The 72,089-nt window shown below is 41.7% G+C and overlaps 2 protein-coding genes and 1 pseudogene across 4 annotated transcripts in view; all 3 read left to right on the top strand.

Annotated features, from left to right (window-relative positions):
* The window catches only part of LOC139411309 (lysosomal acid phosphatase-like), a 20,462-nt gene extending 19,817 nt beyond the window's left edge, over nucleotides 1–645 (top strand). Inside the window, exon 11 of the mRNA XM_071157468.1 lies at nucleotides 1–645. This exon is cut by the window's left edge and continues 306 nt beyond it. The gene's annotated coding sequence lies outside the window, so the exon portion shown is untranslated.
* A 35,116-nt stretch (nucleotides 646–35,761) lies between these two features.
* LOC139411307 (protein kinase C and casein kinase II substrate protein 3-like) lies at nucleotides 35,762–64,391 on the top strand. 3 transcript variants are annotated; one of them, XM_071157465.1, is made up of 11 exons: nucleotides 35,762–36,158; nucleotides 41,629–41,729; nucleotides 49,933–50,033; nucleotides 51,624–51,780; nucleotides 52,067–52,302; nucleotides 54,335–54,490; nucleotides 57,215–57,390; nucleotides 58,299–58,419; nucleotides 59,620–59,753; nucleotides 60,811–60,971; nucleotides 62,427–64,391. In XM_071157465.1, exons 3-11 carry the CDS (start codon nucleotides 49,980–49,982, stop codon nucleotides 62,540–62,542), a joined length of 1,311 nt encoding a protein of 436 aa, XP_071013566.1. In that variant the 5' UTR covers nucleotides 35,762–36,158; nucleotides 41,629–41,729; nucleotides 49,933–49,979; the 3' UTR covers nucleotides 62,543–64,391. The 3 variants fall into 3 exon arrangements, with proteins under 3 accessions (XP_071013566.1, XP_071013568.1, XP_071013567.1); XM_071157466.1 differs by having other exon boundaries at nucleotides 35,791–36,158; nucleotides 41,656–41,729; nucleotides 62,427–63,720; XM_071157467.1 differs by lacking the exon at nucleotides 41,629–41,729 and having other exon boundaries at nucleotides 35,788–36,158; nucleotides 62,427–63,720.
* Nucleotides 64,392–65,920: 1,529 nt separating this feature from the next.
* On the top strand, nucleotides 65,921–67,643 carry LOC139412400 (low choriolytic enzyme-like; annotated as a pseudogene).
* Nucleotides 67,644–72,089: the final 4,446 nt, after the last annotated feature.

The raw sequence follows: 72,089 nt of genomic DNA, 5'->3' as shown, positions 1-72,089 counted from the left end.
ACAGAAACTTACTTGAGGGGACAAAGATTATCTAGTCCTCTAGTCATCTGTTGTCATGGTAAGTATTCCTAAGCTTGTAAATGAAGTCGGCTACTGGATTTGGACAACTGCCTTTTTAATGTTTTCAAATACTACTTGTACTCATTTTACTCACGGGTCCAAGTCACCTATCCAGCGTTCTTACAAAATGTGGACCACTGGATGCTTCATGCTTGTTTGATTCTCCCCTTGAAGAATAATGATCATTGTGACACTGAACCTGAGGACTGCTTGTGCTTCATTCTCTCCAAGGAACAGATTTTGTCCAACACTGTACTGAGCATTCTTCTAGCAAGTAATTTTATAAAGAATGCTATTTATTTCCCCTGGTGGTGACTGTCATGGTACTTGGAGAAGCCTTCACATCACGGTACTCTTGGTGAAGGCTTTGCTCTATATGTCAGAGGAACCTACTAACAAGCCTGTCATGCTTTGTGCCTTGGGCTGTTAGATTCCATTTAAGGCACAGCAATTCATTTATTTGCTGAAAGTGCTACATGTATCTGTCACTGCCCTCGTTCTGCTCTTTTAAAACTGCCTCTGAGGTTGTTTAGTTTAAGCACAAGTGATGACTATTTAATCTGCATCAGTTTTTTCACCCCCCCCTCCCAAAAAAAGTTTAAATAAATAAATACATTGTAATTATTACAGTAATATACCTTTCTAAATTAGAGTGCAGAGTTCACAAACTGAGGAGGCTCTCTATCAAACAAGTCAGAGTATTTCAAGCAGATACTGTATTCTTAAATTAGTGCTGAGCGATTAGTGCTTTTTGAGGTTGTTTTGGTTGTATTTTTTTAAACCTTAAATGCCTTGTGGGTTGAATGCTGTAACGCTAAATAAACAATTAATGAAAGTCCAATGTTTGTAGTGACTGCTTATTAGACATTTACATGACTTTACTATAAAATATTTCAGTTTTATATATTACATTAGATTTTATTTTACTATTTAATTCTGTCATCTCAGCTCTATACAAAATAAAACAAAAGTCCACAATGTTGGTAGGCACTGTAGATTACTGCTTATCACTTATTAACCATCATGCATTCTATAATGATACTATAATACAATATTTCAATTCTGTATATTTTATTTGACTTTCATTTCTATAGAGCTGCTGCCTATGCTGTCTGACAATCACTTTTAGTAGTTAAGTAAATAAGGTATACTTTTATGACTGAACACCAATTATTAATCACTTAGATCTATTTTCATGTAGAGATACCTTGAAGCAACTGCTCGCTATCCCTCTCAGGAGCCCATTCTTTTGTCTTCTCTCTCTCCATGTCTTCTCCACACTAACCTAATGCAGCTGGTGTAAAAGAAACACAGACCAGAGAAGTTGGCTTTATCACCCGAGAAACAGCGCAATGTGCATGTTGAGCTCAGGGGGAAAAAAAGCACAATTGAACCGAGATCAATTAGTTAAAAATAACCGACATGTCGGTTAATCGCTTAGCTGTAGTTTAATTTGCATGTGTTCATCCCATTGTGTTTTCATGGGCAATTACTAATTATAATGGTGCCTATTGTTGAACCAGATGTCTGGTTAAAGTTGTCCAACTGATTTTTGCACCATGGGGTCCAAATCATGTCTCAATTTTAACACATTGCTGCAGTCGAGCTGTACATCATTTATGTGTATTGACAGACTGGAGAGTAATTCTGATCTGTAATATGTTGTGCTAACAGTCATAAATAATGGGTGTGAAACCCATTATTTATGACTGTTAGCACAACATATTGCTTGAATTATTGCAACAATACTTTGAGATTGTTTGCCTTTACGCTTGCAATGCTGTTTAACGTTAATGCTTTTATGTCCTGATATGCTGGAAATTAGTTGTAACCATTTTATGCGCTGGGAATTCGCAAGGCTTTATTTGAGTCACTGTTGATGTTTGGATTGCTTAAACTGCATTTTGAGTATTTTAGTATTTTTTTTATCAATAGTCTTATTGCACTTTTTTTTTATTTTTAATTAAGTTCCATTCTTAAAATGATTTGGGCTAGTACTTGTTCCGAGACGTAGGGGAATATACAGGTGACTGACGAAATAAAGTTAAGTAATAGGGCGTTGGGTCACCACGAGGTGACAGAATCGCTTCAATGCGTCTTGGCATAGATTCTACAAGGGGGGAATTTACCCAAGTGGAGCCCGAGTAAATGGAACGTACAGTAATATCCTTTAAATGCAAATGTATTTCTGCGTGTTCTGACCTAGACTTTAAGCATGAAAATTGCATGCGATTCACCCGCTATTCGTTTTGGGTTGAGATCAAAGAAATTAACGTGTATCGGTGTGTCTACAGATACTGTATTCTTACATTGACTTAATTCCCCTCATTCCACAACTTTAACGCACGATGAATAAGGTCGAGCAACGTGTCGGTTCCTACTGGAACGACATACTTTTTCCCGATGGAATTAACACCATTCTACATGCACTTCAATTTACAAATTGATAAGAGCTGCGTAAATTAATAAACTGTTTGGGAAAGGGGTTTGTAAATATAAATGACAATTGTTTTACATCTATTTTACCTGGAGACAAATGTGACTATCAACATACTGTAACACCTTTTCCACAGTGGAGTTTGTGAAGTGCTGGCTTTATAACCTTTCAGGGATGAAATTTGGAGACCCAAGTTGTCGGCTTCTGTAGCCATGCGCAAATGACCGTATAGGGAGGGCCAAACCTACAAGAGTTGATGATTATTAGGGGAGATTTGTAGGACTACTGTTCAACACCTATTGTACACTTCTCACCTTCCAATATTCATGGGTGGATCCATTGAATATGTTAACTTTCAGGATGAATCCAACCACTATTTTTGATCCACCAATACATGTTGTGCATAAAAGCTCTCCAACCCGTTTTTTAAAAGTATTCATACGAACTTTCCTAACCCTAAATAATATTCTGTATCAGATTTTCAAAGCTTACAATTGGTGCTGAAAATGGTGTATATACATGACTTTCTTTCCTTGATACCTACTATTCTGAACTGTTCTCTATATTTTAGTGAGTCTGTGGAGAAAATTCAAATTATTGGTAAGGTGAATTTGGAATAAGTGGGCACTTTTTGCAGTTCCATATTCTGTAACCTCTTTCGACATCTATCCAACTTATTAGCCCAACACATGATACATTAATAAAATACTCAAGATGTTTCCTAATGTCACTGATCTTACCCTGTGCTTTGCGAGTTGAGCTTCCTGTTTGAAGCTTGCTCTATCTATCCCACTCTCACACCAATGAAGTGACGTAATTTTGATCATGTGGTTTTTCTGCAGGGGATTAGTAACAATGTTATGATTTTTCTCTTGTCAGAACAATAAATAAATACGCCAGTATTAAACTGACCCAGTTTGTCCCACTCTTTCTGAATTCACACTACACCAAATTTAAAAGGATGGCCTTTGATAAATGTGCTGCAACCCCTATTGAATGAACTCCACGAGAAAATCTGTTAACCAGCAAGTGGGAAGGTTTTCGGCCGTTTAATTAAATGTTTTCAACTCATGCAACTCAACACCTGCAAACAGTGTTGCCATGTTCGGATTTTCCGGACAAATTGGGCTACTTTGAAACCGCGGGTGAAAATGTATTGGCCGTGTGCTGCAGGTTTTTGGGCGTTTTCTAAATTGCACCGCGGTCGCCATGGCATTTTTCTTAATATATATTTCACTGTGATGATGCTGCTGACTATCGGGCAGTGGCGCATGCTGTGTGTGTGTTTTTGTTGAGAGAACACTACAGTTATTGGTTGAGTCACGTTAGCTAGAGGAGAGAAAGCAGCATAACTTTTTAAGTTGTAGGTAGGCTATTTGACATTATGGAGAGACCTATTTCCAACCCTTTTTCCATACAACATAGAGATATGCATTAACTGATGCACAATAATTAATGTAGACAAAGCACAGGAACATGACTTTGGCGCACTAGCGCGCATTACATTAAATTATCTCAAAGGTGGTTTAAACGGTATTCTACTGTTGACTGCCTAATGAAAACGGTATCAAGCGAAGGGCTTTATGCATGCTCAGATCTTGGTTCTAGGGGGCAGCCCGAGTGGATATTTGAAATCCGTGTTGCCAACTAATTTTCAGGGTAAATTGCTAGAGGTAGGTTGATTTGTTGCTCAATGACGTCGTGATGTCATTGCGTGATAACGTAAAACTGCGTCATGAAGTTGAATACGCAATAACTACTCAAATTGACTGGCCAGCTCGGCAAAAAATATGATTTGACGTTTGTTCAAGTACAGACTACCACTCTTTTCTGTACTTCTGGCCGTACAATTTTGTTTGAGACATATTGATTGATGTAAGTTCTGTTCAAGATCAAACATTCGTGAGCAGCTATAGTCATTGGGTTTGGCTCGTCGAACCCGTACTACTGCTGCTACAGTCAGCCAACAATGATTTGCAATTTGCTGAAATTGCTGCTTGCCTGCTGCTGACGTCACTCACAATGCACTTTTGCAGCCAGGCACGTGTGTTGTGACTGAGTGTTTGACAAAGAACATCGTTTTTGTTTCATTTAGAGCAGGGGTGTCAAAGTCAAATGGACGGAGGGCCAAATAAAAAAATCAGCTACAAGACGAGGGCCGGACTGTTCGAATGTTCATTGAAAAATTTTTAAATGACGCATATAGTCTAGTGAACCTAATTGAACCTACTGAAAACCTAACAAATATATTACAATATGATCAGATAAATAAAGCAATATTTTCTTATGGCTCTGTCAGTAATCTTTAATTTTCAACAGACACAAAAGACAAATTTCCTTTATATAAATATCCCCATAACATGAACATTAAATGAAAGAAACCGGTATTCAAGGCACCATCAGTAGACTATATTTTCTATTTTAGCAAAAGTGGGCTAAATTTACTTCAAAGAAAAAACAATAATAGCAATTTTCTATCATCCACTCAACTGAAATATTTTTAAAATATAATTGGATTGAAATACAAAAAAATAAAGTGCAAAAATCTATTAATCAAAAACAACACTTTGTTTAAGGAGAAGTAACATGCAGTGAAAACAAATATTAAATTTTAACTTTTAAACTTGAACTGAGTAAAAACTCTAAATATGTGATTGCACAGTAATGTTCACTTGTTTGAGGTTGAGGGTGATACTTGGTGGTGTCCCATCTTTTCCACAAGTTCATCAATGTTCGGGGTAAGGCTCTGAGCTGAAGAAATCCTCAGAATTGAGTGGAGGTGTTCAGCAGTAAGTCGACTTCTGTGTGATGTTTTGTTCAGGTTCATCAAAGAAAACAGTTGTTCACACAGGTATGTGCTGCCAAACATAGACAACGTTTGAGCAGCCTGGATGCGCAGCTGGGGCATTGTGCCGGGGAGGAAACGGGCGAACTCCGCAGCACCCACTGCCGCATATTTTGCCCTCAGTGCATCATTGCATTGGAGGTCAATCAACTCCATTTGGAGGTTTGGTGGTGAGCTTTCCACGTCAACAGCAAATGGGTTACCGAGCAGTTCCAACCTGCTTTTTTGTGCTTCAAAGTCAGCAAATCGGCGTCGAAAGTCAGCGGCAAGCATACCTATTTTATCAGCCAACTGTGTGCTCGGGAACGCACTGGTAGAGAGCTTCTCTTTCATGGTCTGGCAGCTGGGAAAGTGGCTCAAATTTTCTTTCCGCATCTGCGTCTCCCACAGAGTCAGTTTGGTTTTAAATGCCTTCACTGTACTGTACATATCAGAGATGACACGATCCCGACCCTGCAGCTGCAAGTTTATTGCATTCAGATGACTCGTAATGTCACACAGAAAAGCCATTTCACACAGAAACATTTCGTCTCGGAGTTGTGTTGTGTCTTTCCCTTTGCTGTCCAAGAACAGACAAATCTCCTCACGAAGCTCGAAACATCTTTGAAGCACCTTTCCCTGGCTTAGCCATCGCACCTCTGTGTGATAAGGCAAATCACCATGCTCCGTTTCTAACTCCGTCAGAAATGCCTTGAACTGGCGGTGATTCAAACCTTTGGCTCTGATAAAGTTAACTGTGCGTGTGATGATGCTCATTACATGCTCCATTTTCAAGGCTTTACCGCACAACGCTTCCTGGTGTATGATACAATGATAAGCTGTCAGCTCACCTGTCGCGTTTTCCTCTTGCATCTTTTCCCGTATCTTCGCCACCAGTCCGCTCCTGTGTCCACACATCGCAGGTGCTCCGTCGGTTGTCAAACCCACGAGTTTTTCCCAAGGCAGCTCCATCTCATTTACACATCTTGACACCTCTTCATACAAATCATGCCCCGTAGTTGTGCCATGCATAGGACGTAAAGCCAAAAACTCCTCTGTCACGCTTAGGTTGGAGTCCACTCCGCGGATGAAAATTGACAACTGGGCAATGTCAGAAATGTCGGTGCTCTCATCCACAGCCAAGGAATATGCAATAAAATCTTTTCCCTTTTTCACAAGCTGCTCTTTTAGATTGATGGACAACTGGTCTACTCTCTCGGCAATGGTGTTTCTGCTCAGACTCACATTTAAAAAGAGTTGCCTTTTTTCTGGGCAAACTTCGTCACAAACTTTAATCATGCTGTTTTTGATGAAATCCCCCTCCGTAAATGGCCGGGCTGATTTAGCGATCTCTTCTGCCAAAATAAAACTGGCCTTGACAGCAGCCTGGCCTTGTGATTTGGCTTTTTTGAACAGAGCCTGTCGAGATTTGAGGCCTCGTTTTAATTCCTCTGCCTTTTGTAGCCTTTGTTCCATGTCCATATTCTTGTTTTTGTCCGCGTGTTTCGTTTCATAATGTCGTCTCAGATTATACTCTTTCAGTACCGCCACACTTTCTCCACACAGAAGACACACAGGTTTTCCAGCTACCTTCGTGAACATATACTCCGACTCCCACCTTGTTTGAAACCCCCGGTTCTCAGTATCCACCTTCCGTTTTGCCATTTTTGATGGGTATCTGAAAGTTAATTTTACTGTGATGCTGACGACTGCTGTGCCAATAAATATTGAAATGAAGCAGCCTACTGCTCGGTGCGTCACCTTTGCATTGTGGGAAATGTAGTATTGGTGCGTGTAAAAGATCTGCGGGCTGCCGGCTTGCTGCGGGCCGGTTCTAATAATAAATCAAGATCATCCCAGGGGCCGTAAAAAACCTTCTTGCGGGCCGGATGTGGCCCGCGGGCCTTGACTCTGACATATGTGATTTAGAGGGAAATTGCTTGCATTTTAGCGTTTGTCACTTTTCAAAAGTTGCTAAAATTTAAAAATACATTTTTAAAAGTAGCAAAATGTGTTGCTAGGTGCAGTTTGAAAAAAGGTAGTCTGAAAAGTTGCTAAATCTAGCAACAAAATTGCTAAATTGGCATCACTGTTTGAAATGGAAGTTATGGAAGTCTCGCGTTGTTGTTTGTATAGGGGAAATTCCTCAATGTAACTGACATTAGGCTAAATATGGAGAATAGTACATTTGCTTCTGGCCATCAAGTAGCCCATTAATGTAACGTTATATGCCATTGTATTCTACCATTTCATAAAATAAATGTTGAAATCACTGGAGTCACAGCAAATCAATTTGTGCAACTTGTGTAGCCTACCTGGATCTGTCAAACCAGTTTTTAATAAATAGCCTATGACTTCAGTTAGTTGTAGTAGCCTTGTTATTATGAACGCATTATATTGACGGTAACAGTAGTCAGATTAGGCTACAGGTAAAACCTTTAAAAAAACAAAAAAACACTGATGGTTGTTGACAAGAATATTTAGTTCATATACATATTATTTAATTCAGTGATTGAAATTATGACCCCCATCCTCAGTAGCCTATTCCAGCAGGCTATTGGGAAACAAGCTCTTATTACCCCGTGGGTTTGTGGTATATGGCCAGGCACTCCGCGTTTGCGTCATGCTTAAGAACAGCTCTAAGCCTTGGTATATTGGCCATATACTATACCTTGTACCTTATGATGTAATACAGGGATTTGAATGTGAGGAGAAAAATAAATATAATATGCCCTTATTCAACTTTCCAGATCATTTTTCATTAATGGCTGCTGTTTTGAACTCATTTGATTGCTATGATTAAGCAATGTCATAGCTTGCAATTATTATTTTGAGGAAACCCACATTTAGCTTCTAACGTCATTACTATGATATTCCTTCTTAATTGGCTCGATAACGTTATGGAAAAATAGTTTGTGTGTGAATACGGTACCTCCTGTGTGTGTGCACACACCTGCATGCATTTTCTTAATGGGTGTAATTGTGAAGACCATAGGCAGGTCATTAGTTTCAAGTTTGGGGAAGCTTACAATTTGTCCTACCATTTCTCCCGATAAGCGTTCCTCTTATTAATCAAATCAAATCAAATTTTATTTGTCACATACACATGGTTAGCAGATGTTAATGCGAGTGTAGTGAAATGCTTGTGCTTCTAGTTCCGACAATGCAGTAATAACTAACAAGTAATCTAACAATTCCAAAACTACTGTCATATACACAGTGTAAGGGGATAAAGAATATGTACATAAAGATATATGGATGAGTGATGGTACAGAGCAGCATAGGCAAGATACAGTAGATGGTATCGAGTACAGTATATACATATGAGATGAGTATGTAAACAAAGTGGCATAGTTAGTGGCCAGTGATGCATGTATTACATAAGGATGCAGTAGATGATATAGAGTACAGTATATACGTATACATATGAGATGAATAATGTAGGGTATGTAAACATTATATTAGGTAGCATTGTTTAAAGTGGCTAGTGATATATTTTACATAATTTCCCATCAGTTCCCATTATTAAAGTGGCTGGAGTTGAGTCAGTGTCAGTGTGTTGGCAGCAGCCACTCAATGTTAGTGGTGGCTGTTTAACAGTCTGATGGCCTTGAGATAGAAGCTGTTTTTCAGTCTCTCGGTCCCAGCTTTGATGCACCTGTACTGACCTCGCCTTCTGGATGATAGCGGGGTGAACAGGCAGTGGCTCGGGTGGTTGTTGTCCTTGATGATCTTTATGGCCTTCCTGTAACATCGGGTGGTGTAGGTGTCCTGGAGGGCAGGTAGTTTGCCCCCGGTGATGCGTTGTGCAGACCTCACTCTACCCTCTGGAGAGCCTTACGGTTGTGGGCGGAGCAGTTGCCGTACCAGGCGGTGATACAGCCCGCCAGGATGCTCTCGATTGTGCATCTGTAGAAGTTTGTGAGTGCTTTTGGTGACAAGCCAAATTTCTTCAGCCTCCTGAGGTTGAAGAGGCGCTGCTGCGCCTTCTTCACGATGCTGTCTGTGTGAGTGGACCAATTCAGTTTGTCTGTGATGTGTACGCCGAGGAACTTAAAACTTACTACCCTCTCCACTACTGTTCCATCGATGTGGATAGGGGGGTGTTCCGTCTGCTGTTTCCTGAAGTCCACAATCATCTCCTTAGTTTTGTTGACGTTGAGTGTGAGGTTATTTTCCTGACACCACACTCCGAGGGCCCTTACCTCCTCCCTGTAGGCCGTCTCGTCGTTGTTGGTAATCAAGCCTACCACTGTTGTGTCGTCCGCAAACTTGATGATTGAGTTGGAGGCGTGCGTGGCCACGCAGTCGTGGGTGAACAGGGAGTACAGGAGAGGGCTCAGAACGCACCCTTGTGGGGCCCCAGTGTTGAGGATCAGCGGGGTGGAGATGTTGTTGCCTACCCTCACCACCTGGGGGCGGCCCGTCAGGAAGTCCAGTACCCAGTTGCACAGGGCGGGGTCGAGACCCAGGGTCTCGAGCTTGATGACGAGCTTGGAGGGTACTATGGTGTTGAATGCCGAGCTGTAGTCGATGAACAGCATTCTCACATAGGTATTCCTCTTGTCCAGATGGGTTAGGGCAGTGTGCAGTGTGGTTGCGATTGCATCGTCTGTGGACCTATTTGGGTGGTAAGCAAATTGGAGTGGGTCTAGGGTGTCAGGTAGGGTGGAGGTGATATGGTCCTTGACTAGTCTCTCAAAGCACTTCATGATGACGGAAGTGAGTGCTACGGGGCGGTAGTCGTTTAGCTCAGTTACCTTAGCTTTCTTGGGAACAGGAACAATGGTGGCCCTCTTGAAGCATGTGGGAACAGCAGACTGGTATAGGGATTGATTGAATATGTCCGTAAACACACCGGCCAGCTGGTCTGCGCATGCTCTGAGGGCGCGGCTGGGGATGCCGTCTGGGCCTGCAGCCTTGCGAGGGTTAACACGTTTAAATGTTTTACTCACCTCGGCTGCAGTGAAGGAGAGTCTGCATGTTTTCGTTGCAGGCCGTGTCAGTGGCACTGTATTGTCCTCAAAGCGGGCAAAAAAGTTATTTAGTCTGCCTGGGAGCAAGACATCCTGGTCCGTGACTGGGCTGGTTTTCTTCTTGTAGTCCGTGATTGACTGTAGACCCTGCCACATACCTCTTGTGTCTGAGCCGTTGAATTGAGATTCTACTTTGTCTCTATACTGACGCTTAGCTTGTTTGATAGCCTTGCGGAGGGAATAGCTGCACTGTTTGTATTCGGTCATGTTACCAGTCACCTTGCCCTGATTAAAAGCAGTGGTTCGCGCTTTCAGTTTCACGCGAATGCTGCCATCAATCCATGGTTTCTGGTTAGGGAATGTTTTAATCGTTGCTATGGGAACGACATCTTCAACGCACGTTCTAATGAACTCGCACACCGAATCAGCGTATTCGTCAATGTTGTTATCTGACGCAATATGAAACATATCCCAGTCCACGTGATGGAAGCAGTCTTGGAGTGTGGAATCAGCTTGGTCGGACCAGCGTTGGACAGACCTCAGCGTGGGAGCTTCTTGTTTTAGTTTCTGTCTGTAGGCAGGGATCAGCAAAATGGAGTCAAAATCAGCTTTTCCGAAAGGAGGGCGGGGCAGTGCCTTATATGCATCGCGGAAGTTAGAATAACAATGATCCAAGGTTTTTCCAGCCCTGGTTGCGCAATTGATATGCTGATACAATTTAGGGAGTCTTGTTTTCAGACTAGCCTTGTTAAAATCCCCAGCTATAATGAATGCAACCTCAGGATGTATGGATTCCAGTTTGCAAAGAGTCAAATAAAGTTTGTTCAGAGCCATCGATGTGTCTGCTTGGGGGGGAATATATACGGCTGTGATTATAATCGAAGAGAATTCTCTTGGTAGATAATGCGGTCGACATTTGATTGTGAGGAATTCTAAATCAGGTGAACAGAAGGATTTGAGTTCCTGTATGTTTCTGTGATCACACCACGTCTCGTTAGCCATAAGGCATACGCCCCCGCCCCTCTTCTTACCAGAAAGATGTTTGTTTCTGTCGGCGCGATGCATGGAGAAACCCGCTGGCTGCACCGCCTCCGATAGCGTCTCTCCAGTGAGCCATGTTTCCGTGAAGCAAAGAGCGTTACAGTCTCTGATGTCCCTCTGGAATGCTACCCTTGCTCGGATTTCATCAACCTTGTTGTCAAGAGACTGGACATTGGCGAGAAGAATGCTAGGGAGTGGTGCACGATGTGCCCGTCTCCGGAGTCTGACCAGAAGACCGCCTCGTTTCCCTCTTTTACGGAGTCGTTTTTTTGGGTCTCCGGCTGGGATCCATTCCGTTGCCCTGGTTGAAAGGCAGAACACAGAATCCGCTTCGCGAAAATCATATTCTTGGTTGTACTGATGGTGAGTTGACACTGATCTTATATTCAGTAGTTCTTCTCGACTGTATGTAATGAAACCTAAGATGACCTAGGGTACTAATGTAAGAAATAACACGTAAAAAAACAAAACTGCATAGTTTCCTAGGAACACGAAGCGAGCCGGCCATCTCTGTCATATAATATTCATATATGCACATTTTCATGGGACAGTTTCATTGCGTTAAAGTTATAGTTTCTCCAAATCATTGTCATGTGGTTAATCATACAAATCTGAAGTAAAATCGAAAAAGTTCAAATTCAACTATGGCTAGAGCCCTAGCCTCTGTCATATGGACACATTGGTCCACTGGTGGCTAAAGAAATGAGAGCATAGAACTCAGCCTATAGGCCAATGCAGCAGTTGGCCTTTAACTTACATCAACTAAATAAAATATCCTAAAGCTGACAAATAAAAACAGAAATTATCGTGAAATTCTGGTTATTTCATTCACATTCAAATCTCTTCTCTGCATGTCTGCCTCCCTTATCTGTCTTGCTAACAAACTTGCAAAGTATCAACTAGCCTATTCCGGGCCCACAAAGTTTACTACGATGGTGAGCTCGGGACAGAAAGTTGATTTTCATGGCATTTCCAATGGATATATGGGATCATCAGATCATGATACAGGTATTATGCTCTTTCACACCGAGGCTTGGTGATTATCGAGGGCGGGAGTGTTGGAAAGATTTTTATATACTGAGGAACTAGCAATCGCAATGGATGTTAGAACAAGAGACTTTGTTGACTTGTGTGAGGCGAACAATAATGTGTGGTGTACGTGGTGAGTTAAGACAAGAAATAAGACATTGCCAAATGGGCACTTTCCTACATATGCATGCATTCTGGAGATGCACCAGATGCACCATATAGTCGCCACACACCCCTCCCCTTGATGCAATTTTTTATTTTATTTGTATGTATATATATTTAGTTTTACCCCTTTTTCTCCCCAATTGGTAGTTAGTCTTGTCCCATCGCTGAAACTCCCGTATGGACTCTGGAGAGGCGAAGGTCACGAGCCATGCGTCCTTCGAAACACGACCTTGCCAATCCACCCTGCTTCTTGACATACTGCTCGCTTAACCCAGAAACCAACCACACCAAAGTGTTGGAGGAAACACCGTACAACTGGCGACCGTGTCAGCGTGCATGCGCCCGGCCCGCCACATGAGTCACTAGAGCGCGATTGGACAAGGACATCCCTGCCGGCCAAACCCTCCCCTAACCCGGACGACACTGGGCCAAGTGTGCGTCGCCTCATGGATCTCCCGGTCGCGGCCGGCTGTGACACAGCCCAGGATTGAACCCGGGTCTGTAGTGACACCTCAAGCACTGCAGTGCCTTAGACTGCTGCGCCACTCGGGAGCGCCTTGGGTGCAACATTTTAAAATTATACTCGACATTATCTTAAAACACATTTTTGACGCTATTCACTGACAGCCGTAACTCAAATCAGTTAGACCTATTGCCCATGCGCACTACCCAAATTGCAGGCTTCCCAAACACACTTGTGATTTGAAACAACCCACAGCTGTTTTTTTTTTTAAAGAAGCCAATGAACCTCTGTGGCGAACATGCTGACCACAGTGGCTGCATCGTGTGCGCTGAAAAATATATTTACACATACATGTTATTCAATCATTGCATCCACAATGCTCGCGGGCATCGGCGTAGCCAAGTGCTAAAATAGAACTTGGTTATATTAGTGAAGCTTGATACGCTGCAAGTCCCGCCTCTCCCATCTCCTCATTGGTTTTTAGGAGCATATTCAGTACCCACGTGGGTGATTGAAGATTAACTGAGGTCCACACTCCAGTCCAGTTAGTGGTGGTAATGCACCTTTAAAGTTGGTTGGTCCAAAGAAGAAGCCTGAAGGAGGAGAGATTACTAGAAACAAATTGGTTTGCCCTTTTATGTGTGGATTAATTGTTCGAGTAGAGGACCTTGTGCATTTCAGGTAAAATAACAACCCAATGTTTATATCCCAGGACAAATTAGCTAGCAACAGCAAGCTAGCTATCTAAATTGCCATAAACATTGAATTATTTTTGACCTGTCCCCAAATTAATACAGTTTGGTTCAGAGTTCATTTTGATATTTCAACCTGCATGTCCTGATCACGTCTGGTGTTGGTGGACAAAATCAACATGTGGACACGCCTGGTGTAGTCAGCATGTTAGTCATGCTCCCTGTTGAAGTATTTTGAATTATTTTATTTAGACAGGAGTAATTATCTAATTTTGGCAAAACATCAATTGACTAAAGGACTATCCAGCATCCTAACAGCGCACTCGCTAACTTTCCTTTCCAATTCCCAAGAGACTGAAACCAGAGATCTTTATATAATGACGAGATGCTCATGTCTCCTCCCTAACAATGGGAGTCTTTGTCTCAAAGGCAGGAACGCAGGCGACAAGGGTAGGTCTGCATATTATTCCTATAGAAATGCATCGGGCTTATACTGGACAGAGACGCTGGCTTTTTTTATGGCGGTTTTGGAGCAGTGGCTTCTTCCTTGCTGAGCCGCCTTTCAGGTTATGTCGATTTAGGACTTGTTTTACTGTGGATATAGATACTTTTGTACCTGTTTCCTCCAGCATTTTCACAAGGTCCTTTGCTGTTGTTCTGGGATTGATTTGCACTTTTCACACCAAAGTACGTTCATCTCTAGGAGACAGAGCCTTCCTGAGCGGTATGACGGCTGCGTGGTCCCACGGTGTTTATACTTGCATACTATTGTTTGTACAGATGAACGTGGCACCTTCAGGCGTTTGGAAATTGGTCCCAAGGATGAACCAGAATTGTGGAGGTCTAGATTTTTTTTCTGAGGTCTTGGCTGATTTCTTTTGATTTTCCCATGATGTCAAGCAAAGTTTGAAGGTAGGCCTTGAAATACATCCACAGGTACACCTCCAGTTGACTCAAATTATTAATTTTTAATTTCACCTTTATTTAACCAGGTAGGCAAGTTGAGAACAAGTTCTCATTTACAATTGCGACCTGGCAATTGATGTCAATTAGCCTATCAGAAGCTTCTAAAGCCAAGACATTTTCTTGAATTTTCCAAGCTGTTTAAAGGCACGGTCAACCTAGTGTATGTAAACTTCTGACCCACTGGAATTGTGATACAGTGAATTATAAGTGAAATAATCTGTCTGTAAACAATTGTTTGAAAAATTACTTCTGTCATACAAAAGTATGTCCTAACCAACTTGCCAAAACTATAGTTTGTTAATAAGAAATTTGTGGAGTGGTTGAAAAATTAGTTTTAATGACTCCAACCTAAGTGTATGTAAACTTCAGACTTCAAATGTAGCTAAGTAAAATTGAAGAATACTCTTATTGCAATGTGGATGGCTCGTAAAATAGCCTTTGGTTGTGCATAGTGTAGTTTGCGGTGTTGCCAGGGAACAGCACCCTCTGTTAGGAGGTGAAGATCTCCCGCACACCGATTGCCGCTCTTGCTGTTTTGTTGGACACCATCCTGGAAATATCCTGCAGAACAGCAGACTTCCCATCTGGCACATGGCAGGCTGAGATTAGGAGCACACTCTTAAAGGGAGTGCTCCTAATCTCAGTTTGTTACCTGTATAAAATATACCTGTCCACAGAAGCAATCAATCAATCAGATTCCAAACACTCCACCATGGCCAAGACCAAAGAGCTCTCCAAGGATGTCAGGGACAAGATTGTAGACCTACACAAGGCTGGAATTGGCTACAAGACCATCGCCAAGCAGCTTGGTGAGAAGGTGACAACAGTTTGTGTGATTATTCGCAAATGGAAGAAACACAAAAGAACTGTCCATCTCCCTCGGCCTTTGGCCCCATGCAAGATCTCACCTCGTGGAGTTGCAATGATCATGAGAACGGTGAGGAATCAGCCATGAACTACACGGGAGGATCTTGTCAATGATCTCAAGGCAGCTGGGACCATTGTCACCAAGAAAACAATTGGTAGCACACTACGCCGTGAAGGCAGCGCCCGCAAGGTCCCCCTGCTCAAGAAAGCACATATACATGCCCGTCTGAAGTTGTCCTCTGAATCATTCAGATGTTCATTGGCAAACTGGGTGAAAGTGTTGTGGTCAACTCAACTCGCCATGTTTTGAGGAGGAGGAATGCTGCCTATGACCCCAAGAACACCATCCCCACCGTCAAACATGGAGGTGGAAACATTATGCTTTGGGGGTGTTTTTCTGCTAAGGGGACAGGACAACTTCACCGCATCAAAGGGACGATGGACGGGGCCATGTACCGTCAAATCTTGGGTGAGAACCTCCTTCCCTCAGCCAGCGCATTGAAAATGGGTAGTGGATAGGTATTCCAGCATGATAATGACTCAAAACACACAGCCAAGGCAACAAAGGAGTGGCTCAAGAAGAAGCACATTAAGGTCCTGGAGTGGCCTAGCCAGTCTCCAGACCTTAATCCCATAGAAAATCTGTGGAGGGAGCTGAAGGTTTGAGTTGCCACACGTCAGCCTCAACCTTAATGACTTGGAGAAGATCTGCAAAGAGGAGTGGGACAAAATCCCTCCTGAGATGTGAGCAAACCTGGTGGCCAACTACAAGAAACATCTGACCTCTGTGATTGCCAACAAGGGTTTTGCCACCAAGTACTAAGTCATGTTTTGCAGAGGGGTCAAATACTTTTCCCCCATTAAAATGCAAACCAATTTATAACATTTTTGACATGCGTTTTTCTGTATTTTTTGGTTGTTATTCTGTCTCTCACTGTTCAAATAAACCTACCATTAAAATTATAGACTGATCATTTCTATGTCAGTGGGCAAACGTACAATATCAGCAGGGGATCAGAATCCACGCTCTACTAAGACTTGCTCGTGTGACAGTAACACACGCTGTCTTGGACAGGATCAAAGTTTACAAACTCTGAGTGTTGGGCTTGGACAATGTCATCAATAAAAAGTGAGTATTGTTGAATGATGTCATCACAATCTTCTTCCTTCAACCAATGACTATTTACAAAGTAGGTTAGGGCCTTCTTTCCATTTCTGCCTGCCATTTCCCTTGGATCCAAGAAAGAAAGATGCGAGACCAGAGAAATCTTCAGTGGAGATTCCACAATGAGTTTAACAGTTGTGAGCGATTTTCAAGTCCATCAATGTTTTCTGTCCAATTTTCTTCCCTGCGGACAAGTCTCTCACAATTCTTTGAGTAACAAAGCCCAAGTCGACCTGTGAGGAGTCGATGTGATTGGATGACTGGTTCACCTCGACATCAAAAAGTTTTTGAGGGGTCTTTGCTTCTTTCATGAGGTCTGGCTTAATGAATCTGCTCCTCGAGCTCCTTAAGCAGCTTGATCAAGTCTGTAGAGAGAAATGGCACCATGGGCTTTTCGGTCTGGTAGCGTGTGAGGAATGGTGTCACTTCTTTGCTCACTGACAAGATGAAATTCAGTTTTGCTGTCATGAGAGGGTCCTTAACGGCCTCCTGAATCACCTCAAAGGACTTTGTGCCTGGATTTGGACATCGCTTCTCTACAGCCTTCACATATATGTTGCCAAATGGGGTTAAAACTAAACCTCTCAAGCACGGGTGCATTTTCAACCCACCATGTCTTGCATAACTTAAGTGGCATTGGGGATCTGAAGTAGTCCTCCCTGCAGCCTGGAGTATCCTTCAGAAGTTGGTACATAGCATGAAATGCTCCATGTACAATATGGAGACTGCAACTGCCAGTGTTTATAAGGTGTACATCAAAATCTAGGAGAGACTTCTCAACCAATTTACATTTGGTCCATCCATGGAGAATTTTCTTTGGTAGATCTTTGGTGCTCTTCTTATAGACCGCTTTAAGGTCCAACGCAGTCGCATGTCCCATAAATTTAGAATCATAAAATCTTGTCAACTTTGTCCTCATCCCATAAACGGACATGAAAGTCACACTGCTTTGACTGTGTTTTTCCTGTTAAAACCTATTAGGTATAGGTGTTCCGCTAGCGCCAAATTCAAACAGAAATCTCATAATAAAAATTACTCAAACATACAAGTGTTATACATCGGCTTAAAGATAAACTTCTTGTTAATCCAACCACAGTGTCAGATTTCAAAAGACTTTTATGGCGAAAGCATACCATGTGATTATCTGAGGACAGCGCCCAGCACACACAACATTACAAACAGTATCCAGCCAAGTAGAGGAGTAACAAAAGTCAGAAATAGCGATAAAATTAATCACTTACCTTTGATCTTCATATGGTTGCACTCACAAGACTCCATATTACATAATAAATGTTGGTTTTGTTCGATAAAGTCCCTCTTTATGTCCAAAAACCTCCGTTTTGTTGGTGCGTTTTGTTCAGTAGTCCATTGGCACCAAGCGCGGTCACAGCAGGCAGATGAAAAGTCCAGAAATTACCATAAAAGTTTGTAGAAACTTGTCAAACGATGTTTATAATCAATCCTCAGGTTGTTTTTGTCATAAATAATCGATCATATTTCAACCGGACAATATCTCCGTCAATTGAAAAGTAAAAACAAGAATGCGCACTCCCGGTCATGCACACTCCCGGTCATGCGCAGCAAACATCTCTGGAAATTTCCACTGTCCACTCATTGAATGTGGTGTTTCTCCCTCATTTTACAGAGTAAAAGCCTGAAACAATGCCTAAAGACTGGCCACATGTAGTGAAAGCCATAGGGATCGTAAACTGGGTCATAAGTCTTTGTATGGTGGGTAGGCTTTCAATGGAAACAGCCATTTCAAAATAATAGCATTTCCTGGATGGATTTTCTTCAGGTTTTCACCTGCCATATCAGTTCTGTTATACTCAGACATTATTTTAACAGTTTTGGAAACTTTACTACCATGCATATGTATATCCTAGCTTCTGGGCCTGAGTAACAGGCAGTTTACATAGGGCACCTTATTCATCCAAACTACTCAATACTGCCCCCATTCCCAGAAAGGTTAAGGCTCTCATCAAAGCGAAGTACATATTCCTCCTCCCCAGCAGACAGTTGTTTTAGACAACAAGTGCTTGAAATGAGGAGGCAAGCCATGTGCACACATAGCTGGACTTTGTTGCCCTGCATGCGAAGGTCTTGGCTATTGCACTGTCTGGGAACATCGCTGAGAACAGCACACCGAAGAGTAAAAAAAAGATTGAAATCAAATACTTTTTTCTGTTTCTAGCCGGTGTGTGAACGTGTGTGTGTCACAGAGAGAGAGAACATGAAAACAAACATAACATGTTCTTAAAAATAATTTAATGTTACGGGTGACGGTTTATAAACCATGCCACTCACCCGTGCATTCACTAGAGTGGAAAGAGTAGTGAGACTCCATCATATTCAGACCCCACAATGTCTCACCCCGCAATGTGTCCTCTTTGGGAATGGCAGTTATGACAGACTGTCTTGAGGAGGTGGTGAATGTGGTAGAAGATTGTACAGGTGGTGATGTAGATGACGATGACTTTTCCACATAGTTCAATAGAGTGGGAGCTGTAAGAAAATAAGTGTCCAAATCTGATGAATGACTAGCTAGCTGGCTAACGTTAGCTAGCATTAGTCATGAAATGTTGTCACAAACAACTCTAGTGAACATCCTTTAACAAAATGTAAACATTCAGCTAACGTTAGCAAACTGTTATTTATTTTAAATGTTCACTGTCCAGCTCTGTTTGACGGAAGTTGGCTAACGTAACATTAATAACTATTCTAACATTAGCTAGCACTATATTGACAGGTGTGATTCTGTGGGAGAACTGACTGAGATGTCTAGATAACGTTAGCTACAGTAACATAGCAAACGTTAATTTGACTGAATAATTCTGTAACGTTAAAGTTAATTTACCCAACCACGAAGAGACAGAATAATCTAGCTAACTAATTAACGTTAGTAACTAACTAAGTATGGTTGTTGTATTCCTTTCTACATGTTCCTGGGGTAGGACCTACCTGCTTTTAACTTAGCAGAGTTTTTATTTTATTTGATTTCACCTTTATTTAAACAGGTAGGCCAGTTGAGAGCAAGTTCTCATTTAACACTGCGACCTGGCCAAGATAAAGCAAAGCAGTGGGGTGACAACAACAGAGTTAAAGATGGGCTAAACAAACGTACAGTCAATAACACAATAGAAAAATGCATATACAGTGTGTGCAAATGTAATAAGATTTGTGAGGTAAGGCAATAAATAGGCCATAGTGGCAAAATAATTACAATTTAGCATTAACACTGGAGTGATAGTTGTGCAGATGATGATGTGCAAGTAGAGATACGGGGGTGCAAAAGAACAAAGAAACTAATATGGGGATGAGGTAGTTGGGTGGGCTATTTACAGATGGGCTGTGTACAGGTGAAATGATCGGTAAGCAGCTCTGACAGCTCATGCTTAATGTTAGTGAGGGAGATATGTCTCCAGCTTCAGTGATTTTTGCAATTTGTTCCAGTCATTGGCAGCAGAGAACTGGAAGGAAAGGCGGCCAAAGGAGGTGTTTGCTTTGAGGATGACAGGTAAAATATACCCGCTGGAGCCCGTGATATGGGTGGGTGTTGCTATTGTGACCAGTGAGCTGAGATAAGTCGGGGCTTTACCTAGCAAAGACTTATAGATGACCTTGAGCCAGTGGGTTTGGCGACAAATATGTAGCGAGGGCCAGCCAACGAGAGCATACAGGTCGCAGTGGTGGGTAGTATATCAAATCAAATCAAATTTATTTATATAGCCCTTCGTACATCAGCTGATATCTCAAAGTGCTGTACAGAAACCCAGCCTAAAACCCCAAACAGCAAGCAATGCAGGTGTAGAAGCACAGTGGCTAGGAAAAGCTCCCTAGAAAGGCCAAAACCTAGGAAGAAACCTAGAGAGGGCTATGTGGGGTGGCCAGGTAGAGCTGTTGGCCGGGGTAGGGGTAGCCAGGTGGAAAGCATGGCCAGCTGTAGAAAAATGCTTATTGAGATTATCGTGGAATTATCGGTGGTGACAGTTTTTTCTAGCCTCAGTGCAGTGGGCAGCTGGGAGGAGGTGCTCTTATTCTCCATGGACTTTAGTGTCCCAAAACCTTTTGGAATTAGTGCTTCTGTTTGAAAAAGCTAGCCTTTGCTTTCCTAACTGACTGTGTATATTGGTTCCTGACATCCCTGAAAAGTTGCATATCGCGGGGGCTATTTGATGCTAGTGCAGTAAGCCACAGAATGTTGTTGTGCTGGTCAAGGGCAGTCAAGTCATGAGTGAACCAAGGGCTATATCTGTTCTTTGTTAAAAAAAAAATGGAATGGGGCATGCTTATTTAAGATGGTGAGGAAAGCACTTTTAAAGATCAACCAGGCATCCTCTACTGATGGGATGAGGTCAATAACCTTCCAGGATACCCGTGCCAGGTCAATTAGAAAGGCCTGCTTGCTGAATTGTTTTAGGGAGCATTTGGCAGTGATGAGGGGTGGTCGTTTGTCCGTGGACTCATTATGGACGCAGGCAATGAGGCAGTGATCGCTGAGATCCTGGTTGAAGACAGCAGAGGTGTATTTAGAGGGCAAGTTGGTAAGGATGATATCTATGAGGGTGCCCATGTTTACGGATTTAGGGTTGTACCTGGTCGGTTCCTTGATCATTTGTGTGAGATTGAGGGCATCTAGTTTAGATTGTAGGACGGCCGGGGTGGTAAGCATATTCCAGTTTAGGTCACGAACCAATGAGGAGATGGGAGGGGCAGGACTTGCACCGCGATCTGCGGCAGAAATAGAAAGGAGTTCTATTTTAGCCCTTGGCATCGCAGATGCTTGTTGGAGCAATACTTGAATAACATGGATTTCTAAATCTATTTTGCGACGTGTCCGGTCTGGTCAGCATGTAAAATAGATCTCCTTTCTATTTCTGACGCAGTTCGTGGTGCAAGTCCTGCCTCTCCCATCTCCTCATTGGTTTATTGAAGCAGGTACCCATCTCCTCATTGGTTATACCCACGTGGGTGATTGAAAGACGAACTGTTTTGCCGGTCATCGTGGTAATACTATGAAAGTTTAGATGCGATCACCATATATGTTCAAAGATGAAAAAGCCTGGAAGGAGGAGAGATGACTAGAAACGATTCGGTTGGCCGTTTTATGTGTGGATTAATTGTCGGAGTAGAGGACCTTGTGCATTTCAGGTAAAATAACGACCCACTGTTTATATCCCAGGACAAATTAGCTAGCAACAGAAAGCTAGCTAAATAGGACAAATTAGCTAGCAAGCTAACTAGCTAAATTGCCATACATGTTTCATTATTTTCGACCTGTCCCAAAATCAATGTAATTGGTTCAGAGTTTTTTTTATATTATAACCTGCGTGTCGTGATCGCGTTTGGTGTAGGGGGACAAAATACATTTATGCACGATAGCGCACGATGGCGCACGTGCACAGCCCGTTTGGGTTCTATGTCACGGCCACGTGTTGGTCTCAAACATCAGTTACAATGTTGCGCAAACTGTTGTGTCGAAAATCTACCCCCTGACAGAACCCTCCCACCTCCCTTTCGCATGAACGCGCACGCACTCAAATCTGCATTGCTGTGGCTTGCTTGCTAGTTGGGATTTCTGCTCTTCACTCCGTTGTCAGGTTAGCCTGTTGAATATAACACACATTAATTAATTATTAATTTCGGTTGCCTATAGTATTTGACTCTAGTGACAAAGTGCCACAGAAAGTATTAAGCACTGGATTAGTAATCATGCATTCACTTTATAGAGCATTTTTATTGTAGCGCTGGTGATTTTAAGTGTCAAGGCTGTTGCCTAATATGTAAATTATAGTAGCCTATGTCACAATTGCAATGGTAGGCCCATTCCATAGCCTTTGTAGGATGAATAATAATTGATTGAATTCATAGAGTGCTTTTCCTATGTTTAGTTGTAACCACACGGGAGTCACAGATCATCTGACCAAAGCAGTAAAGAAGATCATTGAATTTCATGATTGTTTCTGAAAATGATTTGGTTTGGTGAGTGTACAGTATTCATTCACCTGTTTGTTTATGCTGGGAAAACATTTGGTCTAGATGGTCTTTGAATTGGGGATATGTGTCCCATCTGTAGCACCAATGGCGTTTGGAAAATCTGTGGGATGAATTAGGCTATCATGTTTATCATGTTGTCTAGGTTTATTCATTTGGGATTAGAAAATCATTGCTAGCAGTCAATTGAGCGCAGCCTACTGTACCTGCAATCCTGTAAAAGTCCTCCTTGACAGTTTGAAGGCCAGGGAATGCAACAAGTAGCCTATATTAAAACATCTATTCAATGCGAGGTAGGCTCTACACACAGTTGCCTTGCCAAATATACTGAACAAAAATATAAACGCAACAATTTCAAAGATTTTGAGTTACAGTTCATATAAGGAACTCAGTCAATTGAATAAATGCATTATGGCCTAATTTATGGATTTCACAAGACTGAGAATACAGATATGCATATGTTGGTCACAGATACCTTTAAAAAGGTAGAGAAGTGGATCAGAAAACCAGTCAGCATCTGGTGTGACCACCATTTATTTGCCTCATGCAGCAGGACACATCTCCCCTACACATAGAGATGATCAGGCTGTTGATTGTGGCCTGAGGAATGTTGTCCACTCCTCTTTAATGGCTGTGAGAAGTTGCTGGATATTGACGTGAACTGGAACACGCTGTCAACACCGATCCAGAGCATCCAAAACATGCTTAATGGTTGACATGTCTGGTGAGTATGCAGTATGCATATTTTTGTTCAGTGTAGTTCTGCATCACCCACATTGTACTGGAAATTTCCAGCGGCAAGAAATCACAAAGAAATACAGAGTTTGTATAGCAGTCAAAGTGAAACCGCAATGAGTTACACTTGATATATACAGTGCTTTCGGGAAGTATTCAGACCCCTTCACTTTTTACACATTTTGCTACGTTACAGCCTTATTCTAAATAAAATAAAAAATCTGCATCAATCTACACACAATACCCCATAAGGACACAGCAAATGTATATATATTTTTTAAACAAATGCCTTATTTACGTAGACATTCAGACCCTTTGCTATGAGACTCGAAATGGAGCTCAGGTGCATCCTGTTTACATTGATAATCCTTGATGTTTCTACATCTTGAGTAAAGTCCACCTGTGGTAAATTTAATTGATTGGACATCATTTGGAAAGGCACACACCTGTCTATATAAGGTCCCACAGTTTTTTAAAATTGTGTATAGTTTTTTTTATTGATATATATATATATATATATATATATATTAACCTTTTTAATTGAATTTAGAGATCATCTCTATTGTTCTATGTAAAATGTTTTATTTTATTTTAGTGAATATCCAAAACATACAATATATAATTGCAGTGAAGCCGCTCAACAACCACACCAGTCATCCAACAGACAACAATTCAGAGCGACACGCAGAAGCATCCAGGGTCAATGCCCTGCTCAAGGGCACGTCGACAGATCTCCCACAAGGCCAAATACCGGGACCCGAAACCTCCAAGATCCCCCCCACAGTTCCCCAACAGCTGCCCCTCAACCATCCGAGACCCCTCCCACAGCCTGCCCCCCGCCACACCAATAAATAAAAAATCGAATTTATTCCAGACCTCCCCAAAAAAACAAAAGGACATAAAGGACAACTAAAATCATAACGGCAAGGCCAACTGTATATGTTTGAGTGGATGTCTGGCACTATTTGTGTGTGTTTGAATGTGTGTATATGTACACACACCTGCACGGCATCAGCCTCGGGCAAACCGGCATTAGCTGCAAAACACCAGTCTCAACGCAAACAGTGAAGAGGCGACTCAGGGATGCTGGCCTTCTAGGCAGAGTTCCTCTGTCCAGTGTCTGTGTTCTTTTGCCCATCTTAATCTTTTATTTTTATTGGCCAGTCTGAGATGTGGCTTTTTCTTTGCAACTCTGCCTAGAAGGCCAGCATCCCGGAGTCGCCTCTTCACTGTTTGCGTTGAGACTGGTGCTTTGCGGGTACTATTTAATGAAGCTTCCAGTTGAGGACTTGTGAGGCGTCTCTTTCTCAAACTGGACACTCTAATGTACAAGACCTCTTGCTCAGTTGTGCACCGGAGCCTCACACTCCTCTTTCTATTCTGGTTACAGCCAGTTTGTGCTGTTCTGTGAAGGGAGTTGTACACAGCGTTGTACGAGATCTTCAGTTTCTTGGCAATTTCTCGCATGGAATAGCCTTAATTTCTCAGAACAAGAATAGACTGACGAGTTCTTCGTTACTAGCCATTTTGAGCCTGTAATCGAACCCACAAATGCTGATGCTCCAGATACTCAACTAGTCTATAGAAGGCCAGTTTTATTGCTTCTTTAATTAGCGCAACAGTTTTCAGCTGTGATAACATAATTGCAAAAGGGTTTTCTAATGATCAATTAGCCTTTTAAAATTATAAACTTGGATTAGCTAACACAACGTGCCATTGGAACACAGGAGTGATGGTTGCTGATAATAGGCCTCTCTACGCCTACAGTATGTAGATATTCCATAAAGAATCAGTTGTTTCCAGCTAAGATAGTTATTTAGAACATTAACAATGTCTACACTGTATTTCTGATCAATTTGATATTATTTTAATGGACAAAAAAATTGCTTTTCTTTCAAAAACAAGGACATTTCTAAGTGACCACAAACTTTTGAACAGTAGTGTATATCTTTCAACTATGCTGTGATGTTTAACATACAATTTCAATCTAAGTACTATTGCTAGGATACATTTTAGATCCATGTTATGGATTTTCAGCCATTCCTGAACATGAGACCAGAAACAGGCTACCTGAGGGAAATACCAAAATACATGGTCTATTGATTCTGTATCCTCACAACAAAATCTGCAGAGCTTCGATTATTTTATGCCCCAAATATTCAACATTTTGTTGGTGGCAAGAATTCTATATGATAAATACACCCTGTACCATGGAATCGGTACATCAAAAATCTCTTCACTGTATGGCACAGCTTTCAACATCCTGGTCCTCAAATGAAACTGGTATACTTTCATATTTATGCAATTTTTATTCCTCCGCCACTTTTTTAATACTTTATATTGGGCAGACAAACCAGTTCCCTACCTCCTCCCGCTGCCACCTGCCTCCATTTTTGGGGTAATATTGGATTGAGCAGACCTTCTCGTACCATTCCAATTGACAATATCATTTAAAAACAAAATACCCTTTTCAAACATCTGTTCCATAAATACAGGTATTTTATCAACCAGCACATTTGAGTTCAGCCATAATATTTGTTAATTCTTTCAGGGGAGTGAAATTGAAATTGTTGCCAGCTTTGCAATGCTTGTTTGAAAAAGAGATACTTTGAAAAAAGTATAATTTTCAATTAATTGAAAATGAGACATGGCAATCTGCAGCACAAAGGCAAAAAGGCAATTTTTAAGCAATGGATGAGCTTTTCTTAGTAATCTACTTGAGAACCATTTAGGGTTCGGTTCAAGTAAAACTTTTGATAAGTTGTTGCCTTTAGAGAGAGGTTTGGTGATTTTATATTTAATAATCTCAACCCACCCAATTCATATTCATGATATAGATTGGCACTCTTTATTTTGTCTGGTTTAAAATGAAATATAGAGCAAAATGTTTTTTTCTCATATGATTTGAAAAATTAATCATCAGGAGTAGGCAGCGCCATAAATGAATAAGTAAACTGAGATATGACTAAGGAGTTAATCAGGGCAACTTTTCCAGAAATAGACAGGTATTTACCTCTCCATGGTTGCAGGATCTTGTCTATTTTTACAAGTTTTCTATTGAAATTCATTGCGGAGAGCTTATTTATATATTTTGTGATATGAATACCAAGTATGTCTACTTCACCGTCAGCCCATTTTATAGGTAAACTGCAGGGTAGTTGTATTTTTTAAGGATCCAATACGTAATATTGTACACTTGTCATAATTAGGTTTTAGTACAGAGTCCAGAAAAGTTATCTAGATCTTCAATGAGACATTGCGGGGTTCTAGCTTGCGGACTTAATATAAAACTTGAGTCATCAGCATACATGGACACCTTTGTTTTTAAGCCTTGGATTTCTAATCCTCTAATGTTGTTATTGGATCTGATTTTAATAGCTAGCATTTCAATGGCCATAATGAATAGATATGGTGACAGCGGATACCCTTGTTTAACTCCTCTTGACAATTCAAAACTCTCTGAGGAGTAGCCGTTAATAAATATTTTACACCTGGGGTTGCTAAACATTACTTTTACTAATTTTATAAGAGAATCGCCGACATTCAAAATATCCATAAATAAAATCCAGTCTTACTTGATCAAATGCCTATTCAAAATCTGCTATAAATTCCAAGCCTGGCTTCTTAATGTTTTCATGATGTTCTATTATATCTAGTAGTTGTCATATATTATCTCCAATGTATTGTCCATGTAAAAAACCTGTCTGATCAGGATGAACAATACCTGATGAAACCCTTTTAATTCTGAGTGATATGCATTTTGCTAGTATTTTTGCATCACAACATTTAAGTGTAAGGGGCCTCCAGTTTTTTAACTGGATCTTTTATATTTGCCATCTGGGTCTTGTTTTAATAATAGTGAAATCAGACCTTCCTGCTGAGTGCCTGACAGACTACCATTTCTATAGTAGTTAAAGCAATCAAACAATGGTGCTTTTAGTATATCAAGAAATGCTTGATATACCTCTACCGGTATGCCATCAAGCCCTGGGGTTTTTCCAGACTGAAATTATTTAATAGCCTCAAAAATTCTTCCTCTGTAATTTGGCCTTCGCACTGATCTTTCTGTACATTTGTTAATTGACCCCCATGCTTCACAGTAGGTATGGCAACTAAGCATTCTTTGTCCTCCAAACACGACGAGTTGAGTTTTTACCAAAAAGTTATATTTTGGTTTCATCTGACCATATGACATTCTCCCAATCTTCTTCTGGATCATCCAAATGCTCTCTAGCAAACTTCAGACGGGCCTGGACATGTACTGGCTTAAGCAGGGGGACACGTCTGGCACTGCAGGATTTGAGTCCCTGGCGGCGTAGTGTGTTACTGATGGTAGGCTTTGTTACTTTGGTCCCAGCTCTCTGCAGGTCATTCACTAGGTCCCCCCGTGTGGTTCTGGGATTTTTGCTCACCGTTCTTGTGATCATTTTGACCCCACGGGGTGAGATCTTGCGTGGAGCCCCAGATCGAGGGAGATTATCAGTGGTCTTGCATGTCTTCCATTTCCTAATAATTGCTCCCACAGTTGATTTCTTCAAACCAAGCTGCTTACCTATTGCAGATTCAGTCTTCCCAGCCTGGTGCAGGTCTACAATTTTGTTTCTGGTGTCCTTTGACAGCTCTTTGGTCTTGGCCATAGTGGAGTTTGGAGTGTGACTGTTTGAGGTTGTGGACAGGTGTCTTTTATACTGATAACAAGTTCAAACAGGTGCCATTAATACAGGCAACGAGTGGAGGACAGAGGAGCCTCTTAAGGTCTGTGAGAGCCAGAAATCTTGCTTGTTTGAAGGTGACCAAATACTTATTTTCCACCATAATTTGCAAATAAATTCATTAAAAATCCTACAATGTGATTTTCTGGATTTCTTTTCTTCCATTTTGTCTGTCATAGTTGAAGTGTACATATTATGAAAATTACAGGCCTCATCTTTTTAAGTAGGAGAACTTGCACAATTTGTGGCTGACTAAATACTTTTTTGCCCCACTGTAGATTAATGAGCCAAATCTCTTTTTAGTCCACTTTCATATTCAAAAAGATCCACCTTTCTTGTGAATCATTCCTGACTATTTGCATAATCAGATCAACATTTTTGTTAGTTAATATCATCACACCTTTTGGGTTCCTTTGTCCATGACAGAAAATTATTTCACCACCCCATTCCTTTTTCCACGCAACTTCATCTAAGGATGTAGACTTAGTTTCCTGTAAGCAGTATATGTTATATTCCTTTTCTTTTAGCCATTTAAAGACTGATCTTCTTTTTTTATAATCTGCTAAACTGTTACAATTATAACTGGATATACTTATTTCGCCCCTTACCGTAACTAGATACTATTCTCCGTCTAAATTGACCATCATTAGTGCTTTTAAAGTTACTGCCATCAGAGGTATGACGGTCAAAATTAGAACATTCAAATGTCTGATATTTAGAATTCCAGAAATAGGTTCTAGCAATATTTGTTTTATTCCCTTGCCTGTGAGCCTATGCCGCAGATATTAGAAAATTGAGACAAGATATTATGTGTGTAGTAAATCTGAATAGGTTGATGTGTATGATATTGGATGTGATTTAGTGAGTGTGTGTACGATGTATGTATAAGAGTCAGCAGGTAGCCTAGTGGTTTGAGCGTTGGGCCAATAACCGAAAGGTTGCAAGATCGAATCCCCGACCTGACAAAGTAAAAATCTGTTGTTCTGCCCCACTGTTCCTAGGCCGTCATTGTAAATAAGAATTTGTAATTAATTGATTTACCAAGTTAAATAAAATAGTAAGACTATAATGTGTTGTCCAAATAAATAATAACCCCGCCAATTTGCATGGTTGAGTGTCTATACAGTGCCTTGCGAAGGTATTCGGCCCCCTTGAACTTTGCGACCTTTTGCCACATTTCAGGCTTCAAACATAAAGATATAAAACTGTATTTTTTTGTGAAGAATCTACAACAAGTGGGACACAATCATGAAGTGGAACGACATTTATTGGATATTTCAAACTTTTTTAACAAATCAAAAACTGAAAAATTGGGTGTGCAAAATTATTCAGCCCCTTTACTTTCAGTGCAGCAAACTCTCTCCAGAAGTTCAGTGAGGATCTCTGAATGATCCCATGTTGACCTAAATGACTAATGATGATAAATACAATCCACCTGTGTGTAATCAAGTCTCTGTATAAATGCACCTGCACTGTGATAGTCTCAGAGGTCTGTCAAAAGCGCAGAGAGCATCATGAAGAACAAGGAACACACCAGGCAGGTCCGAGATACTGTTGTGAAGAAGTTTAAAGCCGGATTTGGATACAAAAAGATTTCCCAAGCTTTAAACATCCCAAGGAGCACTGTGCAAGCGATAATATTGAAATGGAAGGAGTATCAGACCACTGCAAATCTACCAAGACCTGGCCGTCCCTCTAAACTTTCAGCTCATACAAGGAGAAGACTGATCAGAGATGCAGCCAAGAGGCCCATGATCACTCTGGATGAACTGCAGAGATCTACAGCTGAGGTGGGAGACTCTGTCCATAGGACAACAATCAGTCGTATATTGCACAAATCTGGCCTTTATGGAAGAGTGGCAAGAAGAAAGCCATTTCTTAAAGATATCCATAAAAAGTGTCATTTAAAGTTTGCCACAAGCCACCTGGGAGACACACCAAACATGTGGAAGAAGGTGCTCTGGTCAGATGAAACCAAAATTGAACTTTTTGGCAACAATGCAAAACGTTATGTTTGGCGTAAAAGCAACACAGCTCATCACCCTGAACACACCATCCCCACTGTCAAACATGGTGGTGGCAGCATCATGGTTTGGGCCTGCTTTTCTTCAGCAGGGACAGGGAAGATGGTTAAAATTGATGGGAAGATGGATGGAGCCAAATACAGGACCATTCTGGAAGAAAACCTGATGGAGTCTGCAAAAGACCTGAGACTGGGATGGAGATTTGTCTTCCAACAAGACAATGATCCAAAACATAAAGCAAAATCTACAATGGAATGGTTCAAAAATAAACATATCCAGGTGTTAGAATGGCCAAGTCAAAGTCCAGACCTGAATCCAATCGAGAATCTGTGGAAAGAACTGAAAACTGCTGTTCACAAATGCTCTCCATCCAACCTCACTGAGCTCGAGCTGTTTTGCAAGGAGGAATGGGAAAAAAATTCAGTCTCTCGATGTGCAAAACTGATAGAGACATACCCCAAGCGACTTACAGCTGTAATCGCAGCAAAAGGTGGCGCTACAAAGTATTAACTTAAGGGGGCTGAATCAGAGCAAAAACATAGACATGAGGACGAAGGAATTGTCCGTAGAACTCAAGAGACCTCAGGGTACCAAACGATTTTTGCAGCATTGAAGGTCCCCAAGAACACAGTGGCCTCCATCATTCTTAAATAGAAGTTTGGAACCACCAAGAATCTTCCTAGAGCTGGCCGCCCGGGCCAAACTGAGCAATCGGGTGAGAAGGGCCTTGGTCAGGGAGGTGACCAAGAACCAGATGGTCACACTGACAGAGCTCCAGAGTTCCTCTGTGGAAATGGGAGAACCTTCCAGAAGGGCAACCATCTCTGCAGCACTAATCAGGTCTTTATGGTAGAGTGGCCAGACGGAAGCCACTCCTCAGTAAAAGGCACATGACAGCCCGCTTGGAGTTTGCCTAAAGGCACCTAAAGCACTCTCAGACCATGAGAAACAAGATTCTCTGGTCTGATGAAACCAAGATTTAACTCTTTGGCCTGAATACCAAGCGTCGCGTCTGGAGGAAACCTGACACCATCCCTACGGTGAAGCATGGTGGGGGCAGCATCATGCTGTAGGGATGTTTTTCAGCAACAGGGACTGGGAGACTAGTCAGGATTGATAGAAAGATGAACAGGGCAAAGTACAAAGAGATCCTTTATTTAAAAACTTGCTCCAGAGCACTCAGGACCTTAGACTGGGACGAAGGTTCACCTTCTAACAGGACAACAACCCTAAGCACACAGCCAAGACAACGAAGGAGTGGCTTCGGGACAAGTCGCTGAATGTCCTCGAGTGGTCCAGCCAGAGCCCGGACTTGAACCTGATCGAACATCTCTGGAGAGACCTGAAAATAGCTGTGCAGTGACGCTCCCCATCCAACCTGACAGAGCTTGAGAGGAACTGCAGAGAAGAATGGAGAAATTCCCCAAAAACAGGTTTGCCAAGCTTGTATTGCCATACTCAAGAATATTCGAGGCTGTAATCGCTGCCAAAGGTGCTTCAACAAAGTACTGAGTAAAGGGTCTGAATACTTATGTAAATGTGATATTTCCGTTTTTTATTCTGTATAAATTTGCAAAAAATTATAAAGAAACAGTTTTTGCTTTGTCATTATGGGGTATTATGTTTAGATTGATGGGGGGGGGGGGGGACTAACAATTTAATCAATTTTAAAATAAGGCTATAATGGAGGGAAAAAAATGGAAAAAGTGAAGGCGTCTGAAAATTTCAGAATGTACTTTATGGGTTGAGTAAATTTACCAGATATGTGTTATTGTGCTCATTCAACCATTCAGTAACCACTTGTGGAATTGGGCATTGTCATTCTGGAAGAGACCACTCCGATCAGGATATAAATTATTCACTATAGGTTGAACGTGATCACTCAGAATGGCTGTGTATTTATTGGCGCTAACCTTGTCCGCTAAGGGGTTGAGTGGACCTAAACCATGCCAGGAAAATGCACCCCACAGGTCACACCATAGGAGTTGCCAGAACCCTCATTTACTCAAGTGTTTCCTTTATTTTGGCAGTTACGTGTACATGTAGGCCTACACAAGATGCATAATGCAAAATCTGTTCAGAAGCATTATACTCAGGATCACACAATCATGTAATGTTATCATGGATAAAGATTTACTTTGGACAGATTACCAACTTAATTTAACATACCTACAATAAAACATGTTTTCATGTGGTTGCTTAAAAAAATACAATATTTAACTTTAAACAGAATGGTTTCTGGATATTGTATGAAGAAGACAATGCGTACAATTATTTAATGTTTTTGACAACAGTGGTCAGCATATCAACTCTGAAAATATAGTATTTTCAGAAATATCATATCAATGACATTGGCTGCTTTGTGGTGAATGGTAGGGTGAGCAATCTGACCATGGGAAACCACTTGTAGTCAGTTTTTGGCCTCCCCTGTGATTTAGGGAATGTGCTCTCGTGTGGCTTGAGCTTTGAGCTTGCGTGGAAGCCAATAGGTCAGCTCACTCAAAATATTATCCCACAATTTTGTCCTAGAATAGACAGATCACCCCCCTCTTGTCACTCATACTAGAAACTATTATCTGTTATCTAGTTTACAGCCATTGTATTGTAGTTACATGGATCTGGAAAGTTCTTTAAGGCCCTTCAAAATCTATATTCTCAAAGTACTATCTTTGAAGATAGTCCTAGTTGTGGAGATAACATTAACATATGATCTATGCAATGTATAGTTTCAGTATTTGACCTGATGGTATAGAGCGCTGTAAGTGTAAGTGGTTGCCTTTTAAATGGTCGTTAAAAGGAATGAACCACAATGGGTGGTGTCTTTTCTATATATATATATATATATATATATATATATATATATATATATATATATATATATATATATATATACATACACACACATACACACACACACACACTGCTCAAAAAAATAAAGGGAACACTAAAATAACACATCCTAGATCTGAAATAATGAAATGTTCCTATTAAATACTTTTTTCTTTACATAGTTGAATGTGCTGACAACAAAATCACAGAAAAAGTATCAATGGAAATCAAATTTATCAACCCATGGAGGTCTGGATTTGGAGTCACACTCAAAAGTAAAGTGAAAAACCACACTACAGGCTGATCCAACTTTGATGTAATGTCCTTAAAACAAGTCAAAATGAGGCTCAGTAGTGTGTGTGGCCTCCACGTGCCTGTATGACCTCCCTACAACGCCTGGGCATGCTCCTGATGAGGTGGCGGATGGTCTCCTGAGGGATCTCCTCCCAGACCTGGACTAAAGCATCCGCCAACTCCTGGACAGTCTGTGGTGCAACGTGGCGTTGGTGGATGGAGCGAGACATGATGTCCCAGATGTGCTCAATTGGATTCAGGTCTGGGGAACGAGCGGGCCAGTCCATAGCATCAATGCCTTCCTCTTGCAGGAACTGCTGACACACTCCAGCCACATGAGGTCTAGCATTGTCTTGCAGTAGGAGGAACCCAGGGCCAACCGCACCAGCATATGGTCTCACAAGGGGTCTGAGGATCTCATCTCGGTACTTAATGGCAGTCAGGCTACCTCTGGCGAGCACATGGAGGGCTGTGCGGCCCCCCAAAGAAATGCCACCCCACACCATGACTGACCCACCGCCAAACCGGTCATGCTGGAGGATGTTGCAGGCAGCAGAACGTTCTCCACGGCGTCTCCAGACTGTCACGTCTTTCACATGTGCTCAGTGTGAACCTGCTTTCATCTGTGAAGAGCACAGGGCGCCAGTGGCGAATTTGCCAATCTTGGTGTTCTCTGGCAAATGAAAAACGTCCTGCACGGTGTTGGGCTGTAAGCACAACCCCCACCTGTGGACGTCGGGCCCTCATACCACCCTCATGGAGTCTGTTTCTGACCGTTTGAGCAGACACATGCACATTTGTGGCCTGCTGGAGGTCATTTTGCAGGGCTCTGGCAGTGCTCCTCCTGTTCCTCCTTGCACAAAAGCGGGGGTAGCGGTCCTGCTGCTGGGTTGTTGCCCTCCTACGGCCTCCTCCACGTCTCCTGATGTACTGGCCTGTCTCCTGGTAGCGCCTCCATGCTCTGGACACTACGCTGACAGACACAGCAAACCTTCTTGCCACAGCTCGCATTGATGTGCCATCCTGGATGAGCTGCACTACCTGAGCCACTTGTGTGGGTTGTAGACTCCGTCTCATGCTACCACTAGAGTGAAAGCACCGCCAGCATTCAAAAGTGACCAAAACATCAGCCAGGAAGCATAGGACCTGAGAAGTGGTCTGTGGTCCCCACCTGCAGAACCACTCCTTTATTGGGGGTGTCTTGCTAATTGCATATAATTTCCACCTGTCGTCTATTCCATTTGCACAATAGCATGTGACATTTATTGTCAATCAGTGTTGCTTCCTAAGTGGACAGTTTGATTTCACAGAAATGTAATTGACTTGGAGTTACATTGTTGTTTGTGTTCCCTTTATTGTTTTGAGCAGTGTATATATATATATATATATATATATATATATATATATATATATATATATATATTAGTACCTGTCAGAAGTTGACACACCTACTCATTCACATTTGTGCTAAATCATTTGAGAGAAATAAGCATTTTGGGCATATGGAACATTTTTGGGATCTTTTATTTCAGCTCATTAAACATGGGACCACCACTTTACATGTTGAGTTTTATATTTTTGTTCAGTGTATATAAAAAACCTTAACAGTCCAGCTTTCTTCTCGTAGAACAACCACTGTTGTTGTTTCCTCTTTTTCTTCATTACCTTACAGTTGCTCGGGGACCTTGAAGACCCACCAACCATGTGTCTCTCATATAACTTCTCAGATCCATCTGATAGAAGTTATTATTTCTGAGAAGTTATATGAGAGACACATGGTTGATTGTGCCTTTTAATGTCCCTCAGCATCTGTAGGCTATAGTAGGTCAACTGGTGAGCAGATCTGTCAGATTGAGAGCTGTGGGAGTGGTGTTTCCAGAACAGTCTCTGTGCTCTAACATTATTTATCACTACAGCCAAAGATACCATCATGTAATACCTTAATGACTCCTCAAAGTTCCTCAGGGTGAATTAAACTTTGTCAGAAGAGAGGAACATACAACAGCGCTCTTCAGCAGATTTCCAAGAGTGAGTTCAAATAATAGTTATATTGTATGTAGCCTACAGTTTAGTTCAATATCATCTATTTGTTTTTCCTTACTCATTGATCACATCCAACGTCAAATCATCTCACACTATTAGCCGTGGTTTGTTGAAGATGATTGTATTGAAAAAAGTATTGTCATTTGGCTACAGTAGGCTACTTTCACCAGGAACCAGACGAACTATTAATATTATGTGATTTACCTGATGACCTAGAGATGGTGCTGTTCACAAGTATTTGAATAAGGCAGTGGACCAAGCAACAAGTGTTTGGCATAATTCAAATAAATCTATTAATTCCACAGACAATTATGTTATGTCACGTAGAGTTGTAGCCCATGTGTTGAGTGATAATTCATGAAAAAGGTTTGATTCACATGGCCTGATCATAATTATCACTGTGAACTAGAGACTCGCCTCTAGTCAGTAAAGGGTTAACGCCTGTAATTGGATGAATGGATATTGTGGTTCGCCACAACATCTGATTACACAGCGTTGGAGACCTCTCCAGAACAACCGGGAGGATTGCCTTTGTACCTTCCTGCCCGTTAGATAGCACACGTTTTTTGGGCTTTTGTTGCACTGTTTCTGACTAAAGTACATTTAACCAATTTACCGCCGATGATATTAGGCCTACCTCGTGAATTTGAAGGGGCAGGAAATATAATAATTATATCTTCGTTGCAATGGCAGAGTGGTATCTACGATGGCCTTCGCTGTTTTCGGGAAAGTTCTTAAGCGAAATTGTTGATGCACTTGGTTTGGTCAAGGGATTGCTTTGGGAGTTTTCGCTCCGGCGTTGGTAAACTCGTCGAGGGACGAGGGATTTGAAGCTGCAACAGGTAGGTCGCAAACTGGATAGAAACTTAAGTAGACACGATATGGTTACAATTTTGTAACAATTCGACTTGTGTTTGCGTCTGTTCTGTTGTTGCGGTGAGCAGGAGTTACATTGTGTCGATAATGACCTAGATATCAGCCAGGGTAGGCTTAACCAGTCTACGACTGCATGAATGTAAGATCAAACGTGCATGGTGATTTATGTTGAGTGACTATCTCCTGGCATATTATTAAATTGTGTTTGGATTCACATGTGATTTTAAATACCCTTTGCAATGTGTATTTAAGGCGGTGGAACAATACATTTATCCTTGGGCTACTGTAGGCTATACACCTCTTCAATGGATATCATCTATTAGGCTACTGCTATTCGACAGCAAGCTATTTGGCGAACATTCAAGGTTCGTGTAAGACTGTAAAGTGAATTTGAGATTAAATAACGTTGTGTAGGCCAACAGAGCAATTGCTTTGTCTGTCAATCTCTTTCAATAGCTTAACAATATGGCTATTAGTTGTGTTGTGAGCAGAACTGCCAATACACAGGATAGATTGGGCAACCTCCAATTGAAGATACATTGCTCTGTTGTAATATGAGAACAACCCCACCCTTTTTAAAAGCATGTGTAATTTCATAGAAATATAGATTTTCAGAACCATTAAGCATGATCACTGATATGCCTGATCCTAGCATACTTAGACTAAGCAAGAAATTGGTACACAATATCTTGCTTAGTCTGATACTTTAGCTGGTTATTGTTCAACAAAACCTGCTTTCTTTATGCAACAGAATTGGATCTTTTTCTAGTCTCATTTATTGCAGTGTAGCCTATATGCTTCTCCTGGGGGACACAGCCATTCTCTAAGGACTGGTTTTGGAAACAATGGCCTGGACATGGTACACTATGTTAATGTGTGACACATCACCTTGAGACAATGCCATTAAGGCACACTGCATTAGACTCTGTGTGTCTATAATGTAGCCTCTGGTGGTCTCACACTTGCTGCCAAGCTTTCTCGTTGCTTAAATAACCCTTCCTGCTGTTATACTATCTTGAGCCTGGAGTGCAGGATTTTCTCAATGCCAGCTCTATGAGATCTGTGGTTTAGAAATGGGCGATTCAGTCCGTCTGCAAGTAGCTAAAACAGTCGGCCTTTCCTTAGGCTTGTTGTGTGTAGGCCAGTACTAACTGCACTCTGTACGTTGACATTGCTTTAAACTTCTTCCTCCATTAGTTTCAAGGATTGTAAGAGGGAATCATCTGAAGTACAGAGATATTCAACACCAGTCCTTGAGGGCCTCAGGACTGCTGTTTCTTTTCTTTTTTTCATTGTTGTTGAAGACCACCTGTATTGATTATTGACACCTCCAGAGATTTTAGCACAGAGCAGACTACACTGTTTTTATTCCTTTGTTCTATGTAGTTATTGGACATATGTTTGTTCCACAACCTGTCTTTGTTTCTCATTACCAACACTGGGATTTGAGGTTCACTTGGCCCTCTAGGGTAGGGTACATGGAGCTGTGCTGTGGCCAAACAGTGTATCCTTTTACTGGGGTAGGTGCTCCATGGAAGATTTGCAGAAATGCAAACCATTGGGCTTGAATTCTGGATGTTTGACTTTAGACTTGAGGTGGCGTTTTTAGTTATATTATTGCGTATGCAACTGCAATCGACCAGCCACTAAATATTATTTAATCTTTTAAACAATGAATCAATTATGTAAACATTCCTGTGTTGGTTGGTGACAGTGGAGAACACTTTGCACCACTGTCCTATCCACAGGGTTTTCCAAAATCCGCCCCCCCTGGTGCATGTTTTGCCCTAGCACTACACAGCCGATTTAAAATAATCAAAGCTTGATGATGAGTTGGTTATTTGAATCAACTGTATAGTGCTAGGGCAACAAAACAAAGAAACTTACCCCCCAGGACTGAACCCTGATATCCAGATCCATTAGCCTGCCTTTTGTCAGCATTGGACTGCTTATGTAATTAAGCCAGGTCTCTCATTGAAATCATCCATGACTTCAGTCGTCAGTGTCAATGACTGACTCAAGCCATGTGCTTCAGTGACGTGTCCTCTGGATCGGTCAATTCAAAGGGATGGGCTAGTTCAACCAATGTACTAATTTACCCCATGACGGGCTACCTAGGTCAACCGAAGGGTCAGACACTCAACATGCGGGTTTGGTTTAGTGTTAGCATCCTTGAGTGCAAAACAATTTTAGTGGTTGGATCCCTGTTTGCGTGCCCCAAACATGTCTATCAACTCAAAGTAACTTGTTATCAATGTATAGATACATGGAATGCTTTAATTTAGGTGGAGGAAATGCAGTTTGTTGACATGGAGGATGTCTCAGTTCTGGGAAGCGGCCATATGCTTCAGCTAGTGAGAGAAGCATGATTAATGTTAGCCTTATGTAGTGAAGGAACGTCTAAAATGCCATGGGGGCTGTCACCTGCCTTCAGTTTCTTTGGTCGTGTCTACACTTGATACTTAAATGCGACTTCTGCTATCAGAGTACGAAGATCGCTTTGGCTGGATTTTTGTGTAGATCTGGTTGACCACTTCAGAAGGTGGTCAGGGATGCATTGTGTGCGGATTTCTCCTGTGTCTGGGCGGAATCCGGCTACCAAAAATTGCATTCAGTGGGTGACGTCATCAGCACTCCTCCCACAAGTCTCCAGAAAACTTGTTTTGAGACCGAGAGTCACCTTTTCTTTACCACTTTGGCAGAAATACGTTCCTTGTGTGTGAGGAATGTGTTTGCTGGCCTCATGCTAGCCAGCTAGTTAATATTTAGATTTTTTTTTGTGTGTAGCTAGTTATGCAATCCCTTTATTGTTGCTTGCTGGCTAGATACAGATTTTATCTGGCTAGGTAGCTACAGTAGTTACTACTGCCATCAGGTATTTTTTTAAATTCTAACCCCTGGTTGAAATTGAGTGTTTGGTGTATTCGTTTGATTTCCAACTGCAAAAGACAAGATTGTTAACTAGAATGTACATTTAAAAAAACAAAATGAAGGCCTGGACTAAATTATTCAAAGTCCATTTGGTTGAAAGCAAGTGATTCTCATTTGTATAATTTCTCACCTCGGGTAAGTTGCAGGTGCGTACAGGGTAAAAATAGCCGTTCATCCAGTTTTGAAAAGAGAACCGAACATTCTGCTACATTTAATATATTTGACCGTGACTGGAAGTAACCTTGTCTCAGCCCCCCAACCCAGGGTTGGTAACAAAATATTGGGGCTGAAGTTCCAAACGGATTTCTTCTCTTTGATTCCTAGCAGGTTATTTTAGATGTGATCCTGACCTTCCGTAGTTGGAGGGTCTCTTTTAGAGGTCGACCGATTAATCGGAAAGGCCGATTTTAATTAGGGACGATTTCATGTTTTCATAACATTCTGCATTTTTGGACGCTCATTGCACTCCACGAGGAGACTGCGTGGCAGGCTTGACTACCTGTTATGCGAGTGCAACAAGGAGCCAAGGTAAGGTGCTAGCTAGAATTAAACTTATCTTATAAAAACAATCAATCTTAACATAATCACTAGTTAACTACACATGGTTGTTATTACTAGTTTATCTAGCTTGTCCTGCATTGCATATAATCGATGCAGTGCCTGTTAATTTATCATTGAATTATAGCCTACTTTGCCAAACTGGTGATTAAACACTGTCGTTGCACCAATGTGTACCTAACCATAAACATCAACGCCTTTCTTAAAATCAATACTCAAGTATATATTTTTAAACCTGCATATTTAGTTAATATTGCCTGCTAACATGAATTTATTTTACCTGGGGGATTTGTCACTTCTCTTGCGTTCTGTGCAGCAGAGTTGGGGTATATGCAGCAGTTTGGGCTGCCTGGCTCGTTGCAAACTGTGTGAAGACTATTTCTTCCTAACAAAGACAGCCTACTTCGTCAAACGGGGAATGATTTAACAAAAGCGCATTTGCGAAAAAAGCATAATCGTTGCACGAATGTACCTAACCTAATGTACCAACCAATGCCTTTCTTAAAATCAATACACAGAAGTATATGTTTTTAAACCTGCATATTTAGTGAAAAGAAATTCATGTTAGCAGGCAATATTAAACTAGTTTAACTTCTCTTGCATTTGCACGCAGTGTCAGGGTATATGCAACAGTTTTGGCCACCTGGCTCGTTGCAAACTAATTGGCCAGAATTTTACATGATTATGACATAACATTGAAGGTTGTGAAATGTAACAAGAATATTTAGACTTTTGGATGCCACCCGTGAGATAAAATACGGAACGGTTCCGTATTTCACTTAAAGAATAAACGTTTTGTTTTCGAGATGATAGTTTCCGGATTCGACCATATTATTGACCAAAGGCTCGTATTTCTCTGTGTTATCATTTTATAACTAAGTCTATGATTTGATAGAGCAGTCTGACTGAGCGATGGTAGGCACCAGCAGGCTCGTAAGCATTCATTCAAACAGCACTTTAGTGTGTTTGCCAGCAGTTCTTCACAATGATCCAAGTATTGCGCAGTTTATGACTTCAAGCCTATCAACTCCCGAGATTAGGCTGGTGTAACCAATGTGAAATGGCTAGCTAGTTAGCGGGGTGCGCGCTTATAGCGCTTCAATTGGTGATGTAACTCGCTCTGAGCGTTCTAGTAGTTGTTCCCCTTGCTCTGCATGGGTAATGCTGCTTCGAGGGTGGCTGTTGTCGATGTGTTCCTGGTTCGAGCCCAGGAAGGAGCGAGGAGAGGGACGGAAGCTATACTGTTACACTGGCAATACTAAAGTGCCTATAAGAACATCCAATAGTCAAAGGTATATGAAATACAAATGGTATAGAGAGAGATTGTCCTATAATAACGACGACCTAAAACTTCTTACCTGGGAATATTGAAGACTCATGTTAAAAGGAACCACCAGCTTTTATGTGTTCATGTCCTGAGCAAGGAACTTAAACGTTAGCTTTTTTACATGGCACATACTGCACTTTTACTTTCTTCTCAAACACTTTGTTTTTGTATTATTTAAACCAAATTCAACATGCTTCATTTTCTTTTGAGGCTGAATTGATTTGATTGATGTATTATATTACGTTAAAATACGTGTTCATTCAGTATTGTTGTAATTGTCATTATTACAAATACATTTTTAAGAAATCATCCGATTTAATCAGTATTGGCTTTTTTTTGGTCCTCCAATAATCGGTATCGGCGTTGAAAAATCACAATCGGTCAACCTGTATTCTCTTCCAAGACCACCACACTGCATAGTTTTCCAGCACACCCATGACTGGTTTTCCAATGCTTCTGTGTGGCATTTCACTCTCTAATTCAGAATCTGCCACCTTTTGGAGCCAGGACTTATTATAACCATCTGACTGCCAGCCTCAGTCATGCTCTGATCGTGAGTGGTTCTCCTCCACTGCTCATGCTGTGTTCCTCTATACTTGATTTCTCCCTGTTATCCTCAGTTCTCCCACTCTGCCCCTCTCTTCCAGTGCCACAGAAAGCCAAGTTCCTCAACAGGGACCTCATCTTTGACCTCATCCCATCTCAATTAATTTAATCTTGGGTAAGTCCTCTTCGGGTTCCACTCCTATGCAATTTGTGGATAATGCATGTTTATATTTTATTTTTTTCCTCTGTGCTGTATTTGTCTGACTGAATATTATTGTGAAGTCTGTCTGACCTTTTGGGGATGGGCTGTTTCCCCATTGCTATGAGGTTTATGTCATCTCCCTCAGTTAATCTTCACCTCTACCATGATTCACACAAGAATGCCTGGCCTCTTAATCCAATAATTAGAATGTGTGAAGTTTTTCACCTAAAAAGTGTTACTCAGTCACTATCTATAGCAATCAATGAGTAATATTCTGAGTTCTTATATGCCATACATTTTAAGGCTTCAATAGTATTCAGCACAAGTATTTCCTTTGCTGTGTTAATGTCCTATTGCTGTAGCAACAATTGTTTGCTTTGGTTTGTGAAACACTGGGATTATCACCTTGTGTTCTTCAGTGCAGGAATGATCTATATTTAGGAGTTGTGCATTCGGAAAGTATTCAGACACCTTGACTTTTCCACATTTTGTTACGTTACAGCCTTATTCTAAAATGTATTAAATAACACATTTCCCTCATCAATACCCCATAATGACAAAGTGAAAGTTTTTTAGAAATTCTATTTAAAATGACAAACTGAATTACCTTATTTACATAAGTATTCGAGAAGATGGCACCGAAGAACATGGCTGATGTTTTACATTCTCCCAACCAATTGTGCGATTTATTTTTTTGTGTAACTTATTTTTTAACTTATTGTGTACATAATGTTGCTACTACAGTCTCTTATGACTGAAAATAACCTCTGGACATCAGAAAAGAGATTACCCACTGCGGAATGGAAGAAACTTTTTCCTTTAACGAGTCTGACTAGAAGGATATCTGTCTTTCACTGGAACAGGCCCAGATCCACGCCTTTTGCGTGAAGAAAAGATGTCGGAAAAGGGGACGCAGATCGGGGCTCCTTCTGAGAAGCCGGAGGCGAGCAAGTAAACTCCCAATGCCTTCCATTCTTCTTGCTTGGTGACATATTAAGATTATATGACCAATGGGCCATTAAAGTGTAACATTTTATGGTTCACCGAGACGTGGCTGAACGAAGAAATTGACAATATAGAGCTGGCGGGATTTTCCATGCATCGGCAGAACAGAGACGCTACCTCTGGTAAGACGAGGGGTGGGAGTGTCTTTTTGTCAATAACAGCTGGAGCGATGTCTAATATTAATGAAGTTGAGGTAGCTTACCATGAGGTATTCTGTCGACCACACTATCTGCCAAGAGTTTTCATCAGTATTATTCATGGCTGTCTATTTACCACCATAAAGCGACGCTGGCACTAAGACTGCTCTCAGCCAACTCTATAAGGCCATGAGCAAAGAAGAAAATGCTCACCCAGAAACGGCGCTCTTAGTGGCTGAGGACTTTAATGCAGGAAAACTTAAATCAGTTTTACCACATTTTTACCAACATGTCACATGTGCAACCAGGGGGGGGAAAACATTCTTAGTCCATCTTTACTCCACACACAGATGCATACAAAGCTCTCCCCTGCCCTCCATCTGGAAAATCTCACCACAATTCTATCCTCCTGATTCCTGCTTACAAGCAAAAACTATAGCCGGAAATACCGGTGACTCGCTCAATACAGAAGTGGTCAGATGACGTGGATGCTACACTACAGTACTTTTTTGCTAGCACAGACTGGAATATGTTCCGGGACACATCCAATGGCATTGAGGAATACACCACCTCAGTCATCGACTTAATCAATAAGTGCATCAATGACGTCGTCCCCACAGTGACTGTACGTACATATCCCAACCAGAAGCCATGGATTACAGGCAACATCCGCATCGCGCTAAATGCTTGTGTTGCCACTTTCAAGGATGGGAGACAAATCCGGACGCTTATAAGAAATCCTGCTATGCCCTCAGACGAACCATCAAACAAGCAAAGCGTCAATACAGGATTAAGATTGTATCTATTAAGGGCTATGAAGGGAAACCCAGACGCGAGCTGCCCAGTGACGCAAGCCTACCAGACGAGCTAAATGCCTCTTATGCTCGCATTGAGGCAAGCAACACTGAAGCATGCACGAGACCACCAGCTGTCCTGGATGACTGTGTGATAACGCTCTCGGTACCCGATGTGTACAAAACCTTTTAAACAGGTCAACATTCACAAAGCCGCGGGGCCAGATAGATTACCAGGACGTGTACTCAAAGCATGCGCTGACCAACTGGCAAGTGACTCCACTGACATTTTCAACCTCTCCCTGACCCAGTCTGTAATACCTACATGTTTTAAGCAGACCACCATAGTCCCTGTGCCCACTCACGCGGTAGCCGTGAAGTGCTTTGAAAGGCTGCGCATGGCTCACATCAGCAGCTTTCTTCCGGACACCATAGACACTCTCCAATTCGCATACCGCCCCAACAGATCCAAAGATGATGCAATCTCAATCGCACTCCACACCATCCTTTCTCACCTGGACAAAAGGAACACCAATGTGAGAGTGCTGTTTATCGGCTACAGCTCAGCATTCAACACTAGTGCCCTTAAAGCTCATCACCAAGCTAAGGACTTTGGGACTAAACATCTCCCTCTGCAACTGGATCCTGGACATCCTGACGGGCCGCCCCTAGGTAGTAAGGGTAGGTAACAACATATCTGCAAAGCTGATCCTCAACACTGGTGCCCCTCAGGGGTGTGCACTTAGTCTCTTCCTGTATTCCCTGTTCACCCACGACTGTGTGGCCAAACACGACAACAACACCATCAAGTTTGCTGACAACACAACAGTGGTAGGCCTGATCACTGACCACAATGAAACCGCTTATAGGGAAGAGTTCAGAGAACTGTCAGTGTGGTGCTAGGACAACAACCTCTCCCTCAATGTGAGCAAGACAAAGGAGCTGATCGTGGACTACAGGAAAAGGCGGGCCGAACAGGCCCCCATTAACATCAACAGGGCTGTAGTGGAGCGGGTGAAGAGCTTCAAGTTCCTTGGTGTCAACATCACCAACAAACTAACATGGTCCAAGCACACCAAGACAGTCGTGAAGAGGGCATGACAAAACCTATTCCCCCTCAAGAGACTGAAAAGATTTGACATGGGTCCTCAGATCCTCAAAAGGTTCTACAGCTGCACCATTGAGAGCATCCTGACTGGTTTCATCACTGCCTGGTATGGCAACTGCTTGGCATCTGACCGTAAGGCGCTACAGAGGGTAGTGCGAACGCCCCAGTATATCACTGGGGCCAAGCTTCCTGCCATCTGGGACCTATAGAATTGGTGGTGTCAGATGAAAGCCCATAAATTTGTCAGACTCCAGTCACCCTGTTTTCTCTGCTACCACACAGCAAAGCGGTACCGGAGCACAAGTCTAGGACCAAAAGGCTCCTCAACAGCTTCTACCCCCAAGCCATTAGACTGCTGAACAATTCATAAAAATCGCCACCGGACAATATACATTGATCCCCCCCATAGCTGCACATGCTGCTCGTATAATGACTACAAGTTTCCATTGTGGTTTATGAGCTCTTGGCTTCTCCTTTTAATCTAAACCAATTTTGGAGGGAACAGGAGCCAATGTTCAGTTTCTTACTCTGTCAGCATGGATAACATCCTGAGGAGAGACGTATAACTTAAAATCTCCAGGTAGTGTTTCTAGGTTTTGTCATTTTATTAATCTAGCTGGAATGTTTGTCTCTAAGCAATGTAAGTAAACCAGTTCCGCATGCTACGAGTTGTTCTTAAAGCCACATCTGAGGGGGGCGGAGGGGTGAAATCTCCCATAATGGGTTCTGAATGTGCTGCCATTTGGTATCCAGTTTCCCTCTATGCTGTTCAGTCCTTGGCCTACTGGCCCACAAATACGTGTTTCCATATCTGACTTGAGACAACTAGTGCCCTTTTTCCATGAAGGGTTCAGCAGTCTTTGACCCAAATCCCTCTGACTGCTACACAGGATCTGCTGTCTTCTGTCAGCCATGCCCCCGCTGAGGATTTCATCTCCCAGAGATTTAAACAGACACATTCCAGTTCTGCTAAGTGATCTGGATGAGCTGAGCATACTGCCTAAACAAAGTCGGTGACCGGTGGAACGTCAACATCCTCTGACACAGGGATGTTGTCCAAATGAAGGCCTGCAGCACATGGTCTGTTGCATCTGGGCCTGTGTGGAAGTTTGTTGCTCAGCTCACACTTATGGTGGTTATGTGCTTTCAAGTGTCAGGGGTCTTCCTTAATGCTTGTCATATACTTTGTTTTCCACAGAGTTTAGGAAAACTATTCATGGTGCTTTAAACGTTTTTGTTAGACAATATACATTGAATAGAAAAGGCACAGTCAGGCAAGGACCTAGTGGAATTTCTGGAATTATATCTATTTTTGGGCTTGTTTTTCAATACAATTTTTTATTTATTGGTATTTTATAGGTTTCAACAAATGCCACAGATTAAGCATGTAATCTCTGAGTAAAGGCTACATGCAATGAGATCCAGATGTCATAGGTATGATTCTGCAGCCTGTCATGTTTACAGACTTAATCTTCTGTAGTGTGAATTGTGTGTACTCTAAGTGGTTGCTCTGCCTTTAATTTGAATTTATTTGTGCTCTTATCCTTGTGATTTAAATATCACTATGGCAAAGCCATCTGTTTGATTTTCACCCTCATGTTCTGTTAAAGGACACTAATATCCCTAGATTCCATACATTTATGGCATCTGTATAAAAACATTACATATTAGTATCTATTGAATCTGAGCCTCTGGCCCCTCCAGAGACTAAATCTGTATCTGTTTTCTGAATCCAATGTGACCTAGATATTCAAGCTGCTGATATGTCTTACTTATGCCGTCATCTGGTCATTGACTGGAGATTAGTGGTGTTTGACCCCTCCTTTACCCACCCTACGAGCTGCTAGTTTTCCCCCATGGTTCAGGGCTTACATTACTTTACCCTGGGCTTCAATGACCTTTGTCATGCTGCATCCCCACACCAGCCAACTTTTCCACTCTCGAGATGGGTCAGAGATATTTATTTTTCAATTAGCAGGCCTTGCTGAAGTGAGCCTCTCATATGTTCTTGTTTTGGCATGTTTGTGGAAAATGCCTCTCCTGCTAGCATACATTCTGCTGCCTGACAGCACCGCCCCACCCCTCCTAGCCAGCAGAAAGTTGAGGGATATTGAATGTCTGAACTGTCTCCCGCAAAATGAGCCTCTTCTCTGCCTCTTCATCCCAAGCAGTCCATCCATGATCTGTTAATATCAGTCCTGTGTGAATGTAAACAAGCAGCTTATCACATTAAAAGCTATGTCACACAAACTCTGTCTGACTGAGGTCTGGTAATTCTCACCAAGGGTATGTTAAGGAAATATTGTGTGTAACATTTTCTGTTTAACAGTAGCTCGATTTCCATTCAATTGTGCTATTTCTCATGCGAGTATTCTAGAATCCGCATAAAGTGTATTTTCCCAACAGTGGTATGTTTCCACCGAATGGACTTGTTGCAGCTTAAAATCAGTGAGTGCTGACAAAGCGCGCACAATGTACTTTTTCACATCCGTTTTCATGTACCGAATAAAAATCTAGTTCCCATTGCATTTTCAACTCTACCGATTTTTAGTTTTGTCACAACGCAATAGTTGAAATAGGAAATGTGCCTGCTCTGATCTTTGCTCCTTCATCAGCTTTGCAGATACAGTGCCGGTTGGCTAGTCTACTGATGCGATTATTATGGATAAGAGCGAGAATGCTTTTTATTCAGGCATCAACGATCATGTTACTAAAATAATATGCCCTCTATTTATTGGAAAGCAGCACCAAGCTCATCACCTTGCGCTTTCACCACTGTTAACTTCATCTGTCGCTATTACTTTGTATGTACAATGACTTCATACACATGAAAAATGTGGATGGAACCATTTAATGTCTATCATATTTGTAGGTCCGTTACTTGTATGAATTCTAAGAATAATGGTGTAGCATATGTCCTCTACATGACCAAAAGTATGTGGACACATGCTCGTCGAACACTTCATTCCAAAATAATAGGCATTAATATGGAGTTGGTCCTCCAATCTTCTGGTAAGGCTTTCCACTAGATGTTGGATCATTGCTGTGGGGACCAATTCAGCCAAGAGCATAAGTAAGGTTGGGCTATTAGGACTGGCTCTGTCGACATTCCAATTCAGCCCAAATGTGTTCGATGGGGTTGAGGTCAGGGCTCTGTGCAGGACAGTCTTGTTCTTCCACCTATCTCGCTTTGTGCACTGGGGCATTGTCATGCTTAAACAGGAAAGGGCCAGCCACGAAGTTGAAAGCACAGAATTCTCTAGAATGTAATTAATGCTGTAGCGTTAAGATTTTCCCTCACTGGAACTAAGGAGCCTGAACCGTGAAACAGCCCCAGACCATTATTCCTCCACCAAACCTTACAGTTAATCCCACCTTCCTTAAAAACCTCTTGCCGCACAGATCCCTTTAGTGGGATAATTTTCGTCAACATCCGGTGAATTGCAGAGCGCCAAATTCAAATTAAATTACTAAAAATATTTAATTTTCATGAAATGACAGGTGCAATATACCAAAACACAGCTTTACTTGTTGTTAATCCACCTGGTGTGTCAGATTTCAAAGGCTTTACGGTGAAAGCAAACCATGCCATTATGTGAGGACAGCTTTCAGCAGACATTACTAACAGCAAAGTAGATTGGTCACGAAAGTCAAAAACAATAAAATTGATCGCTTACCTTTTGATCTTCATATTTTTGCACTCAAGACTCCCAGTTACACAAATGTTTGTTTTGTTCGATAAGATTCTCTTTTATATCCTAAAACCTCCATTTGGTTGGCACGTTTTGTTCAGAAATCCACAGGCTCGTGCGGTCACGACGGGCAGACAAATTCCAAATAGTATCCGTAAAGTTCGTAGAAACATGTCAAATGTTTTTTATAATTAATCCTCAGGTTGTTTTTACAATAAATAATCTATAATATTTCAACCGGACGGTAACCTTTTCAATAGAAGAGAGAAAGAAAAGGTCTCGCTCCAGGCGCATGCACAAATCTGAGGACATCTGGCTATCCACTGATGAGATGTGATCTTTCTCGCTCATTTTTCAGAATAAAAGCCTGAAACTGTCTAAAGCCTCTACACACCTTGTGGAAGCCATAGGGAAAGGAATTTTTGATTTTGATATAGCTAGTCCGATGGCTGTGTGAAATAACAAAATCCGATCATCCCTGTCACATAGGCTTATTGGTTTCAAGCACGTCACTGTCAATGCCACATAAGATATTTACGAAGTTCCTAAGAACATTTTGAGGAATTGCATTTCCAAACTAACTTCCTATTTTTTTTCGTTAAACTTCTTACGTTTTTTTCGTAAGTAATGTTTTGTGTATCTGGCCCCAGAACTCTGTACAGGGTTCATTTTGAGTTGGAAATTCATTTTCACCTAGCTTATTGACTTTGTAAAAATGAATATAGATTGTCTTGTCAATTGACCATGTGAGGAAAGTCTTATTTTCAAGCATATGAGTGTACTAGAGCTAAAGCACTGTGGATGTGTCAGGGGGCTTTGCTCTTGAAAAAAACATTAGATATCAGCTATTTGGTTGACCTGCAATTAATATGACAATGTAAGTGTGCTGCTGGGTAGAGCTGGATGACAAGGCATTGTTATCTTAAGATCCCCAGCCCCACTCAGCCTGGCTAAAAACTAGTCTGTCTCTCTGCCTCGGCTCAATCTTCTCAGAAAGAGATGGACACTCTCTCCCCTCACCCTAAGGGTTTACTGGATTACACCTTCAGGGTAGACTCATTAGCTCTGTGAGGTGACTCTATGGGGCCTTTTCTACAGATTAAGGATGTGGCTTAATGTCAGGTGACTGGATACGTCATGTGGTGCTGTGGATCACGTGGTCAGAAAATGCATGAAAGTTGTCCGGGTGAACGGAGGTGGGAAATGAGAAATATTCTCTTAGTTTTCTTTTTCTGCCCAGCCACTGCTTTGGTATTAACCCCATGTATGCTTGCCAAGTAGGGCAGCAATTTACTTGTCTCTTGTGATGACATAGTAGTTGCTACTGTTGCTTTTGGCATTTTCCCTTGAATTTGACTCCCAGAATTTTGAGTGAGTTGCACATAACTATATCCAGCTACGTAGGCCATCTACAGTCAGTCTTACATGTTCTCTCTTCAGTTTAACAGATTGCCGCCATCATTCCGTGCTGTAAAGGTGATCCCGAAATGTCTTCCAATGGAGACCTGCGAGACGTTGGGAGCTGCGAAAGCTTCTGGGAGGTAAGCTCAACAACTCCACTCCCCAGGGCTGCCAACCCTGTGGAGCTGACCATTTCTGGTGTGGAAGTCGGACTGCCCACTCAGGCAGCCTTCCATCGTTTTCATGGAGGACTCCTTTTCAGGAGAAACACTACAGGGGCAACCCTCGTAATGAGTCCCTGCTGATTATACATTTCCATGTCCTGGCTGTAAGAGGTTCCTCATTCCATTGGCTCCTCTCCTCCCCCACCTCATCAGGCCTGCCCCATCAAGTTATCACTTGCTCTGAGGAAAACTAGCAGCAGTAGTCACCTGCTCTGTGCATTGACGAGTTCAGTGGTTGGTTATGTGATGTAATATGTCTCTCTCCCTGGTGTCATGACTATCCTGACAGTGGATCAAAAGACTCATCAGCTAGGCAAATGTTTGAAGATAGCCAGACCTCTCTCCCGTGGAAGGGGGGCTTTGCTGGTCTTGATACCTTAACACTGGGTCGTAAATTTAGAGAACTTTCTCTTTCTTGCCCTGCACTATTGGGAAAGAAATCCCTTTGTCTACAGAAGACCTTTGCCGCTGAAAATTAACGGCCAAAGAATGAACTTTGGAACAATATTCATAAGATAGAAATGTTAAGTGGTGGTCCGTTGGATCTAAAGAATAATCCTGTGATATGGTTTATTATTTTGTGATTGGGTGACAAAGTAATTAACTCTGAAAGTGTACGCATCCTATGTATCAAGTTTACATCTAAATGTTGTATAAAATATGCTTTTAAATGTAAAAATACTTTTGTGACGACACGTGATTCTTAGCCTTCTAAATGAGAGGATTGCTTTTCATAAACCTGTGCCCAGTCAGTAACCACGCCCACATGAGCACAGACATTTTGTCGGCGTGATGGAATGCCCCTTTCTGGCCAGAGTGCTTAAATGGACTCGCTAATGAAATTTACATTAGACCAGCCAACGTACAGCGCGAGCTGAGTGTTGACAAATGGTTAGAAACTCTGAAGCTCTGAACCTCGACACAGGTGAAGATCACCTAGGAGACAAAACATTCCGTCTGCAGCTGTCCATGTAAAAGTGGTCCTAGAATTGGACCAAAGACACAAGGGGAAGGATCAGATCCCTCTTAGAATAGTTTCTTCAGATGTACTAATGGTTGTCTTAACAATCACTCCACTATCAAAAGACATTGTGACCTCTGGTGGACAACCAGAGCCTTACATCGAGCCACTACCGATCAACGTATCCATAGAGTTAAACAGAGGAAGACAGCTACGCGTGAATATATATTGCATTTCTAATCCGAATGAGCAGTGGTTAGGGTGCTAAGTATTCTGGTTACGGTCAGCGTAGTTTCCAAATGTATGTACGGTAAGTTGACTCTTTCCCTACCCCCTTTCCATTGTGTATCAAGCCATCATATCGTGTATGTGTATTCTGTTTTATTTAGTTAGTAAATGAATGTAAAGCCAATTTGTGTTTTGCTGATTCATCACTAAGGTTAGGGTTCTTGCAGATATCAAGGAGTGTGCAATGTGACAGACTGATATGCGTTAATAATGATTAAGTGACTTTCTTACACAAGTGTGTGTCCATCTTTACTTAGCCGGGGCACTACAAGAGGACGGTGAAGCGTATCGACGATGGACACAAGCTATGCAACGAGCTAGTCGGCTGCTTCGCGGAGCGGGCCAAGATTGAGAAGGGCTATTCCCAGCAGCTGAGTGACTGGGCCAAGAAGTGGAGGGGCGTGGTGGAGAAAGGTGAGTTGGCCTGGTAGTGGAGGTACTCATTCACCATGGCCGCCCCCAAAAGAGCCTGTAGTAAAGCTCATATACTGGCTCAACCTTCTCATTCTCACACTGTCAGTGACAAGTACATAAAATGGATATGACACCCCTTCCCAAAGATATAGGTCATCATTTACTGGTTGATAATGAATTCACTCTCATTAAATTACTTGGAGCCAAGTGTTATTGGAGTGAAATGTGTCCATTAACCCTGTGAAGGGTGTCCATTATCCGAAATGTGTCCATTATCCCCCTGAAGGGCCCCAGTATGGCACCCTGGAGAAGGCGTGGCATGCCTTCATGAATGCTGCTGATAGGCTGAGTGAGATCCACATGGAGCTGAAGGAGCACCTGGCTGTGGAGGACAGCGAGAAGATCCGTAACTGGCAGAAAGATGCCTTCCACAAGCAGATGATCGGAGGGTTCCGGGAGACAAAAGATGCAGATGAAGGATTCCGTAAGGCACAGAAACCCTGGGTCCGGAAACTGAAAGACGTGAGCGTTGATCTTCTCATTTGCTTTTTTTTAACCAGTTTAATGTTTAGACATCAACTCTGAATGACCAATAATAGATTAGTAGTATACATTGTTAGTATTGTTTGGTATTTTATTAGGATCCCCATTAGCTGTTGTGAAAGCAGAAGCCACGCTTCCTGGGGTCCAAACACAACATGAAACAATGACATAATACAGAACATTAATGTTGCTTGTCCTGTGTGGCTCAGTTGGTAAAACATGAATCTTGCAACGCCAGATTTGTAGCTTTGATTCCCACGGGATACCAGTATGAAAATGTATGCATTTGCTACCGTATGTCACTCTGGATAAGAGCAGCTGCTAAATGACTGAAAATGTAAAAATTGTGTAATATAAAATAGCTCAAGGACAGAACTACATACATTGTAAAATGGCACACAGCCTACATACACAAAAGTATGTGGACATCCCTTCAAATGAGTAGATTTGGCAATTTTGGCCACACCCAGGTGTGTAAAATGGAGCACACATCCATGCAATCTCCACAGACAAACATTAGCAGTAGAAAGTCCTTACTGAAGAGATCATTGACTTTCAATGTGGCACCGTCATAGGATGCCAACTTTCCGACAAGTCAGTTCGTCAAATTTCTGCCCTGCTAGAGCTGCCCTGGTCAACTGTAAGTGATGTTATTGTAAAGTGGAAATGGCTCAGCTGTTTAGAAATAGGCACACAAGCTCACAAAACGGGACAGACGAGTGCTGAAGTGCCTAAAAATTGTCTGTCCTTTGTTGCAACACTCACTACCGAGTTCCGAACTGCCTCTGGAAGCAACGTTGGCGCCCGAACTGTTCGTCGGGAGCTTAATGACATGGGTTTTCATGGCCGAGCAGTCGCTGACACAAGCCTAAGATCACCATACGCAATGTCGGCTGGAGTGGTGTAAAGCTGTGATGTACAGTCCTTACAGAAATGGCTTGTCAATATCGGTGTTTGGATGAACTTGACTGGCCTGCACAGAGCCCTGACCTCAACCCCATCGAACACCTTTTGGATGAATTGGAACGCCAACTAAGAGCCAGGCCTCATCGCCCAACATCGGTGTCCAACCTAATGCTCTTGTGGCTGAAAGGAATCAAGTCCCCGCAGCATTGTTCCAACTTCTAGTGAAAAGCCTTCCCAGAAGAGTGGAGGCTGCTGTGGCAGCAAAGCGGGGACCAACTCCATATTAATGCCCATGAGTTTGGATTGAACGTTTTGAAGATCAAGTGTCCACATAGTTTTGGTCATGTAGTGTATCAATACATTAACACAATATCTGGGTCAAATAGGGGATAGGCGTTGTGCTGTGAGGTTTTGCTTTATCTGTTTTCTGAAACCAGGATTGCTGTTATTTTAAGGAATATGAGATGGGAGTTCCATGCAATAATGGCTCTATATAATACTGCACGCTTTGTTAAATTTGTTCTCGATTTGGGGACTGTGGAAATACCCTTGGTGGCATGTCGGGTGGGCTAGGTGTGTGTCAGTTGACTATACAAACAATTTGGAATTTTCAACACATTTGACTGTCACTACTTAAAAAATATAAAAAATCTCTCAACTCTTAGCCAAGAGAGACTGGCATGCATAGTATTTATATTATCCATCTGATGACAATGAAGGGCAAGACGTGCTGCTCTGTTCCAGGCCAGCTGCAGCTTAAATATGTCTTTGCAGCACTTGACCACATGACTGGACAATAATCAAGATGATACAAAATTAAACCCTGCAGCACTTGCTTTTTGGAGTGTGGTGTCAAAGCAAAGCTTAATATTTTTATGGACAGACCTCCCCCCATCTTTACAACCATAGAATCTATATGTTCTGACAATGACAGTTGACATTCTAAGGTAACGCCAAGTAATTTTGTCGTCTCATCTTGTTCAATGGCCACACTATTAATGACCAGATTTAGCTGAGGTCTAGAGCCTAGGGAATGGTTTGTACCAAATACAATGTAGATGTGGGGTTGGCGATGATTGTAAATAGAGGAATTCCTCTGTCCAAGGTGGAGTCGTCTAAGAAGAGTTACCACCAGGCCCGTAAAGAGGAGAAGACTGCTTTGACTCGCGAGACCCATGCCAAGGCCGACCCCACCAAGTCACCGGAAGAGGTCCGCAAATTTACAGACCGCGTCGAGAAATGCAACCAGGAATCAGAGAAGGTACTGAAACTCCACCGATCATATGTGAACAATAAGTATTCACCTAGGTAGCCATCCGGTTGCATTACGTTTTATTTTAGTCAAGAGGCTTGTGAGGTACATTGAGGTATTTTCTTACACGCTGGAATCCTGATACTTTTGAACCTACTGTTAACCCATGAACAGAAGTAACAAGCCAACCTCTTGAGCATTCTATGTTATTTGTACAAGCCTTTTGGGCTCCCGAGTTGGCGCAGCATCTCCGTGCCAGAGGCATCACTACAGACACCCTGGTTCGAGTCGAGGCTGTATCACAGCCGGCCGTGATTGGGAGTCCCATAGGGCAGCGCACAATTGGCCCAGTGTCGTCCGGGTTTGGCCGGTGTAGGCAGTCATTGTAAATAAGAATTTGTTCTTAACTGACTTGCCTAGTTAAATAAAGGTTACATGTATAGGATCAGCTAATTGTCCAGTCTAAATAGCGGATGTGTTGGTGGAATTGGTTCAGTGCAGTTACAAAGCTTTGTTTTAGTTGGTGTGCTGTCTAGAGGCAGCCTGTCAAGTGTCAAATTGTGGGTGGGGAAGCACATACCGATGTGCCTTTTTTAAACATGACTGTTTGGCGTGCTGAGGCTTGTCAGGTGGCAGCCTTGCAGCGACAAGCAGAAAGACTGGCAGCTGTTTTTGTCTGGCTGGATCTGTGGAGGCTGTTACTGTTTGTCTCCCATGTCTAAACTATAATGAGCTTTAGGAAGTGCACAGTAAGGTCCCATTGATGTTGATTTTCTAATCAAAGTTTTCCTATAAACAAAGCTCCGCCTAATTTAGAATGTAGGGATAGTTTGTAATTTAGACCGTAAATCCTGAAAAACTGGATTTATGTCTGTTTACTTACCCACAGCTAATCTCTTGTGACCACACCCCATAACGGCTCTCTGTCTGCTCAGGGAGGGCAGGCTCTTTCTCTCAGATTACCAACATGCCAAACAACATTAGCTAGGTCAAAGCCAAGTGCTTCCTGGCATCTGAAGTTTTTTTAAATGGTATAACAGAACAAAATATATTAATGTACACTACCGTTCCAAAGTTTTGGATCACGTGCAAATGTCCTTGTTTTTGAAAGAAAAGCTTTTTGTCCGTTTTCAAAATAACATCAAATTGATCAGAAATACAGTGTAGACGTTAATGTTGTGAATGACTATAGTAGCTGGAAATGGCTGATCTTTTTATGGAATATCTACATAGGCGTACAGAGGCCCATTATCAGCAACCATCGCTCCTGTGTTCCAATGGCACGTTGTGTTAGCTAATCCAAGTTTATAATTTTAAAAGGCTAATTGATCATTAGAAAACCCTTTTGCAATTTGTTAGCACAGCTGAAAACTGTCCTGATTTAAAGAATAATAAATAATAATAAAACTGGCATTTAGACTAGACCATCTGGAGCATCAGCGTTTGGGTTCGGTTACAGGCTCAAAATGGCTAGTAACGAAGAACTCGTCAGTCTATTCTTGTTCTGAGAAATGAAGGCTGTTACATGCGAGTAATTGCTAAGAAACTGAAGATCTCGTACAACGCTGTGTACTACTCCCTTCACAGCACATCACAAACTGTCTCGAACCAGAATAGAAAGAGGAGTGGGAGGCCCCGGTGCACAACTGAGCAAGAGTACAAGTACATTAGTGTCTAGTTTGAGAAACAGATGCCTCAAGTCAACACCTGGAGGCTTCATTAAATAGTACCCGCGTGAAAAGGCGACTCCGGGATGCTGACCACCTAGGCAGAGTTGCAAAGAAAAAGCCATCTCTCAGACTGGCCCCAAAAAAGAAGGGATTAAGAAGGGTAAAAGAACACACTGGACAGAGGAACTCTGCCTAGTAGGCCAGCATCCTGGAGTCGCCTCTTCACTATTGACTTTGAGACTGGTGTTTTGCGGGTACTATTTAATGAAGCTGCGAGCTGAGGACTTGTGAAGCATCTGTTTCTTAAACTAGACACTAATGTACTTGTGCTCTTGCTAAATTGTGTACTGGGGGCCTCTCACTCCTTTCAATTCGTTAGAGCCGGTTTTCACTGTTCTGTGAAGGGAGTAGTACACAGCATTGTACGAGATCTTCAGTTTCTTGGCAACTACTCGCATGGAATAGCCTTCATTTCTCAGAACAAGAATAGACTGACGAGTTTCAGAAGAAAGGTCTTTGTTTCTGGCCATTTTTGGCCTGTAATTGAACCCACAAATGCAGATGCTCCAGATACTCAACTAGTCTAAAGAAGGCCAGTTTTATTGCTGCTTTAATCAGGACAGCAATATTCAGCTGTGCTAACATAATTACAAAAGGGTTTTCTAATGATCAATTAGCCTTTTTAAAATGATAAACTTGGATTAGCTAACACAACCTGCCATTGGAACACAGGAGTGATAGTTGCTAATAATGGGCCTCTGTACGCCAATGTAGATATACCATGAAAATTCAGCAATCCAGCTACAATAGTCATTTACAAAATTAAATATCTCTACACTGTTTCTGATCAGTTTTACATTATTTTAATGGAGAAAAAATGTGCTTTTCTTTCAAAAACAAGGATATTTCTAAGTGACCCCAGACTTTTGAACGGTAGTGTATATGGCTAATGCGAGTTTACCATTTACTCCCATTTCTTGTTTTGCACGTAAAGATGGTGATGCTGTGATCTGTGTCTGAAGCAAGAGGCCTAGTTAGTTGTGTGTCTGATTTTTAACTCCAGGCAAAGGAGCGCTATGAGAAGGCTTTGGAGGAGCTGAACCGCTGCAACCCACGCTACATGGAGGACATGGAGCAGGTGTTTGAGATCACCCAGGAGGCCGAGAAGAACAGGCTGTGCTTCTTCAAGGAGGTCCTGCTGGACATCCACAAACACTTGGACCTCTCCAGTAATGATGGGTATGACAATCACATTCTGCTGACTAGTACCTCTATTCTTGTACTGTGAAGTGAGGTATTTTTTAAATTTTTTATTTAAACATTTTCTGGACACCTATTAATGGTTAAGAACGTATCTAGGTTCATAGATTTATTTTTAAGAAATATATTTTCCATTTATCTTGAATTGGGCACTGGACATTCGCTACTTACAGGTATGATGAGACATCAGTCATGTTTCACAGTTGCATAGAGTGATACGGTTGAACAGTAGACTTTGAGCGTGGGCATCTATTAGTGCAAGTACTTCGTAGTATTAGCCTACATTTCTGTTCAACAGAATGTGTACACAAGGAGTGAATGTTCAACTGCTGGCGTTGTCCATTTAACTAGCAGTCTTTCATATCAGGTCCTTACTCTATTTAGACAAGGGCCAGGTGACCACGCCACTGTTGATGATTGGGCTGAACAAATATTCAGTGGAATTTGGCCACATTCTTATAGCTTGGTATTACCAGAGACTGCGATAAACCTAGCATAGTACATACAGTAAGGGTTGAACTATGGGTTTGACTGGATAAAGTCCACCAATCCCACAACAAAAACAACCTCTGTCACACATTCCAATAGAAAGCTAAATAACAATGTTATGGTGATTTCAGTTTTATTTGTGGACCTCTCCGTATCGTCCCATTTAAAAAAAAATGGTTTGTAGTATTTTATGTTCCTATAATGAAATGGTTTTTGAAGCGTGTGCTCTCATTTTGCCACAAACCCCTGTTATCCTATGTATTAATTCCCAAGATGTTCACGTTACATAATTGTTGTTAGTTCAACACGTGTGGATGCAATCTTGCTCATTGACCCCAGTATTGTGTTTAGTGTGGAGAATGTGACTCCAGTGATTAACAGAGGAATTTGTCCCTTAGATTCGAGGTCCTGCACTGTGACCTGGGCCAGACCATCACTGCAGCCAATGACAGCGAAGACCTGAGGTGGTGGAGAAACACCCATGGGCCTGGCATGAGCATGAACTGGCCACAGTTTGAGGTAAAGGACATTTGCTGGTCTAACCTTTTTTTATGTAAACAATTGTCTATTGAAGGAGGGCACATGAGATACAATTACAAATTCATTACTGTAAGCTTCTAATAAATGTTGCCTATGTTTACGGATTTTCAAATAGTATATATGAAAGCCAAATTATCTGGTAAAGAAACGTTGTAAAAGGTGTTCACTGTTCATATAAATAAGAAATCTTCTCCATAGAGCCATATTGAGCTCTTGCTTGGACTGTTGGTAAATTCCAAATGGGGATGACATTGAATGGGCCCGACATTGAATGGGCCCTTGTGTGACATGTGGACCTGAGTGGGTTCTGGAATGTTGGAGTGCTTTCTTAGAGCTAAAGCCTGCTCTGACCACCCCACACACAGCCCAAGGTTCGTAAGCCATGCCATTAAAACTGCTCCTCAGTCACCACCTTCACTCTACTGCACATGCAGGGGGCTGCAAAATGCAATTTTTCGGTTTTGTGGAAAATTACAGCTACTGTGAACAAAAAATTCTGTACTTCATAATGATCAATTTAAAGCTGGCGATAGCTGGCACACAGGAGCATGTTGATCTGGAAACCGGCATTGGTTTACAGTTCCAGGCAAAGCCACTGTGAAGCTTGTGGAGAGCGAGAATGAGGCAGCTCTCCTCTGTCTTCTTAGGAATCCTTTGGCATTCCCACTGGTTTCCCCGGACACAGGAGCCCTTTGTCCTGGCTGGGGAGCAGCACAGCTCTCTGTAGTGACTCCAGCACTAGGCACAAGGCTTCAAAAGCGCTCTGGTAATTTAGTATCCTCCCAAAGATGATGCCTCAACATGTGACTGGCGAAACGGTGTTATCAGTTAACACCGTTTATTGTCGTTTTTTCCCTCCACTTTTCATTGGATGGTGATTTTGGTTTAGATTACAGTTCTGTGAGGTGGCTGTTCTTTTGTGGTGTTTGGGTGGGGTTTTGATCGACTGCATTGATTTAAAATGTTTATTTTTATTTACATAACACAATAGGCCAGATGAATACAGTAAATATTTCACTCAGTAAGTGTGAGAAATGTTCAAAATAAACTATACTGTTTGGAAGAAGCCTCTGTAATGTGTGAGGAAATGGGATGTTCCCAGCTGGTGTTTAGTTAAAAAACACTAAATAGTTCCATGCTTTTTAAAGTGTCTTATATTAAGTTGTCTGTTTGTCCCAGGAGTGGTCCCCTGAGTCAAACCGCTCCATCTCCAACCAGAAGGCGAGGAACAGCCGGGCGGAGGACGTGGTCACCCTGACCAACATTGTCCCTTCGAGCGAGGAGGCGCCCCAGACCCCTCAGGAGACCACCAGGTAACTATGCTCTCTGTGACCTGCAAATGACCTATCACAGTAGCTTCTGTACCAAATGAGTTGTTCAAATTCAGAGCTAGAGATTACTGTCTGACTGCACCACGATTCATGACTTGTCTTCTCAGCTTTAGGGCAGTGACTTAACAATGTTAGCATGTGTCATTCATATTCTATAATACAATAGTTGCCTTGTGCATGGAGCAGGAAAGACTGGGAATAATAGTTGTGAAGTACAGTATCTTGTTTTTCTGACTCACTGTTACCATGGGACAATGGACGTTTATGAGGAGTACATTCTTTATTTGTAATAAAAATGTATGACTTTGGTACTTGAGGTGGAGTTTTTATTTTTCAAAAACATGACAAATGAAAGGATGACAATTATTGTGTTTAACTCCCTGTTGGTTTGCTCCAAAGCTGGTTTGCTCCAGAGACGTATACTGTACCTCTGAGGTGTTTAGACTACAATTATTCCAGCTTTTTAAAAACGGTTTGGCTTCTGCTACTGTATTTGTCTTGTGTTCTTAGTAACCATGGTCCCCCAAGGAGTTAACTTCCTGTATCCACAGAGAGCTGCAGCCTCTAATTAGTGTTTGTACTAGTGCTGAGTCAGAGGCCTTGTATTTTTTGCCTCTTTTTTTATTTTTCTTGTTGCATTTAACCTCTATATTCAGTTAACATGCATACACACCAGTCACAGATTGTTCATCTGAGTGTGTGAGCACTGCGATCAAATGAAGTTATATTGATGTAGTGTCACCTTTCATAGAACTTGTTGGGGGGGGTTAGGGTTAGGGTTAGAATGACCCTGTGGTCTCTACCACCCTCTGTTGGTTAGTTATTGCTACAGTGACATGAGAATACACGGCCCGTTTTATAAGACATTGTTTGGTTTCTGGTTTCAGCCTCCATGTGTAGTTTGGAAGAGAACATTACATGTTCAGTGTTTTCTTCATTCCATCCTTGTATGACTACTCAAAGTAATAATAGATTTTGTTTAGCTTTTTTTTTGCCAAGGGATACTAACCCTCTGCCCTTTTTCCTTTCCTGTCAATAGAGGGGTTAAAGACTACTCATCAGACTGGTCTGACGAAGACATCCCCAAAAAGGTCATGGCTGCTAATGGGGTGGAGGAGGAAGAGAAGGTAGCAGGTGTACGAGTTAGAGCGCTGTATGATTACACTGGGCAGGAGGCGGATGAGCTGAGCTTTAAAGCAGGTATTAATCCCTACTAATGCTTATTAATGTCACCGGACATCGACACACACACACACACACTCGGACCAATGTATGCATGGCAGCCACAGCTCACTGGTCCTAATGCACACTTTGTCTTGCATGGATATTAATTCACCGTTTGTTCATTTGGTCTAGAAACGTGTTCAATTTTTAAAGAGAAACAGTAGGAGAATTAATACAAGTGTGATTTGCACAACACCAGATTTGAAGACACTGTGCAGCAATATCATTTGTATCCTACCGCTTACCTGATTTAGTTATGGAAAGGATATGTATAGGATCAGCCTTGGTTCCCTTTGGTCTGATTTTATTTACACATATATCCTTGATATATTTATTTCATAGGATGTCCTGTTTGAAACATTATTGTATTTACAGCTTTGGGTGAAGTTATTCATTGTAATTCTGAATGTTTTAACACTCAAAATAGCTACGGAACTAATAAGAAGGCAATAAATGCTGCCAAACTAAATGATTATCAAATAATAATTTTTAAACTCCTACAACTCGTCAACACTGCAGGTAAGTGTTGCAATTGATGGTCATGATGATTGTTTTGTGCATTGTGTGTGTGAATGAACCTTGAACTGAACCATACTTGTCATTTGTCAAGAGACTTCACAAAATGCTGTTATTTTATCCTAGATGATTCCAGCCAGCTAAAAGGCACAGGGTAACATTGGCCATTATTTTTGACTAGCAGTTAATTCCCATGATCACTACAACCCTAGAGGACCCTTTGTTACGCTAGTGAAAATAAAGCTGCTGTTAAGGCAGTGCCAGGCCCCTCTGATTGGTGGGGTCACACTCAAGTCTCCCTCCCAGTGGAGCTTAACCAGTCTAAGCGCACATCAGAGCCCAGTCTAACTGGGAGCCATCTCCTAGATTAGTAGATATCTACACAGAGGGGGGTCGTACACCCTTGGATTTGGAGAGGATACTGGATAATAGGAGTTGAAGTGCCCATGTAGAGAGATTGTAGTAGACCTTAGTGCACAGTTGCCTTGCTTTTGGTCTACTTTTGGTTCTAGTCTTGAGGGATCACAGAAGGCCAAATCATATGAGGCAGTACTTTGGAGAAGGAATAAGCCCTCAAAATGAGCTTTTGCTTTCTAGAAGAGCACCTCGGATTAAACAGAGATGATATAGCTAGATGTCAATAATTAGTCATTTCAACCATTTGGATATGGTGTGAACATGATGTACACAGGTAATTATGCTGCCACCTTGTGGTGGTCCCTGTAACACAACAGATTCAGATTCAGTGCATTACATGAATATGGATGAATTATGGTGCATGTAATTGCACTGAAGATGTTTCACACTCCCAACAGGTGGCGCCCGTGGAATATTCCAGATATACATGGGACTGGAGAAAGTGTGAGTTATTATTTAAGCGTGTTCCCCTGTGCTTTCTGCTCTCTCATCACTCAGGTGAAGAGCTAATGAAGATGGGCGAGGAGGACGAGCAGGGCTGGTGCAAAGGGCAGCTGGCCAACAGAGAGGTGGGCCTTTACCCTGCTAACTACGTCCAGGTCGTCACATCCTGATGACCCGCCCCCTTCCTGGGCAGTAATGCAGCCATTGGTACAACAGAGTACAGACATGAGAATTACTGACAACACCAGCACAGCCAGTTGTCGTTGTCCCCCCCCCCCCCCTCTCCCAGAAGACTGGATGTGCTTGGTGTTTTTGTTGCGACAGCTGTTGCTCTTCATTTCAAGTATAATGAAACAGGAATATAGTCCAAATTTAAAAACTGATGTTTCCTTAACAAACTACTAGAGGATTAATAGCAGAATGGAGGTCATCGTCCCATGGGCTTTATCCTCGGTCTTTGTGATAGGCATAACCGGTACAGTGCCTTTTGAAAAGGATAACAGGGAAGTATGTCTGCAGAGCCCTCCCCTGCCATGTGATTGGCAGCACTCGGCAGTGGATTAGGCTGGGTGACGTTATGAGCGACCCCTGGAGGACAAGATAGTACATGGCAAGTTAACTGATCACGAGAATGCCTCTGCAAGGATGCAGAAAGGATCTCTTCTGTTGTGCATCAAAAACATTTTGACATTTCAGTAGCTTTCACTCAAAGCACAATTCACTTCCAAGTATTTATTAAGATGAGATGGTATGCACAGTTTTTCACCTGTTACTTGCAGTTTCTTTACGATATGTTGTGTACTTCACGTTCATTTTCCCGACCCTATGTTTAGTATGTAGATACACTTAATATTTCTAATGGTATGTTTGGGATGGTTAGTAGATTAAGGTTACAGTGCATTCAAACCCACGTTGGTTTGCTGTGCACACTTAGTTTTTTATTTTCAGTAAAATAGCCATACTTTTGTGAGATTAGGGTTATGAGAGTAATTCCATATCGCCTATTTCGCTACCCTTTTTTTGTATTCGAAATTTTACCTACAGTCAGACTTATTTGCATTTTAATTTATTTTTCTTTAAATCATTTTAATTATCTTTTTCTTTTGCATATGAACTAAACCAACTAAACCAGGGAGACGTAAGACTTGTTTAAGTTAGTTGATTGAAACCTGTGGGAAGAGATGAGATGCAAGGTGTGTACAGCTAGCTATGAGACTGTTTTGAGGACAATGGAAACATTTCTGTCTCCACGGCTCTGCACTCACTGTGAACATGGTTTTACATGAAACTTCTGTAACAAGCTAATCTATGTACAATTCAGAAATTAAACATTTGAATCAAATCCCAATCCACTAGTTGAATTATTTTCACTTTTCGTCCTATGAGGAGGATAATCCGGTAGTATTGTTGAATGGATTCTTATGCTTGGAAATGATTTGAGTGAATGACACAACCATTTTATGTCTGGAGATTAATATAAAATGTGTCTTATGAATTGATAACACATTTTCTCATTACAAATCTTACCGAAGGTTACTTTTTAAGACCCTAACCCTATCAAGACATGCATTGGTGAACCATGCCCTTTGAGAAAGAGAATGGTGATTTACTGTAAACCAGTGAACAAACAATCCATAAAATTACTCCAATACATCTGTCACATGGGAATAACAATATTGGTACTTCCTGGATATTATTCTGCACATTTCTAGCCGGTAGTAAATCTCTAAATTTGCACTGATAACATGACCTTAAAGCCCTGGCATTCCCAGGAGTGGTGTACGGAACCATTTTATATAGAGTACGTTTCCTTCAATGTAGTGACTGAGTTGCTTTGCGATTTACATTGGGCTTGGGTGTCCGTTTGTGGAACCAAAACATAATGAGAACAAACACGGCGTTTACAGTAATGATGGTTATTGCATGTAAACTACTTGTGACATTTTATTGTAAGGGATGTATGTCGTGAAGTTGATGTTTGAATGTTAAAGTTCAAACTTGAATATAAATGTAAAAATGGTGAGAACCGCATAACTACACCATCGTTTTCATACATACACTGACTATATGCAATGTTAACACCTGTTCTTTCCATGACAGACTGACCAGGTGATGTTAAAACCACTCAATATGTGTAGATGAAGGGGAGACAGATTAAAGAAGAATTTCTAAGCCTTGAGACAATTGAGACGTGGATTGTGTATGTCTGCTATTGAGGGTCGTCTTATCTTTGGGTTGAGGATGAATGAGCAAGACAATGTTAGTGATTTTGAAGGCTTTATGGTAGTAGGTGCCAGGCGCACCGGTTTATGTTAAGAGCTGCAGTGCACAACAGTTTCCCATGTGTGTCAAGAATGGTCCACCACCAAAAGGACATCCAGCCAACTCGACACAACTGTGGCAAGAATTGGAGTCAACATGGGCCAGCATCCCTGTGCAACACTTTCGACACCTCGTAGAGTCCATGCCCCAACGAATTGAGGCTGTTCTGAGGGCAAAGTAAGGTATTCCTAATGTTTAAATTGCCATGTACACCAGGTATACTAGAGGAAAGTTGTTTTGGAGCATATCTGCAGACCTTTCTATTTTGGCTGCACGTGTTCAAGTCTGAGAAGAGTGTTGTTGACTATAAAGTGTCATATAGCATAGGCAATTCAAAACAATGATTTATCTAAATCATAAAGCAGCATGTATTTATGGTTTTGCTATGTTTATTCCATAACCAAAACATTGATATTTTCAAAATAGTTTTATTTGGTGAAGTATCCATTTATCAAATGGATTATGGCGTTGACAAAATTGTGATAACATAACCCCAGAGACCTGGGCCAAATACATATCTTTGAGGTGCACCTGATTTAGCTTGAAGTTTGCAATGTTGGTACTATTCCATTGGAACTTTTCTTCATGGCCAAAATGTGTCAAGAAGTCAAGTATTTGACAATTGTATTTGACCCAGGTTTGGCTAACCATGATTAGGAGAGCTCAAATAATTATTTCAAACCTGTCTTGGGAGGCTACAGTAGCCTGCACCTTACCAGATGTTTTGACTGCTGAGTGGTTATCTGCCTAGCTTCCAAGGAACCATCACTCTCTCACTTTAAACATTTTTATCATATGGATCACGCGATACTGACATTATCTCGAATGAATGAGTTTATGGTTAAGCTTAAATAGATGATACATTTCTACTTTGCGGCATCTGTGTTTAAAAGCAGAGTAGATCCTGCTTCATTTCACCTGCAGTTTTTCCTACATCAGGTAAGTGCTTAACTGCTCTTTCTAAAAGGACGATGCTAGTTCCATATTACCCACACTATACTTTTAATGCTACTTGACTGAATTTTTTTACAATGTTCTTTCTTTGTTCAACATTGGAGGTATTGGATGTGTACGTTTTTTTTTATTTTTTACATTTGATTATATCTGAGTAATATTGGATAGTTGAACGCTTGAATGTCTTAAGAGACAAATTTGTATAAAATAAGCATGTTTTCTTTCCGGTCTTTGATTAAGAGGGAAAACACTTTGACCAGAGCACCTTCATCATGACTCTTGTCTTCATGCTGAGCCTTACCTCAGCATTGCTATGTGCAGTAAACTGTCATCCTCTGGTGGTAAGACATCTCACAAAGTCGTATTATCGTAGGAATAGCTTTTCAATATGAATGTTATGACTGCTTCCGCTGCCATACTAAATAAATTGCATGAGTGTTCTATTTATTGTAATTATGTGTTATCTTGTTTTTGCAGACTTTGAATGAGGTGACAACTGGAAATGAGGACATGGACACCTCAGGTAGGCCATGAATCCCATTTTCTTGTTATGAGAAGACGAGTCAAGACAACATCTGAAACATTAATTCAACCTGCTACATGATGCAGTTATTATACGATGATTATTCTAGATTGCCTTTAATGCTTTGTCTTTGGTACAGATACATTTGACAGTGATCTTGACGTCTCCGACGTAACTGAGGCAGCCAACGAAAACTTGGGTAAGATCTTGCTTTAAAGAATGTGTGTCAAATCTATTGGATCTTGTGTACACTATGCTGTCCAAAGCACAGACACATGTTTTTATTCCTATTTCTATGGTCCAATAATGACACAAGGTGAAACCATGGCAATGAACTCTGGATTTAAGTATTTACCATTATTTCCTACCATAGGCATTGACAGACATGATACATTCTTCCTATTTGGAGATATTGCTATGGAAACTGGGATTCGGAATGCTTCTCCATGCACGGCTCGAGATTGCAAGTGGCCTAAAAAAGCAACAATGGGGTTGTGCCTGTGTATATCTCCTCTTTGTATAGTAAGTTTATTTTTGAATGAATTTTGTATAGTGGCCATTCACACCTAACTTTCATTATGGTCGCCTTACTGCTGTCCAATTTAAAGGGTCCTAAATTCAGTGCGGTGAAAATCGTCTCATTCGTTCTTTACAGCTTTAGAGGAGCAAGATATCTTCATAAAAGGACTGATCTCCTTCCACCGGTCTACCTGCGTCCAATATGTGTGGTGGAAGCAGCATCAAGATTATTTTGTATTTCCACCCTGGAAATGGGTGTTACAAGTAGACGTTCAAGTGAAAAGGGAATTTGTATAATGCAGATTTGTCTCCAGTCGTTGTCTTTCCTGACACAATACTGTTAATATCGAAGATAAGACTGCCTGTGTGCTTTGCTCCTTGTCTCTAAGGTGCTGGTCATATTTGGGTGGTCAGCAGGTGATCTCCTTACAGCAGCGTGGCTGTGTCCCATCATGGTGCAGTCCAGCATGAAGTCCTGCATGCTCTGGGCTTCCACCATGAGCAGAACTGCGGTGACCGGGACAATAATGTCACCGTTGTCACAGAGAACATCAGCAAAGGTAAGAGGCCTCCACTTTCACTTTGTTTTAGAGGTTGCTAATGTGTTTCTATCGTCAGACTGGCAATACTAATGTCTTATCACAGTGAAACATGTATCTCTAAATCTCTTCTTTTAGGCAAGGAACACCTCTTCAGAAAGGTGGAAACCAATCATTTGATGATTCCGTATGACTACACCTCTGCGATGCACTATGGAAGGTCAGCTTCTAGGACTATCTATTTATTCAAGCAAAAAATAAACCTTCAATCTCCCACCTACAGGTATGCTACAGTTGCACATGTACTATGCAATGGTTTGTCTTCCAGGTATGCATTCGCTAAAGATTATGGTAAGCTGCCAACTACCATTCCAAAGCCAGACTAGTGTTCAGGCCGGAGGGGCCCGACAGATGAGTCGCCAGGACATCGTGAGGGTGAACAGGTTGTACTACTTGCAGAGAGTATTGGGCTTTTATTATACTATATCTTACAATGGAAAAATACATGTTTTCTTTCAATCGTGCGTTTCATAACATGAGAATAAATGTTTGTTTTTTTGTGAACTTTGTCAACACTGCTGATGATGTTGTGCCTTTTTATGTTTCTTTTGTATGTTCACCCCAATAGGAGGACACTTGAATAAATGAATTTAGAAGACTGCATCAGATATTTCAACCAACAACTATTTGAAATAAAATCAAATGGCAGCTAATCAATTAGCTTTCTGGATGAGGTCAAATTCACTTGGCACAATACTCATCGCTTTATGTTGTGTTGTGGATGCTTCACCACCCAGTTGGTTGCAATTATTCTCTCACCCAAATGTTTAAAACATTTGTTGTCTTTTTGACACTGTTATAGATATTATTTTGGGTGATTGTGAGACATTCAGTACTCAATGTTCTATTGTGTTGGTTGTGTGGTTAATGTTAATGTGATTTCATATCCTGTGTTTCCCCCATTTATTAGCATTCAGAATCTTGACGGTTACTGCACTGCCTTCATATTTGCTCAATAAAAGCTCACTGTATATATGCCAAGCGACAGTGTATTTGTTACACTAGGTGGCATCTGAATCTCATGTATAGTACATACATTAATGGAAACATTAAAGAAATAATGTATAGAATTCATTAGCATTTGGATAGATTTAGCATCTTCCCCTACACCTCCAATCAAACTAGTGACTTTTCTACTAAAAGATGAGCACATATACCACACACATACATATACCACACACACATACATGCATATACCACACACATACGCAGAAAATGGGTGTCAGACATGAATAAGCCAAACAACAAAAAAAATTAAGAATCCGTACATCCAAGCATCCAGAAATATACTGAAACATGTCTGCCTCATGTTCCAAGAGTAGAAACCTTTCCCAAGAGAACCAGCCACCTCCAGGTAAATCACACTGTCGGGATCTGTCAGTGACTCACTGGTGCCATCACCAACCTGATAATTGGCTTTGTCAAAGCTTTGTCTCACATTCGGCGACGGGTTAGGTGGAGGCAGCGAATAAAATGGGAAACGAGTCAAGTACTGTACCCACACAGGACTATTTAGACCTAGAAGAACAGGGACAGTAAAAAAACATTGCAACAAATACAATTGGCCTTTTTCTTTATATGTGCAGCTTCTACGAGTTGTATGGGCTTGTCTACTATCTAATGTTCCTCCACCGTAGATTTATTTTTAGAGACGGGTATGTGCTCGTTCAGTAGATTGGACACAAAATGTGATGATATTGTAAAATCATGGCACATTAAATGTGGTTGCGTTACTGCTGTAAGCTATGGCAGGAAGCTTTGGAGTGTACGCTGAGCTTAGCAAGCCTGGAGGAGTTGGGCAGCCCACAGTCCCCATTTACTTTCAGCCTCAACACCTCCTGCTCGGCTCCGACTGTGAGCTGGAGAGGAGGGGTGTCTGGCACAGGGATTGAAAAAGTGGTTCAAAGCACAGCAGAATGCTCATCCATTGAACTGATAAGAGAACTTTTTATCTTCCTTCCCTTGCTCCATCTCTCTCTCTCTCTCCTTCCCCCTCCTGCTGCTCTTGTTTTACTCGAGTTAAATTACTCAACACACTAGCAAATAAATCTTTATATGAGCTCTTCTCACTCCATGCCCTGACATTTTTTTTCCTTCATGCTTTGAATTCAATTTTAGGTGCAGTCATGCTCAAACATCAACAAAAAGTCCCCTGCAGAGCTGGAGATGACATTTTAGAGGTGTGTGTTTTGCTTCTTAACTCTTCCAAACATTCTGTAGACTAAGTAGTGTCAGTGTTTACTATTAATATACACACCAATGGCTCCAAGGGTCTAATGAACTGGCCTGTATTTGTCCTCTAATTATTTACTCTGAGGAAAGCAGTTGAATTTGATATTATTTATGATGACGACAGGCTGCGGTTCCCAACATTATATAAAGAATGACCATATAGGGATGCATGGGGATATAGTATTTTGAAACCTCTAGGTGTCATGATTCATGTACTCACTTCCCATGTGATCAGTGGCAGCTTACATTTGCATATGCCAGTCAATTAATATGCGATTTAAATCCATTATCTAACCAGGATGATTTAGGTTGTGTGATGGTTACAGATGGGCAATGGAGGAGAAAGACATAAAATGACAAATGAAAGGGATTACCGTAAGTGGCACACACATTCAACATTCAGTACAATTTTTTTAGTAGGCACAAATTATTCAGTTAATTTATTACATTTAGCTATTCTTTCTAGGTATTTGCCATTTTAAAATTCTGCTTACAGCCATCAGGTTTTTATAAAAGCTGCTGACCTAACTCCATGTGCACAGGAGTAGCCTTCAATCCTCCCTATGTGCCACTGACCCGCATGAGTGTCAAAACCCCACATACACATGAATAATTGAGAAGTTGTATTTTTGGCCTTTGAAGATATTGGATGTCGAATGGGTACCGTATGCTAGGCCAGCGCTATAGACAGCTCTCCTAGTGACACAGCTTGCCAGCTTGTAGCCCTAAAAAAACAAATGAGTCACTGGTTCCTTCAGCCATTCCAATGGGGAAAGAATAAGGTTTTGGGATAAATGCTGGGGGAAGAAAGGTCTGAGGTTAACACAGGCAGAGGAGATTTCTTATACCTTTTTGTTCTATGATATATCAGTGAGGTAACATGACTTTTGTGAATAATGACGCCTTGATTTGTTATTGTTATTACACAAATGCTTTAAAATTCACAGAGTGGTGTTAGCTGATGACGATTATCTCATAGACAAAACGTGTAAGATCTAAGCCTGTGATAACCACAGATCTTATTTTCGCCGTGTGTATCCAAAATCCTACAAAAACTCATTAATTTCCCTATAGGTTTTGTAAAACGAGCCATGGTGGCATTTGTGCCGACAAAAAGACGCCATTACTAATTGTTCTCTATTGTTTCCTGAATTACAAGTAGTTCATTTTCTTTAGAGAAAATAATGCAAATCACTTTTTGAACACATACTGTAGGTAATCATTGTTATAGGAAATGACGGAATTCTCTCCCACTAAAAAACAAGAACCTTATATGAGAGGAAGATTTTTATTTTATTTTTTACAGTGCACCAAATAGGAATGGGGGGTTGTGATGAGGAGCACCATGAGGTTGGGTAGGGACCTCTTTCTACCTCAACCCCCTTTTCTCCACGCTTCATGAGTTTACGGTGTTGAACATCACATGAGGGGTCTGTGAAAGACGGGACACATGCTCGCTCTGAGTGGGTGGGAGTCAGGAGTGAGAATGAGGAAGACTGTTTGGTCTCTTAGCAACAGCACGTTAACAGAGAAACGAGGAAAACGATGCTCCAGAGTGCTTTAGCGAGCTTCCACATAGTACATTTTATGAAAGGTGGATATCCATGGAATGATAGCTTACTACAGTAAATAGAAAACGCTTTATTTCTCATCCCTTGAGAATCTGTAATGTAGGCTGCTTTTGAAAGCAATTGCCTACAAGATACTTGGCTAACCATATTCGCACTAATTGTTCTTGTTGGCTTACTGGCATGTATACTTGGTGGCCAGTTTATTAGGTACACTACACCATTCATGAAAATGGATCGCTCTTAGAGTCACATGGCCTGCTATATGAAGCAGGCTGACAGGCATTGAGGCATTCAGTTGCTGTTCGATTGAACATTAGAATGGGCAAAACGAGTGACCTAAGCGGCTTTGAGTGGCGTATGATCATTGGTGCCGGGCGCGCCAGATCCAGTATCTCAGAAACGGCCGCCTTTCTGGGCTTTTCACACGACAGTGTCTAGGGTCTACCGAGAATGGTGCAACAAAAAACAAAAAAACATCCAGTCAGCAGCATTCCTGGTGCCGAAAACAGCTAGTTGATGAGAGAGGTCAAAGGAGAATGGCAAGAATTGTGCAAGCTAACAGGCAGGCCACAAACAGAAAAATAATGGTGCAGTACAACAGTGGTGTGCAGAATGACATCTTGGAACGCACAATATGTCGATCCTTGTCACGGGTGGGCTATTGCAGCAGACGACCACACAGGGTTCCACTCCAATCAGCTAAAAACAACAAGAAGAAGCAGCTCCAGTGGGCACGCCATACCCAACCAACACTGGACAATTGAGGAGTGGAAAAACATTGCCTGGTCCGACGAATCCCGGTTCCTGTTGCGTCCTGCTGATGGCAGAGTCAGGATTTTGCGTAAGCAGCATGAGTCCATGGACCCATCCTGGTGTCAATGGTAAAGGCTTGTGGCGGTGGTGTCCTGGTGTGGGGAATGATTTCCTGGCACACGTTAGGGCCCTTGATGCCAACTGAGCAACGATTGAACGCCACAGTGTATCCGAACATGGTTGC

Source organism: Oncorhynchus clarkii, chromosome 6 (genome assembly GCF_045791955.1).
Source record: "Oncorhynchus clarkii lewisi isolate Uvic-CL-2024 chromosome 6, UVic_Ocla_1.0, whole genome shotgun sequence".
Taxonomy (NCBI): Eukaryota; Metazoa; Chordata; class Actinopteri; order Salmoniformes; family Salmonidae; genus Oncorhynchus; species Oncorhynchus clarkii.
Note: the sequence above shows the minus strand (reverse complement) of the source record. Positions and strands in the feature narration are given on the sequence as shown.

Excerpts from the sequence above, each read along its gene's own strand:
- LOC139411307 (XM_071157465.1), top strand. The coding sequence starts at position 49,980 with ATGTCTTCCAATGGAGACCTGCGAGACGTTGGGAGCTGCGAAAGCTTC. Across the intron at positions 50,034-51,623 it reads GCTGCGAAAGCTTCTGGGAG|CCGGGGCACTACAAGAGGAC; the intron begins GTAAGCTCAACA and ends ATCTTTACTTAG. Across the intron at positions 57,391-58,298 it reads GACCTCTCCAGTAATGATGG|ATTCGAGGTCCTGCACTGTG; the intron begins GTATGACAATCA and ends TTTGTCCCTTAG.